The sequence below is a fragment of the Arachis hypogaea genome, chromosome 15 (genome assembly GCF_003086295.3).
Source record: "Arachis hypogaea cultivar Tifrunner chromosome 15, arahy.Tifrunner.gnm2.J5K5, whole genome shotgun sequence".
Classification (NCBI taxonomy): Eukaryota; Viridiplantae; Streptophyta; class Magnoliopsida; order Fabales; family Fabaceae; genus Arachis; species Arachis hypogaea.
In genome coordinates, this window is record NC_092050.1 from 134,906,635 (window position 1) to 134,978,723 (window position 72,089).

The 72,089-nt window shown below is 32.1% G+C and overlaps 3 protein-coding genes and 1 pseudogene across 4 annotated transcripts; all 4 read left to right on the plus strand.

The window, feature by feature from the left end:
* Positions 1 to 5,199: 5,199 nt before the first annotated feature.
* On the plus strand, positions 5,200 to 10,072 carry LOC112750799 (CASP-like protein N24). The gene is made up of 3 exons (XM_025799650.3): positions 5,200 to 5,801; positions 7,601 to 7,736; positions 9,564 to 10,072. Exons 1-3 carry the CDS (start codon positions 5,329 to 5,331, stop codon positions 9,780 to 9,782), a joined length of 828 nt encoding a protein of 275 aa, XP_025655435.1. The 5' UTR covers positions 5,200 to 5,328; the 3' UTR covers positions 9,783 to 10,072.
* A 10,031-nt stretch (positions 10,073 to 20,103) lies between these two features.
* Positions 20,104 to 22,308, plus strand: LOC112750802 (2-methylene-furan-3-one reductase-like; annotated as a pseudogene).
* A 4,545-nt stretch (positions 22,309 to 26,853) lies between these two features.
* On the plus strand, positions 26,854 to 30,585 carry LOC112750800 (2-methylene-furan-3-one reductase). Its single transcript, XM_025799651.3, has 4 exons — positions 26,854 to 27,233; positions 27,498 to 27,821; positions 29,399 to 29,558; positions 30,109 to 30,585. Exons 1-4 carry the CDS (start codon positions 27,018 to 27,020, stop codon positions 30,372 to 30,374), a joined length of 966 nt encoding a protein of 321 aa, XP_025655436.1. The 5' UTR covers positions 26,854 to 27,017; the 3' UTR covers positions 30,375 to 30,585.
* Positions 30,586 to 40,319: 9,734 nt separating this feature from the next.
* On the plus strand, positions 40,320 to 44,985 carry LOC112750801 (2-methylene-furan-3-one reductase). 2 transcript variants are annotated; one of them, XM_025799654.3, is made up of 4 exons: positions 40,320 to 40,624; positions 43,219 to 43,539; positions 43,809 to 43,964; positions 44,575 to 44,985. In XM_025799654.3, exons 1-4 carry the CDS (start codon positions 40,409 to 40,411, stop codon positions 44,593 to 44,595), a joined length of 714 nt encoding a protein of 237 aa, XP_025655439.1. In that variant the 5' UTR covers positions 40,320 to 40,408; the 3' UTR covers positions 44,596 to 44,985. The 2 variants fall into 2 exon arrangements, with proteins under 2 accessions (XP_025655439.1, XP_025655438.1); XM_025799653.3 differs by having other exon boundaries at positions 40,336 to 40,624; positions 43,809 to 43,968.
* Positions 44,986 to 72,089: the final 27,104 nt, after the last annotated feature.

A 72,089-nucleotide genomic window follows, 5' to 3' on the forward strand; every position in this document is an offset into this window, starting at 1 on the left:
AATTATTATTTTTTAATTTTAAAATTTACTTTTTGTTTACTTTTTTATTTTATAATTTATAATTTTATAATTTATTTTTTGTAAGGTTAAATTTATCTTTTTAGAGTGAAAATGATGATTTTTTAACGTTTTATGACGTTGAGGATGATTTTAATAAAAAAAAAATCGGGGACGATTTTGAGTTTGGCCTCAAATTTTAGGGACGAAAAAAGTACTTAACCCTTAGTTATTCTATTTTTAAATTTGAATTCTAAGTTTGGATGAGATCTTAACTGATTATGTTTTAAATTGTTATGATATGATTCATAAAATTTGAATGATTTAGATTTCAATTTACAATATACAATTTAAATTTGAATTGAGATTCAAATTCGAAATCAATAACGAATCTCATACTATATATATGTATGCCAAGAGTAGAGAAAAAACATAAATAACACAAGTATTTTATTCTTTTACCTCTACACATAAATTTATATGAGCTTAATTTTTGGAAAATAATTTTATGGTGTGAAAAGAGTTGCAAGAGATTTTTAATTTAGATCATATGTCTATTAGTCAAAGAGTTAACAATAAGAATTGATTTCGGTGTGAATACTCATAACACCTTTTTTTTTTTTCTAAAGTCAGATAATTCCATTTATGGAATGAAAAAAACATATAGGTGTTCATATATGGGACAAATAAAAGTAATGGACACTCCCAACGTTCTACTATAGAGGTAACATCATATAATAATCTAATAAGAGAGATAAAAAATTAAAGTGCTCATCAATTAGAAAGTGGGAATTTGTTGAAGCTCTTTCTCCAGCTTCAAAGCCGACACACCATTATCTCTTCCACACTAGTTGATACATTATCAAAGATGAACCTGTTCCTAGCCTTTTATAAGGACCAGCTCAAAATCACCATCATCATTCTCTGAGAGGAGCTATTGAATTGGGTACGCAAGGCTCCCATTCTCAAGTTCCACTCAACATAGAAGTCAGAGTCTTCGGTGCTCCTTCTAGTAGCTGGTAAGTTCATTTTGACCAAATTTTCTTTGATTTTACACAATGGAAGATGCAATAATTGATTGTTTCTGGAAATTGTAGGCATCTTCGGCAAATAGGTTGAATCGATGGGATGCGATGATGAAGCTTTTGCAGCACTGGAAGCTTTTCATAGAAGCCCCTCCAGAGAAAAATCTTAATCTTCCCTGGGATTTTCAGCTTCCACAATTCTCGCCACAAATTTCGTTGTCTCATAATCTCTGGGCAAAATTCAATGGGAGGATGCAAGAACCCATAAGCCACACGGTACCCAGTACTCACTTCATGCAAACTACTTTATTAAAGGCCCAATAAATTTTATCTTTTCCATCCCCAATTGTTGTTGCTAGCACACGCTGACTAGTGTCTTCAGAAAAAATACTTCTAATTAGAGTTTGATTCCACTGACCATTAAAAAGTATTAAGTCTTTGACCATCAATGGTGGTTGATTTTGTAGATTGGAAGTTTCAGATGAAGAAACAACATAAGGATGTGGAGGAGAAAGTCAAGGATCACTGAAGATTTGGATACTAGATCTATCACCAACTCGCCAAACCAGCTCCTTTTCAACAATCTTACGCCCTTCCAATATGCTACGCCACCCCCCCACGAAGGTACTGTTCCAATCTCTGCATTCATTATAGAACTGTATCGAAAATATTTACCTTTGAGGAGTCTAGCTAGGAGTGATTGTGGCTGAGAGACAACTTTCCAACATTATTTTGCTAATAGCGCCAAATTCTTAGCCCCTAGGTCCTTAAAACCTAGTCCACCTTCTAATTTTGGTCTTGTTCCCAACTAAGTCATGCCATTTTTTGCTCTGTACTTTTTTGATCCCACCAAAATTGGGAGAGTATGTTGTGAATCTCCCTAATTAAAGTGTCAGGAAGACGAAAACATGATAATAAATAAATTGGGATAGCCTCCCCAATAACTTTAATTAGAACATGCCTGCCTGCAGAGGAGAGAAGTTTTTTTTTTTCACCCTTGAACTCGTTTCCTCACCTTGTTCTTGATTTCTCCGAAGGTGGCCTTTTTTTATTTTTGGACTGTAGATGGAAGACTCAAATATTCATCCTGTGCACCAATATGATTAATTTCCAATTTCCGAGCCAGTAGTTATCGAGCAGCGAGAGGAGTATTATTACTAAAGAATAGAGCTTATTTATGCAAATTAATTTTTTGGCCACTGAACCCCTCGTATGACCGAAGAAGATTGAGAATATTTTCACAATTGTTTACGCTTTGCAAAAAAAGATTGAGTCATCTGCAAACAATAAATGATTAACAGTAGGACATCTTCGATTGATCTAAATACCTTCAATGAGACCGTTTTGCTCTGTCTTGTTTAGTAAAAAGGATAATCCTTCTGCACAAAAAAAAAAGGTATGGAAATAGAGGGTTTTCTTGATGGATACCTCTATTTGATTTAAAAAAACCAAAAGGTTGACCTTCGACAACGACAGAGTAAGAAACTGTAGTCACCACCTCCTATATCCAACCAATCCACCTAAATTCAAATCTCAACTTCTCCAAAATGAACCAAAGAAAATGCCACTCAACACGATCATAGGATTTGCTCATATCCAATTTAACAGCCATTTCACTCGATAGGCTCCTCTTCTTTGTCTTTAGATAGTGCATATATTCATGAGCGGCTAGGACATTGTCTGAAATCAATCTATCCTTAATGAAGATACTTTGATTAGGGTTGATCAGTGAAGTCATAAATTTCTGTAGCTGATGGACTAGTACTTTAGAAATAATCTTATACACAACTGAGGAAAGGCTGATAGGTCTAACCTGTGTCATATCGTTTGCATTAGAAATCTTAGAAATGAGACAGATTTGTGTATGGTTGAAGCTCTTTGTTAGTCTACCATTAACAAAAAAATCGCAGACAGCCTTAAAAACATCCTCCCCTACTAAACATCAGTAGAATTGAAAGAATTTAGCTGTAAATCCATCATCACCAGGGGCGCTCTGGGGGGTGAACACTAAAGACCGCACGTTTTACCTAAGCAAAACTGACCGGTCTAGTTAATTTTCTGTTCACCGTTGCTGAAACTTTGGTTTCAAAATCTTTGAATGTATGTGCCGGATTAGCTTGGTTAATTGATGTGAAGATATCCTTGAAGTATGTTTCAGATACTTGTGTAATTTTCTCACGGGTGGTAGCATACGTACCATCATTCTTTTTCAGTTTCTAAATTTTATTTCTCTAGATTTTGGATTAGAATGATTGGTGAAAGAAACTTGTATTTCTGTCCCCTTCTTTTAGCCACTTTACACGAGATTTCTCCCTCCAATAGTTTTCCTCCCTAAAGTAAGTATCCTCAAGTTTATTTTTCAAGGCTTCAACCTATTTTTCCCCTATAATACCCTCCTCTCTGAGAATTTCAAGCTGAGATGTGAGTTCATTATTGTCCTTCTTCGAATTAGATTTGTTCTGCTGCTACCATTGAACAATATGATGCCTACAATGCTTCAATTTTTTAGCCAAAACAAACATTGCTGAGCCATCTACCCATTTCTTCCAAGTTTCAGTGATAATTATCCGAATTTCTTCTAAACCACACCATCTCTCCTGAAACTTAAACATCCGATTAGATTTTTCTATAACTGGATTTGTATCAAGGAGGATAGGCGCATGATCTGAACTATTTTTTGTGAGTCAAGATAGCGAGGCTGATGAAAAACAATCCATTCACTCACTGTTTGCAAATGCACGGTCAAGCCGCTCCCTGATTTGGTCCTGCCTTCGTCGCCTATTAGTTCAGGTGAACATTCTCCCAATCATACCCAAGTCCTTCAGTCCACCACCATCAATAAAATTCACAAATTCAGAAATAGATGAAGCTGATTTTAATCCCCTACTTACTTCTCCTCGAGGCTCACTATAGCATTAAAATCACCCATAATTATAATTTTTCCAAAGAAATCTTGTACAAAAGATGAAAGTTCTGTGTATTGGGTAGACCGAATCCCATCCAAGCTATTTAAATGTACCCCAATCAGCCCCCAAGAACAGTTCAAAACATGATCAGTTACCTTGGCAGCTATGAAAAACTCTTTTTCAGTAAGAATCTCAACCGTTGTGCCTTCCTTCCATGCTAAAGCCAATCCACCAGCTGTATCCGTTGGACTAATAATCCTCCAATACGTAAAATGATAAGATCTCAACTTACTTTCTACCAGACGAGATTGATTTTTTGTTTCACATAAAAATACAATTTCGAGGGAGTGAAATTACACATCCCTTTAAGGTTATGAACTGTTAGGAATCTTCCCAAACCGCTAATTTTTATAAAAGAATTCTCATGACGAATTAAAGGGAAGGAATAAAGAAGGGAATAAAGAAAGGATTAAAGAAAGAAATTGACAAATCAAATATTGACCTAAACGGCACAAAAGTTTTGTTTTAAAAAAAATTCTAACAGAATAAGTTAAAGGAGTATGTTCTCCTCACATGAAAAAACCTAAACGGCGCAAATAAATACTCATAACATCTTTATACCATAAAAAAATGTTATTTTTATTAATATACTTAAATATTTAAATTTGATCTATATATTATTTTTAAAATAAATTTAAGTACAAAATAAATTTTTAAAATTAATTTTTTTATTGCATATTATGAAGATACGATAATCTTTCAGTTGTGCATTACAACTGTTGTTTGGAATCGTCACTGTTTTCAGCAGACAAGAAAAGTTATGCATTCATTATCCTTTCTAAATTTTATATTATTATTATTACCAAAAAAATGAAGCAGAAGAGCCATTATGCATACTTTATACGACACTTGCTTCTTCATATTCTATAGGACCGAAACGGAAAAGTAATCAAATTATATATATATATATATATATTATTTCATAATCACATTATATTATTATATTAAAAATTATAAAATAATGAATAAAATATAATTGAACACTTCTTTTGTACATGAGTTGGGGTCATGCTACGCCTCAAGATGGCCAAGTGGTGATTGTTGCTTTAGCTAGAAAAAAAATAATATTTTTTCACACCACCTAATAGTACACACCAAAAGTCGAGAGGTAGATATAAGTTTAGTTAAATACTATTCTTTTATTCTAAATATAATAGGAAATGATCATTACATTAAGCAACATATCAAGCCAAGCGCATTGCTTTTTTTTTTTAATCAATTTTATTTTTATATTAATAACATTTTGGCTTCTTTGAGAATATATAAGTAGCTATATACTTATCAATATTTATAAGTGGAAGAGAAAATTTAGAAGTGTTCAATTTTGCACAAGTATCATAATGAGCAAGGAAACCTCAACACAAGAAATGAAAGATGTATCAAAACTACAAGAAGAGGAAGCAATAAAGCCTCAACAAGTGAAAAAGGATTCACAAGACAAAATAGAAACTTCAAAAGAGAAGAAGATCAAGAACAAGAGGAAGGAAGAACCGCAACTACCGGTTTCCGAGTCGCCACGGTCCATCACATACCATTCTTCCGGCGGCTCATTCACCAGCAGTGAGGCCCCTCCAGTAGGCGCAACGGCGGCCAAAATGGGGCAGGACGAGCCGGATAAGGTTGAAGAAGGCATAGTGGATGGGGGACGAAATAGTGGTTACTTGATGTCCAAGAAAGAGGCCAAGTTGAGCATGGTATTGCTAGGGCTCAGAATTGCTACATTTGTGTTCTGTTTGGTTTCATTTTCAGTGTTAGCTAATGATACCAATAAAGGGCCATTTTCTTACTCATTCTACACATATAAGGAACTCAAGTATGTTGCTCTTCCCTCCTCCTTCCTTCCTATTGTGTCATGAACAAGTTTCAACATTCTATTTTTTTAATTTTATTTTACTCAATTTGATCTAAAATTTTGTACGGGGATGTTGTTACATTCTTTTGTTACTATTATGCGTGCATTGTTTAATTACTTTTTAATTATTATGCTAAATGAACACAAAAATTTAGTCACTCTTATAGAAATACTATAAGGAGAGGGGCGGGGCCGTCAATAATTTTAGTCAAATTCGTGGTTAAAAAAAAATTGACGAACTCCCAAACTTTTTTTTTTTTTTAAATATTACTTCCCAACTCTTTCAAAAAAAATTTAGTCCTAAACTTCATGAGTTATTGGTATACCAATTATTTTAATTGAACAATTTAGTCATTTGTATTCGATAATTTTTGTTTATATCTAACTTAAATAATGCGATCATATGAATTTTGACTTGAATTTAATTTTGTTTTTATTTTTTCTTAATTCTTGTAACATATACTTTTTTATTTAACTAAACTCATATAAGCAATTATTTATTATTATTATTATGATTATTATTATTATTATTATTATTATTATTATTATTATTATTATTAAAAACTAAATAAACACATATACCACTTTAGTTTAAATTAAAAAGAGGTATTTAATAAAAAAAATATAAACATGCATGTTAGTTTTTGTGATAGAAAGATATGAAAAAAGAGATATTTATTGAGAAAATAATGGGAGAGGAAAAATATATATTATTAAAAATATAAAATTTATGGAAGGTAGAGAGATAATTAACAAAATATTGAACATAAGTTGTATGAATACAAAAAAAAAATTATCATCATTTCAATAATTATGATAAAAAATATTAAAAAAATAAAATAAATAAAATTATACAAAAAGACTTGGATATAACATTACATTATGAAAAAGTATAGGATATCAATATATTATCTGTCAATTTATTGCTAACAATAATTAATTATTATATTTTAAACACATATATAAAGAGACACATCCAAAAGATATATCTATAAAGATACTTCTATTAAACACAATCACAAAAAAAAGACATTTTTATTAGACACATCTAGAAAGACACTTTCATTAAACACGGTTATAAATAAAAATTGGCAGAAGTTGATAGAAATGCTGTTGATAACATAGCGAAATCGTTACATTATTCTTATCTTTAATAGTTACATACATATTTGTTTGCAAAAATTTCGGGACAAGGCCGTCTCTCTCCTCCTTTTTATTCTTCTGGATATATTTTTCTAAATGACCACGTATTTATATTTATAATTAACTTTTAAATATGATAATCAAATTTTAAATTTATACTTAAAACTAAATTTTATAAATAATATAATTAAATTATTTTATATTTATAATTAAAATAAAAATAAGAATGTAAAAATAGTAATTTATTTTGTGTTTATAAACATTTTAATTTAATTATATGGTTATAAAAATTTAATTATTTTACCATTGAAATTTTGAGGAATACTTTTTTATGAATTTTGATTATTTTAATATGTAAATATATACAAATGTACCGTGATTAATTTACTAATTAATTTTTTATATTTATAAATATTTTTTTGTTAACTCTATTATGAAAACTTCAATTTTATCCTTCAGTTAGCAAATATTGTCTATTGTCACTCCTAATTTTTGAATTATATATAAAATTTAGAATTAAAAGTTAAATTTTTTCATATATAAAAACTATTTATACATATAATAGCTAATTGTTGTATTATGTGGTAAAATTTGGTTCTGGTGTGATTATTATGCAGCTATTGCCTGGCAGCAAATGTGATCGGGTGTGCGTATACTCTGGTGCAAATATGTGAACTCGTGAAGTATTTGATCACTAAAAAACACATTGGAAACACCAAACTGATTCGTAGCATCACTTTTGCTATTGATCAGGTAAGCTAGTGTATTTATTTGGGTGTTATTAAGTAGTTAATTTTTTTTTAATAATTTTATTTTTATTTTTATTTTATTTAGTAAAATTTTAAAATAAAAGTAAAATATTAAACAAATATATATATTTTTTAAAAACTATAATTTATATATTTTTTAAAGATTTTTTATTTAAAAAATATTTTTAATATAATAAATAAACAAAAAAATAATTTTATATTATTATATTTATATATAATTATAAAAAAAATTTACATAAAAATTATTTAAATATAAAATTATTTTTATTTTTTTTTATTTTATAAAAAAAATATTACTTGAAAAAAAATCTGATCGTAATAGTTCATTCAAATAAGTCTAATGCACACTATTCCCTAATACTCTTATTAGATTCTTTAATTATTGTTAACTAAAGAGAAAAAAAATACACGATCAACATATAGTTAAATTATCTTTTTATTTATTAAGAACAATAGGTTACATAAATTAATTATGGTTAGGATTGGAAGTGAGTTAAATAAGTTTATGAGTTCATTTTAAGTTTAACTCCTTAACAGTTCAATAAATTAAGTTTATGAGTTTGTGAATTAATTGAACTTATTTATTAAATGAGTTGAATTTAAACTTAAATAAACTTAACTCGTTATTCGTAAACTAGCTCAATTATATATAATAGATAATATACATTATAATTATAATTAATAGAGATATAAATTTTTATTTGTATAAGATTATATATTATGTTTACGTTATTTGAGTTAGCTCAACATGTGTTCGAGCTAGCTTGTGACCAGGTGAGTCGAGTTAAAATTTTATAAAGTGGCTCGATTATTAATAGATCAAATCGTCGTAAATCAAATTTAAATTTGACTTTGCTCGGTTGAGTGTTCACTTCCAACCCTAATTATGATAACATGCATGCCATGATAAATAGCATTTTTTGTCTTAACACGATAATACAACACATGACATGTCATATAACATTTTTCATATCCCTAATTATTATCATGGACGTAATATGACGCGCATTAGACCTCTCAAATAGAGAATAAATGAATATTATAATTCTTATTTTTAATAATATTATTTTTTTATAAATTTATGTATATAATATAAAAAAAATGTGTAGAGTAATATTATTATTTTTTTAATGAATTAAATTTTTTAAATAATTATTTATATATAAATATTTTAATATAAAAATATTAATTAAAATAAAATCATTAAATAATTTAATATTTTTACTTAAATAACGTGTCTATATTTTAACTGTTATCTTTAAGTAAAAATATTTTTATTATATGAATAGGTTCTCACCCTATTTTAAAATATCATTATTAGATGCTGGCCGAGTAAAATTATATAAGAAAAAAAAAAACGGTTTATTTTATTTAATATTTATTAATTATTATAATAATTAATGAATGTTAAATAAAATAAATTTTAGTTGATTTTTATTATCAAATATTTGATCTGTGTAACAAAGAAACCGAATTATGCAGTGTATTTAATGTAAGTAGAAAAAATATAAAGTATTAATATATTATTTGTCAACTTATTAATAACAATAATTAATATTAAAGACACTTCTAGTAAAAGACACATGTATAAAAAGATATATTTAAGATACATTCACAAAAATATTTTTATTAGACACCGTCATAAAAAAGATATTTTTATTAGATACATCTACAAATATATTTTCATTAAACATCGTTATAAGTAAGAGTTGGCAGGAGTTGGTAGAATTCTTGTTGGTTACTTAGCGAGATTGATGTAAGTATGAATACATGATCAAGTAAATGATGAAGTACTGGGTGGTTGTTGCAGGTCTTGACGTATTTGTTACTGGCAGCAGCAACCTCAGCTGCCACTGTAACCTCAGTAATCAATACATCCCGACAGCAGCAATATGTGTTTTCTGTAGTAATTCCATCTGAATTCGTTAACATGGCTAGTGCATCTGTGGCTTTGTCCTTCCTTGCTTTTAAGTCATTTGCCATGGCCACTCTTCTCTCTGGTTACATCCTTTGCAAGTTCAACTACTAACTTGCCAGCTAGTTCAGTTCATGCAACACTACTACTTATTATTAGATTGCTCCACAAATGCAAAATGTATGGATATGAGGAATTATTACACAAACTCTATATCTCTGTGTAGTTGTTCATGAACATGAAGTTTGATGGCTTTCATGTTGATTAATTATAAAATTATTAGCACCTGTCCTAGATTTTCAGAAGCTAGCTAGATTGGTTTCTGAAGAGGTGGTTTTTTCGTTTCCTGAACTCTCAAGATAATGTGGGAATGAAATCAATGATATTTAATTTGTTTGTTTCAATTTTATATGTTGTTGGTTTTGAAAACCTAATTGGTCATTAAATCAGTAGAATTAAAAATTTAAAAATTTGAAAGTCCAATCAAAATTTAATTAAAGTTAAATTAGATATAGTAAAATAATATATTTATGTGTAAAATATATTTCTTTTAAAAAAATAATTTTTGTATATATTTTATTATTTTAAATTATTTAATTATTCAAAAATTATAATGGTTTAACCAATTATTATGTTCTTTGACTTTTCTTTTTGAGTTTTTTGATCAATTCATTACCAACTAATTTTTTACTTAAATCGAATTGATTTGGTGATCGATTTTCGGTCAATCTAATTGAATTGATAGAACTATTTAGAAATGCATTAATTATTTACAAATAAACAAGCTTTAATTTTTCCATTTTGATCAAGTAAGGTTTTAATATTTTCATTTTCATCAATCTTGATGAGGGCAGCGGCAACAAGGTTAATGAGCACTTGGTCTTGTTTGAGTTGCGGTATTGCTACAGTTTGATCAAACTAATATTGCCATATTTCGAGTAGGTCCAAGCTTTTATGTGAGATGTAATATTATCTATGCTTGCCATGTTCTTTGTGTAATATGATACGAAGAAAAAGAAATGATGAAAGCGCAAAAAACAGGTAACTTGTGTAAAATTCACAAAATTAAATTTTATAAATTTAATATTAATTTTAAAGAATTTAACTTAAAATCAGACTATTGGCCCAAACAAATTAGATCGGACACATGGCCCATCATATAAAAACTAAGATTTTCATCTGTTTTCCCAAATACTAAGTGAAACCAAGGTTCAGAAAACCGGACCGGTCATCAAACCGCTCTAGTCATTAGTTTACTGGTTTATTGGTCTAACCGGTTCAACCGGAAAAACCGTTTAGAGTAGAATAATAAATAAATTATAAATACACATCCTAAAATATAATTATAGTCTGATATAAATCTTAAAATATCTTTGAAATTTAAAACACTACATAAAATATCATCAACCAAATACATATGATCTTATCAAAATCCAAACTCAAAAGTTAAATAGTAATAAAAGCATATCTAAATATTAAATCCCAACATCATGGTTTATCAATCAAAATCCGCAAGAACTTGTTGCAAATCTGCTTCGGTGGGATGATCTTCACCTTCATTCCCACCCTGATCAGCAGAAGAAAGAGATGCAGCATAAAGACCACTACTACCACCGCCATTTTGATATAAATCAGCATCAATTTCACCTAATAAAATAGAAATGTTATCATTATATGATAAACTAACAACATTCTAATAAATCATTAGAAACTAAATATACTATACTCACGCAATAAGTCATCCACATTACTAGGAAGATCAGGCTCTTTCTCTACAACCTCTTCAGTCACCCATAAGTCAACTTGACTGATACTTTCATAATCAATTGGATCATGCTGTGTCTTTTGCTTTCTTTTTTCTTTTTCCTTCCTAAAAAGTTAAATACAATATATGGAGATTTAATAATTTACAAATTTATTATGATAAAGATTACAAATTAAACAATATAGTATTTCATGAAACATATATTACCTGGATTTAAGACGCAAATTATAGGTAACATAAACAATGTCATTCAGTCTATCATGCTCCAATCTATTTCTTCTTTTTGTATGAATCTGGTCAAAAAGGCTCCAATTTCTCTCACACCCAGAAGAAGCAGATGCTTGGCTAAGAATGCGAACAGCTATCTTTTGTAGACATGGAGCAGAGCCTCCGAATAACCTCCACAATTCATCTACCAATTATAAAACCATAACATATTATAAGATATTAATTAAGAACATAGGAGCTCAAAACAAGTTACTATTGATTAAACAAATATTCAACCATATTCTTACCAGGCTTAAGTTCAGATGCAGCTGGAATAACTTCTTGTCTATCAAAACTTTCCTTCCGATCTCTATATAAATGTATTTCTTTCATTGCCTAAACTGAATCCAAATTGTTACACTTGCAATACAAGGTAACAAGATCAAGCAAACCTCGCATAACATCAGGTGCTTCTTTATAATTTTCATTAAAAAAGAATTTAGGATTCAGGAAGTAAGCTGCCGCATGAAGATCTTTCTTTAAATGCTTGTCCCATCTTGAGTTGATAATATCTGTGTACGGCTGATATGCAGTCTTGGATTGCCTAAACATCTCCTTAATTGCATCTTCTGCCCTTAGCATTCCTTCATAAACATATCCCAAAGATGGGGGGTCATCAGCATCAACAACCCTCAACAAGTAAATCAGAGGGCCCACAAGTTTACATACAGTAAAGCAATCGTCCCAAAATTTGGCGTCCAGAATGATAGCCCTCACAGCTCTACCAGTAGCACTCCTTCCTAATTTGTGATCAGTGAAAATTGAATCTACAACCAATTGTTGCAACTCCTTTTTACGGTCAAAGATGCTCTTCAATGTAATAAACACAGTTGCAAACCGGGTTGCACCAGGACGTACAATTTCTCTCCAACGAGGTCTTTGTCTTAGCCAAGATAAGAAAACCGTATGATTGTACACAAATACTGTGATCTTTGAAGCACGAGTTGCAAGGTTAGAAATATACGCCATGCTGCTTATATCTTTTAAAATAAGATTAAGGTAATGAGCAGCACATGGTGACCAATAGATATTATCATATTTTCTATTGATAAGCCTACCAGCAGCAACATAATTGGCCGCATTGTCAGTCACAACATGCACAATATTATTTGGGCCAATCCATTCAATCACCTCAGAAAACAAAGTACACAAGTGTGAAGCATTTTTTTACCATACTGAAAGCATCTACTGATTTCACAAAGCACAAACCTTTAGAACAATACACCAAGAAATTGATTAACGTCCTTTGTCTTTGATCTGTCCAACCATCAGCCATGAGGGTACATCCAGTTTCCTTCCATGCACTCCTATAACTATCAACTAGCATTTGACTTTCTCTTTTAAGATCAGCCAACAAATGAACCCTTAACTTATCATAAGAAGGCCCCTTGTAACCAGGTCCAATACCAGCAACACCATCCAACATATCTTGGAAATATGGCGACATCACAGCATTAAATGGAATTTTACAATCCAAAAGCCACCGAGGAAATCGTTTATCAACCTCGTGTATCGCCTCTTTGTTTTGCAAAACACTCTTAATACTTGGTTGAGCTCCTGGAGTTGTTCTTGGTGCAAACATAGGAGGAATGACTTTGGCTTTTTTCTTTGGATCGCCTCCAACTCCTTGCTGATTCAAGGTACGCTGCTGTTCCTGTTCTTCTTGGATTGCCTCATCAATTGCATCCTCTACCTCATCACCACCCTCTTCACCAAAACTTACTTTTCTTTTCTTTTTGCTGGCCTGAATATCTTTCAACAAACTTTCCATCTGTTTTTCCACATCATATGGAACTTTAGGACATTTTTTCACGTCTCCGGTAATCTTTGCTAGATGTTTCTTCATCCTGTGAATTCCACCTCCATTGAAAACTTGTAGACAAAATAAACATTGATACTGTAGTTTTCCATTCACTGTTTGTAGAGCAACATATTTCCAAGCTAAATCTGTTTTTCCCCTAAGGTTCGAAGAACCTTGTGACTGACTATCGTTAGCACTACGGGAATTGGGATTAGCAGCATCATTCGAAATAGGAGTATCGGCAGGCATGTTATTATTCACAGAATCATTGTTATCAGCAGTTGCTTCTTGATTAATACTATCTTCCATAACTAAAATTAATAAAACATATATGAAATTAAAAACAGCCACAGCAATAAACATTAACAATTCTAACAATTCTAACAATTCTAAACAGCCACAGCAGAACAAATTTGAGAAATTCAGCCAGTCAACAAATATGCAAAACCGAGTCAGTTTCCAGCATTAACAAAGTACAAAACAGTAACAAATTTGAGCTACAAAACAGAAATTTGAGCAACACACAGAAATTAAACTACAAACACAAATTGAACTACAAACAGAAATTGAGCAACAGTGCAACACACAGAAATTCAGCTGCAAACCAAGTTACCAACAAACAGAAATTGAGCTGCAAATCAAGTTACCAACAACCAGAAATTGAGCTGCAAACCAAGTTACCAAGAAACAGAATTTGAGCTGCAAACCAAGTTACTAACAAACAGAAATTGAGCTGCAAACCAAGTTACTAACAAACAGAAATTGAGCTGCAAACCAGGTTACTAACAAAGAAGTTCACAGAGGCAAAGAACAAAGATGAGCAGAGGAAGTCAGTTCACAGAGGCAAGTCGAAGTTCACAGAGGCAAAGAAGTGAAGAACAAAGATGAGCAGAGACGAGTTACTCACCGCGCGACGATGAAGACGATGGGACGGGGCAGATGAAGACGAGGCAGACGGCTGGCTACTGGGAAGGGAACCAGGCGAAGAAGGAGGGTTACTTGGGCTGACGACCAGGCGACGGCGGTTGGGCTGTTGACCGGTGACCGCGGCGACGAAGGAGGGGGCGGTGGCAGGCTGGGGTTCGGGCGTGGAGGGTTCAGCTTCAGTCTTCTCTCATTCTCTGTTCTCTTCTCTCACGAAGATGAACAAGAACAACACACAGAATTAGGGATTCGGGGGGTGGTTGGGGTCACCGGGTCAGGGTGCTCTTCGGGTCGAGTTGGGTTAAGGGTTTCTTTTTTTTTTAATAATGAAACGACGTCGTTTATTCAGAACCGGCCGGTTACCGGTTCGGCCCAACCGGCCGATTTTTGGCCGGTTCACCGGTTCGTCGCCGGTTCTTTCCAGGACGATTTCTGCAGGAGGACCGGACCGTCTGCATCGCCGGTTCGCGGTTAAACTGGTCGAACCGGCCGGTCCGGTCCGGTTTTCAGAACATTGAGTGAAACACGTTGAGGATGAGAGTTTCAGCGGGAAAACCTAACCCAAACTCTTGTCAAATTTCAATTCGCCGTAACTTTCATTCGGAATTTCGATCGACGCATCGCTTGCAGTCATACTATCACCGCGTCGAGCTCTACAAAATTCACTGAATAATTTGGTAGGTAAATCTCTATTTTTTACCCAACTGCTCACTTCCTCATTTTCGAAAATCTTGTGCAAATGTGTTGAGATTTTGTTGAATTTTAGTGTTTAGGATCAAACTAGTTTTGTAGATTTGCTGGGTCTTGTCCCAAATTTTCATTAGTAAGGTGAAAAATCTCTAACTCTTGTGAATTATTAATAACTATGAACCCTAAGTTGATTTTGAGTAATATTGTTGGTATTAGATATTAAATTGAGTCTTTGGATTAAATTGGTGGTGTTGAAAAACTTGAGTTTGAATGTGGTGGTTGGGAGTTCGTGTTTGGTGAGGAGTTGAAGCGTTGGAGTTTGAGGAACGGTGAAATTGTGGTGTCTGAGTATTAGGGAGGAATTAGCTAAGGTATGGTTTTGGTTTCTCGTAAGTAATATATAATGTTACGTGAAAATTTAGGCTAATTGACTATAGATTAAGTTGAACTAAATGGAATTGTTAAGGTTTAGTAAGTTTTGTGTGAATTATTGAATTTGTGATAAAGGTGTGTTGAGTATTGATATTGATGAGGATTGATGAGAATTGTTGATGATGGTGGTGGTTAATAATGATAGTAACTTATGATGATGAAATTGATGAATAATGTGTGTAATTTGGATTGAAAATTGTATTGTATATTGATGAGATTATAGGTATGGATGATGAGAAATAGTTGGAAAACAGATAAATTATGATTGCGTGGTTGTTTTGGTTATAAACTTATGCTATAGGATTTTTAGAGTTTGGAAAGCATAGAAATTGTGGTGTTTTTGGGAAAAATTTGATTTTTAACCAATTTCGATGAGTCATAATTCGGCATTCGAACTCTTAAATTTTGTCAAACTTATTTCTAACGAATATTGGGTCCGTAAAGTTTATATTGTTTGAAGAACGGATGAAAATCATTTAAAACAAAAAAGTTATGTGCATTTAGAGTTTGATACAAAAATATGATTTAATTTTCCTGCAACTTAGCCATTTTGATGAAAAAAGGGGACATGCGTACGCGAGAAAAAAGTGAACCTATAGGAGACATTAAGTGGTAGTGGTCACTAGTGGATGGGGTTATGGAGGATAGAGTTCTAATTGAGAAAATGTGAACGTGTTGGTTATAATATGAAAGAGAACTATAATAATAATGATTAATTGAAAATGATAAAGTATTGTTGATATATGATTAATGATTGAGTTAATGTGAATTGTTTTAAAAAGTGCAAACACATTTCTTTGCATTATTAATATGCATGTTGTATTAATTTCTTTACAAGCTAGTGGTTGACAAGTATAAATTTCTTGTAGTTCACTGAGCGAGAACATATATTTGTGAAAGTTTATCTAGCAAAAAAATAGAAAGCCCACAATGAATAGAACATGTGAGACTTATCAAAGTGGAGAAACAGATGAAGTTGTTGGGTATATGTCCGGGGGTTGTAATTCGAAAACTCTGAGTGGGTGTGAAGTTGCTGATGAATGGAAAATTGGGATAATTTCAAGCATCTAATTGCTAATGAGGAATTTTTGTTTGATGGTTTAGTGAAGAAGGTGGCCTCAAGTGAATACTATGAGCAAATTATTTTAATGGTGTGTGTGAAGGACACTGGAATTGGGATTAAATTCAAAAATAAATGTGAAGAAGCTGAACATGGAAGATCTTTCTTCTAGTTTTAGAGGGCTTAAAGTTACAGTGGTTGATGGAAAACCTATTAGAGCTGCTGTCACAAGATACCATTTGACAAGACTTGGTATTCAAGCTAAAGTTGCAAACCACATTAAAAAGGCTGTTTCATTATGTGAGAAGAATGGTTCTTTAACTTCAGGGTAAGCTTCAATTTCTGTTTTGTTGTTAATTACTATCTTTTATGTTGTGTAATTGAGTGTATTTATTGAAGTTTAAACAATTGGATGTAGCATATTATTTCAGCCTGATATTATTTTCGTTGAGAAGGATTTATGATTTTTGCGAGAGCATAGAATTTTCAATATCTGGCAACTAGATTGGAGACAGAATGGTTATATGTTGAAAATATCCCAAATGATCCTTCTTGCAACCAATATTAGTAATGCCGAATTTAATAAGTTTAGTTATTTATCTTGTCTAAGTTTTTATGTTAGAAAATTATTTATTATTTTGATAAGTTTGTAAATTCATTATCTGATATTTAATATAAATTATATTTAAAATTTTATTTGTTTTATTATCTAATATTTTGTATAAATTTTATTTCTATACTTAAAAATTTATTTGCATTAATTGTCTACTATTTTTTAAATAGAAAAAAATAATTAAAATTTTAATTATTATCCAATAATTAAAATTGGCTATTAAAATCGACGATAAAGTTGTCGCTTTTTAAATTTAAAAATGACAAAAAAAAAACAAAATATAGATAACGAACTTGTCGGTATTTTAATAATTAAATCAACGGCTCTTTTGTCGATTTTAATGAATCAAATATTGACAGAAATATTGTCGATTTTGTATAATAATATCGACGGTAAAACTGTCGATTTTATTAAGCAAGTAAAATTCTCAAACTCATATTATAGACAGGAAGATTGTCGATTTTAATGAATTATTATTGACGGCCTGATAAGCCGTCGATTTTATTAGAATTTTAAAAAATTGACAAATTTAATAGCAACCTCATCCACCGTCAATTTTGTCGTCGATTTTTAATATTATCGACAGTCTAGCCGTCGATTATAACGGTGTTTCTTGTAGTGGGGCCAATATAATTGAATAATTTAAAGGGCTTATAATTCTATAGTTATTTTATTTATTTATGGGTGAATTATTAAAATAATATTTAAAAGTTTATACTATTAATAATAATAACCTTAAAGGATATAAATGAAAAAAAAACGCCTAAATGAGTTTTAAAAACGACAAAGATAAAAAAATATTATATTTTTTATAAGTTTCAAATAAATTTTGTATTAACAAATAATTTGTGTATTTATTTAAATTTTTGTGAGAACATTTGGGTAATTATTTATAAGGTGGATACAAAAAAAATCGAAACAAAAATTTAACTTTAGACTTTTTTTATTTTTAAAAAAATTGTTGGTATTTGACCTAAAATTACCAAATATTAAAGATAAAAATATCTAGATTTTCTAATAATACTTGTATAAAGAAGTACTAAAATTTGATCTTTAAAATTTTTTAAAAAAGATTTAATATTTGATTATTATTACTACGTTTTGAAAAATTTTCAGGTAACATTTAGTAGTTTAATTTATCTTTTATTTTGAAAGGTGTTTGCTATGGTACGATGATAAATTCATATGTACCGATACATTTAAAATATGGACAAGTAATAATAAGGCACGTGGAATTTATTTTTTACATCAGCATTTGATTTTTTTTTTTAAATATATATTATATCACCACTTTTACTAATACACCTTTTTAATTAAATAAAAATAAAAAATATTTTTTTTAATTTTATAAAAAATCTTAAACATTTTTACTTTATTTGATTAGACAAAAATACCTTTTTAAATTAATCAAATTTTAAAATTTAATTAATCCTAATTGTATAGTTTCAAATAATTTAAACAACAAAATAAAAACATAAAAAAAACTAAAAATCAATCGTTCTTTATCTTCTCCAATTTTCTTAAGCATTCGTCTCCTCCTCTGAAGCAAAGTAAAACATATCAAAAAAATAAAAAATCAATCGTTCTTCATCTTCTCCAATTTTCCTAATCATTCTTGCCCCCTTCTTGCCTTCTTCTAAAACAAATCATTGAAAGTCCCAAACCAAAACGACAAAACCTTGGTACTAGTTTTGCTTTTATGATTGTGATTGTTGTATGAAAGGCCGTTTTAAGTTACTTTATTTGTTACTATTCATGACTTCATACTTCAGTTTTATTTCTTAAGACCAGGCAATATGTATGAATTATCTCAATTAATCCCAAACTTTAGTGTCTGTTTACTCTATGGAGTAGCATGTCCTAACCCATTTACCTCCCTCTTCTGCTATAATAAGTGAAAGACAAGTAAATTATGAGTGGTACAGTCCCAACGACTTAAGCCTACGCCGTTAGATTATTATTTTATTTTTTATTTTATTAAAGGTAAAGGCCGTAAAGGAGAGAAAATTGGAAGTCCAACATCGTATTACAGTGTTTCAAAGCCTTAATGTTTTGCTAGGATTTTGCCTTTTGGGTTTGGGATTTTCAATGTTTTGCTTCAGAAGAAGAGGACACAAATGATTAGAAGAATTGGAGAAGATGAAAAACGATTGATTTTTTTATTTTTTTTGATATATTTTGCTTTGCTTTAGAGGGAGGGGACGAATGATTAGGGAAATTAGAGAAGATAAAGAAAGATTAATTTTTAGCTTTTTTTTATGTTTTTGTTTTGTTGTTTAAATTATTTAAAACTATAAAATTAGGATTAATTGAATTCTAAAATTTGATTAATTTAAAAGGGTATTTTTATCTAATCAAATAAAGTAAGAATGTTTAAGATTTTTTATAAAATTAAATAAAAAATAATTTTTTTATTTAATTAAAAGGGTATATTAATAAAAGTGGTGATATAATATATATTTAAAAAAGAAAAAATTAAATGCTGATGTGTAAAATAAATTCCACGTGCCTTGTTGTTACTTGTCTATATAGCAAACACCTTTTGTAAAATATCGAACATTAAAAGACTTTAATTTATGAACCAAATTTTATGAATTGAGCCTACATATTGCGGCTAGTGTGCTCCAGTCATAACAGCTTTAATTTCCGTCTCAAGTTGTTTCAAAGCAAAAGTTAAAGTAGCTAGCTTAGTCAAAGAAATGCGACATTATTCTAAGTTCAACATCAACCAACGTTGCCCTTTTAACTTGTCCAAAACAAATGTAAGGAGTGACATCATGATAACTGATAAGTGCATTGAATTGAATTATTTCCCATTTTGTAAGGTGTAACACTATTATTGTGGCCATGCTATATAAAGCCATACTGCCATACCATCTTCATATCACAAACATACAAATATTACTAAGTTCAATCCAACTTCCAAATTTCATTTCTGTCCATTGAATCTTGTATGTCCTTTATTTCATTTATTTTCCCTTATACCAAATAGTTAGTTGATTAAATCTATTATCATGGCAAGCACACCTAGCATTCCATCTCACATGAAAGCTTGGACCTACTCTGAATATGGTAACATTGAAGACATTCTCAAGTTTGATCCTAATGTACCTGTACCAGAACTCAAGGATGATCAGGTTCTCATTAAGGTTGTGGCTGCAGCTCTTAACCCTGTTGATTATAAGAGGGCCCTTGGAAATTTCAAGAACTCCGACTCTCCTTTGCCGGTAATAGAATTATCTTAACTCGACACCAAGATAGTTTTAAAGATTTACTTTTATTTGAATACAGATAATATATTATGTGAAAATTAAACCTGTAAGTTAAGAAGTTTGGGAAACAACGTTGTACTATCAACATTTTTGCAATCAATTTGAATCTAAAAAATTAAGAATATCTCAACCTCAACAAAAAATATTCAAAATTCAGACTTCCCCTGGCTATGACGTTGCGGGTGTGGTAGTGAAAGTGGGAAGCAAAGTGAAGAAGTTCAAAGTTGGAGATGAAGTGTATGGCGACATCAATGAGAATGCATTGAAGAACCCAAAGCCATAGGGTCACTAGCAGAGTATACTGCAGCCGAAGAGAAAGTGTTGGCTCACAAACCCTTCAATTTGAGCTTTGTTGAAGCCTCTAGCCTCCCTTTGGCAATCATCACTGCCTACCAAGGACTTGAAAGAGCTTCTCTTTCTTCCCAAAAATCTATCCTTGTTCTTGGAGGTGCTGGTGGAGTTGGAACTCATGTTGTTCAGGTTTGGTGCATTCTATTATTATAGTACTCGTTCTATTTCATAATGTTTATGTTTTGATCATATAACTTTTTTCATGTCTAATAAGGTCAAAACTAATGGTCAAATCACATTAATTTAATCAAATATATTAAATTATCTAAAAAATTTTAACTATCAATTTTTTATATCAAAATAACTACATAGGAATTTCTATCATCTACTATATATCTATATCTATATCTATAATATATATAATATATATAGGAGTAGGACAGATCAATATTAAATATATTTTATCATATATATTTTTAAATATAAAATATTAATTATTTTGTTTAATTTTATATTTATTAATAGAATTTAATTTTAATACACTATCAGTGTAAAACAATTTTACACGTGCATTTAATCACATAGCGCTATATTATCAAAAATAACTATTTTTATTGATTGTGTGAATGAATATCAAAAGGACGGATGTAATTGTACCAAGGTGTAAAATTTTTTACATTGTCAATACATTAAAATTAAACTCTTGCTAATAATATTATATATATTTAATAAATAAAAATATGAGTTAATCTACTTGTTTGATGAGGCAGCTTAGCAAGCATGTGTTTGGAGCATCAAAGGTAGCAGCCACAGCCAGCAGTGGCAAATTGGAACTGTTGAGAAATTTGGGAGCAGACTTGCTTATTGACTATACCAAGGTCAATTTTGAAGATCTTCCAGAAAAGTTTGATGTAGTGTTCGATGCAGTTGGTAAGTTGTTTGAAAAATCCAAACTATTTATATCAATTACACAATAGAAAACTAATTAAAATCATGAATGTTTCTAAAAACAGGTCAAAATGAGAGGGCATTGAAAGCTATCAAAGAAGGGGGCAAAGTTGTGACAATAGTAGAACCTGAAATTCCTCCTGCTATTTGGTACTTACTCAATTCAGAAGGTGTTGTGTTGGAGAAATTAAAACCTTACTTGGAGAGTGGGAAGATCAAGCCAATAGTGGATCCTAAAAGTCCTTTTCCATTTTCTAATGTCGTTGAAGCATTTGCTTACTTGAAGACTCAGAGCCACCGGCAAAATAGTCATACACCCCATCCCATGAACATAAATTGATTATTTATATATTAAGATATCCATGTCTCTGTGTTCTTAGTTAGTTTCCGTTGTTTTGTTGTGGCTATATGTAATAAAAAGGAAAAGAGTGTGGGTTCCTGAAGCTCCATTTACTAAGGTTGTTTTAACTATCCATTTGGTTTGTGATTTGGATACCTAATAAGCAATGACAAGTTGCATTGTATATTGATTATGGGGTTAAAAAATATTTATTATATACAAACATCTAGTTGTTTATTGACAAGTTGCATCATAAGCCATTTCAACCAATTGATGAGTGACTCTTAAACTAGCTTGGAGTAAGGTTCCATTAGATTTTTGGATGACAACTCTCAACATCTTATCCTCTACTTGAGCATTTAATTTAGATTGATTTTTCGTCTTTTAACTTTTTTTTTTATACTTCTTTGAGAACACTGTTACTACATGTGATTTTATAAATTTAAACTCTATTTAAAGATTTATTATTGGTTAATAGATTGTTTTAACACAAAGTTAAATTCAAATTTTTAAAATTTCAATTATTTTCATAGCTTTTTCTGAAAATTAGATCAGCTTCACTCACATAAATGAGGAAATAGTTTTTTTAACACTTAAAAGAATAAAGTATAATCTCTCATATTTAATTTTATAAGTGGGACTAAAAATAAAGAGAAAAGAGAGAACAATGAAAAGTGAGATTAAACATTGAATACCATCCATTTTTTTTCACTGGAGAAGAACCACTCCTCATAATGAGCCAAAGCTCAATAGACCAATGTTTTACGTTTCGGCTTATGTTACGTGTACACTAAAATCAGCCACCAAAATCAGCCACTAATATAAAATACATGTTAAAATATAAATATACATTGAAAATAAATTAAACCACACATGTATTTATATATAAATACATTAATAACTAATTTTAGTGGTTGATTTTAGTGTTTAAATAGCATTTCGCTTTGGTTTCACTATTACCCAAATAACAATTTGCCCATTACTCTTCACTACCCCTGCCATAGTTGTCAGAACCGAACCGGTGATCGAACCTGTCAAGTCACTGGGTCAGAGTCATTGGTTCAACCGTTGGATTACTGGTTGAACCGGTTGACTTGGTCCTATGTAAATAAAAAATAAAAAATAGTTAAAAGTTTAAAATTAAAATTTAAAATACATATTTTTACTAACATTTTAAAATATCAAGTTATTTTAAAATAATATGGAACATGAACGATAAATATTTTATTATTTTTACTCTATCATAAATATTTTTATTTTGTTTTTATATTAAAATAACTATTATTTTTTAATTTTAATAATTTATTAATTAGTTTATATCTTTTATACTATTATATACTATAAGTATTTATTAAAAAATAATATTAATAGATATTATATAATTATAAAAAAATAAGTGAGTTTATCACTATTGTTAAATAAAAATATAATTAATTTAAGAATAAGTGAATTTATAATTAAAATTAAAATAAATTAAATAAAAGTAAATTATTTGATAGAAGATATCTATATGTATTATAATTTGCATAAATTTTAATAAAAAACATAATGGTTTGGTGGTTGTGGAGTCTTTTGGTTTCCTTGAGGGCAGGATTCGAACCCTACCTCAAGCATTTTGAAAATATTTTCTTCCAAGCAGTTCGGTCAGACCACCTCACCGATTTTAACCGATTCAATTCCTTGTGCGGTTCAAACACTAAACCGAATTAATATAAGATTCAGTTCATCGGTTTTTCGATCGAACCGGCCAGTCCGATCCGGTTTTTATAACTATGACCCCTGCGCCTCTATCCGATTTATGATGACTACTATGGCATGTGAAATGAAAGAATATTAGTTTCAAACAAAAATAGCCCGGTATATTTATTTTTTAATTAAAATAAAAAAAACAAAAGATTGTTATACTAAATACTTATTTGGGTACTATTAAGTTGATAGAAAATAAAACTTTTTTAGCGTATTTAGTAAATTTTTAATAATAAAAATAAAAATACTAAAAAAAATAAAAAATATCTTTTTTTAAAGTTATAATTTACATCTTTTTTTTAAATATTTTTTTACATAATAAATAAATAAAAAATTTTTTGCATAAAATATTCAAATATAAAATTACTTTTAATTGTTTATAAAATTAAAAAAAATAATTTAAAAAAATATATTTTTTTAAAAGTTTACCCCACAATGCAAATCCTTAAAGCTACTACTTATTAATTTAGTGTACACATGTATTTCAATATAATAAAAATATAATTTGATTACTTATGTTTGTATATCGTATATTTGGATAGTTTTATATATTATTTTATTATAATTCAATTGTTCTAGTTAAATTTTAATAGAATCGATTGAGACTCTAAATTTTAAACTGATAGTCTAAATTAAATAATAATTTAAAAAATAATTTATTATAGATCAGAATTTTATTTAAGAATTTTTTTTGGTCAATAAATTTTTTTATATTTCAAGTGAAATTTAAACTTTTGACACTTACTTAATCGAATTAGTGAATTATCTACTAAAATTTAGATGCTCTAAAAAAATTAACAAAATAATAAAATAAAAAATTAATTATCATTAAATTTATATCTCTGATTATATCAAAATCCCACGATTTTATTTCAAAAATGGTTAACCTTTCTCTTTATCACTGTATGTATCAACGCGCCTCCTAATCGGTAACCACTAGACGATTGGTTTCTTTTCCGGTCATTTTATTCATGGAAAATTGTCCTGTAATTCAGATTTCAGAGCACTACATTCCAAAAAGAAAAGGTAGAAGAAACACCCAATTCAGCACACTTGTGAAGTTGTGATAATGTCATTCCTTACATCTGTTTTGGACTTTTTGGCCTAAATAAAAGGAAAATGTTCGTGGTTGATAATGTCACATTTCTTTGGTCAAACTAAATACTTTAATTTTAATCTTCTTGTTGGGTAATGTGACATTTCTATGGTCAAACTAAATATTTTTTATTTGATATATTTTGATCGATACTAATTAATTTTTGTTATGTTTTACTAAAATATTGACTTTTTAATATTCTCCGTAGATATATGATATATTAAAAATATTATTAAAGTTTTATATCCTTAAAATACTTTTTTTTCTTTTTTTCATAATATAACAAATAAATAAAATAAAATAATAAAAACAACTTTTTCTTTTATATTTTTATTATATATTTACAAAATTATAAAAAAATAAAATAAAATAAAAACATAAAATGAACACATATTCTTCAGTTTTTTACGTAATTATCAAAACCAAAATGATAATTGAGATCCCATCAAAATATTGGATTAGTAGTTTGATCGGTGAATCAGGTTGAATGGCATATTTTATATTTAATAAAAAATTATATAATTAAAAATTTAATTATTTGTAAAAAAAATTAATTGCAATTAAAATTTAAAACATTAATTAAAATATTATAAGTGTTGCCCTAGTTACGTTGAAGAGGAGTATCAAAGAGTTGAGCCTGCACAAGCACAAGGGCACATCGCAACCTTAACTACATATAAATAGAGAATATAAACCTCAATAACAAAATTGAAAAGGGATAAGTTCAAAACGATAAATCGAAATTCTGAATTAGACGCACTTTTTTCTTTTAGCATCATTAATTGGCATAAAAATAATAATAATAAAAGAGATTTTTTTAGTGGGCAATTATTTTTTAATAATTTTTATTATAATTTAATCAATATAAATATTAAATTATTTTTAATAAATAAATTTTATTAATTTATGTGTATAAATTCTAAAAAATATAGATATAAATTATATTGATTTATATGTATAAAATTTGATAAATAGAAATATAAATTATATGTTTTTTGTATATAAAATTTTTATAAATATGAGTGCAAATTATTATTGATTAAGTACTGATAAAAAATAATAATATTTACTGGTTATATAATATTATTTATAATAAAAAATAAAAATACTGCCGTGATAAAAATAAAGGTATATTAATAAATATTTTGAAAATAATAATAATTTATACTGAATTAATTAAAGAAGAGTATTAGGATGTCAGTAATTTTTGTGATTTATAACTATCAAATAATTATCAATGATATTTTTAATGGTGTGAAATTTTATCCAATAATATAAAATTACTCACTTTTCTTTTATTAATTACATGTTGATAAAAATTTAATAAAGTTGCTTACCCTAAACTTTTTCTTAATTAAAAAGTGGCAAATCAGAATTTTAGCGCATGAAGCATGTAGCCTTTGACTTCTAAAGCCTATATGCATCTAGAATATTTGTACCTCTGCAAGATACATATTATTCATCAAGAATCCTTATTTTCTTGTACAGAATTTTCTTCTATAAAGATTAAAATAAAATCATGAACCTTGTTGAAAAATCGGCTACATGCATCTTAGCATTTCCATTAAAAATATATATATATATATATATATTTGAGAGACAAAAAAAATAGTCAAAATTTATTTTATTTAATAATTATTAATAAATATTAAATAAGATAAATTCTAATTATTTTTTATTAATTTTTTTTATTATAAAACATTTACGAAAAAAATAGAAAGCAAGATGATCTTTTATCTTTTGTTGTTTTTGCATTCACAACATGAATCTGAACGGAAAAGAAAGCAAAGTAGTGAACAAAATTAGTGTATATAAATATAAAAAATTAATTTTGATGTACTAGAGATAAGAAATACGTACATTTAATTATGTATTGCTATGTTAGTCCATTGAAAATATGAATGATAATCTTTAAAAATAGAATAATAGATGTGATTAGAGGACTTTTTCTTTGTCAACTACGTTTGAATAATGGACGCTCTAACCAGTACCCACCCTCCCCCTGATTTAAAGTTCAACACTAATTATCAGTTATCACTCCCCATATTGTCTTCAGTTTCTAAGCTTTAGCTACATATTAAATATATCATCATCGATCAAAATTATGGCAGCAAGCACAGCCAGCATCCCATCTCACATAAAAGCTTGGGTCTACAATGAATATGGAAACATTGAAGAGACTCTCAAGCTTGACTCAAACGTAGCTTTACCACAACTCAAGGATGATCAGGTTCTCATCAAGGTTGTGGCTGCAGCCCTTAACCCTGTTGATTATAAGAGGGCCCTTGGATTTTTCAAGGACTCTGACTCTCCATTCCCAGTAAGTTTTTTTTATCATTATTTTTATTTGTTAAAAAATAATAGTTTTTAGTTCAAATTTTGAAATAATTATATATTTGTTGTATATAATAATATCATAAAAATAATATTAATTAATTTTGTAAGTAACAATCTTAATCAATTATTTTTTTGATACGTGTCTTTTTTGTTTTCTTGTATACAATTATGATAAAAGAAATTAAAGAAAGTACTGTTTTTTATTGTTTATTTAATTTGTGTATGTGGTGGTTGGAATTTGGAAAAGACTGCTCCAGGGTATGATGTGGCTGGTGTGGTGGTGAAAGTGGGAAGCGAAGTGAAGAAATTCAAGGTTGGAGATGAAGTTTATGGTGATATAAATGAATATGCTGTGAATAATCCAAAAGCTATTGGGTCAGTGGCAGAGTATACTAGTGCTGAAGAGAACGTGTTGGCTCACAAACCCTCTAATTTGAGCTTTATTGAAGCTGCTAGCCTCCCTGCAGCAATCATCACTGCTTATCAAGGTCTTGAGAGAGTTCAATTTTCTTCTGGAAAATCTATACTTGTTCTTGGAGGTGCTGGTGGAGTTGGAAGTCTTGTTACTCAGGTTTGAATAATGATGCTATCTTCCATCGTATAGTAGAATCATATTTAGATTTTCTAATACAGGGCCTTCAACACAAATCGATGAGACCCGGTTAGTCCAGTTTGTCTATATATACCTATAATGCACTTATATAAAGTATTTTGGATAAATTATAATAATATTTTATTAATATTAAAATATAAATTAATTTTTTAATTATTTAAAATATTTTTTAATTATATAAAATATTTAAAATATTTTTTATTTTAATAATTAATAATATATATTATTTCTAAACTTATTTCAAGAATACATATTAAGAATAAGATTAGATATGCTGACACCTAATGATATTTAGATATGTCCAAATATGTCTAAAAAAAAAGTTTTATTGACATGCATGTCAAATGAGTATTCATGAGTATGGAAATGGATCCTCTCAATTTTTTTAACAATTGAGGGAGTAAAGTGTGATCTCTCACCATTAATTCTATAAATGGGACAAAAAATAAATATGAGAGAAAGAGTAATAAAAGGTTAGAGATCACATTTTACATTTTCAATTTTTTTTAACAATTAAAAAGATTCATTCCCCATAAATATCGTATTCGAAATGTATCTTATATAAATAAAAAAAATGTCCATACTTCATAAAAGTCTTCATATTATATTGACTCGTTTATTTTTTATTTGGTCAAGAGTCTTAGTTTTCAGTTCTAGTTGGTCAGTCCAATGAGTTATATAAGCTGACTCATTCATTTTTTTATTTTTGAAAAAAAAAACTTGAATAAAAAATTCAATTTTAGGCAAAAAATTTGGACAAAAAAGACAACTTTTGAGACAAAAATCTTAAACAAACAAAATTTGTTTAATGGATAAATCAAGTATTTGGATCAGATAAAAAAAATACTTTAAAAAAATTGTTAAATTTTTTTAAAAATACAAAATAAACGGATTATCCGTTTAATATGCGGACTAATATATTTTTATTAATTTTTTAGATTAATCGAGCTCAATCCTCAGAAATTTGAATGGATTATTGATTTTAAAAGTAAAACACCATTTGTTTAAGCGATAAATAGATTAACCGATAAATTTGACCCATTGTACGGTCCTTGTCTAATATCTAAAGTTGAGATTAGTTTTTTCAAGACTCATTCCATTTATTTCAATTTATGGATCATTGTCTAGGTATATGCAAGTCAGCCCTGGCACAACATCTTTGGACAGTATTTACGGCTAGCTTAATTGTGACTATGTACATGTTGATGTTACAGTTAATAACCGTGAATAATGTCAGTTCGATTATAAATTGTCACGGTTTTGAGTTAAGCCCATGGTTATTTTTCACCTAGTTGCAAAACGTGATCATTAATTACAGTCATACTTTTGTCATTACAATTTAATCGTAACCTAATCTCTACTTTATTAGTATTGAGAGTGACAATATATAGACCAATGTCTATGGTCTCGTTTTCTAAAATTTTTTATTTTATTTATATCATTTTGATCGCGATTATAAAACATATAGTACTCAAGAATCAATAAGAATTTCTCTCTTGGAAACCGTACATTTAAAATAACGTTTGATGTTGTAGCTAGCCAAGCAAGTTTTTGGTGCAGCTAAGGTAGCAGCTACCGCTAGTACCGGAAAACTGGAGCTGTTAAGGAAGTTAGGAGTAGACTTGCCAATTGATTATACAAAGGAGAATTTTGAGGAGCTGCCACAAAAGTTTGATGTTGTGTATGATACAGTAGGTATGATATATGCTACTTTTGCCACTATTGAAAGCTATTTGTATGTGATAATTTTTTTAGTAGCAATTTGTGCGAATACTCTCAACACATTATATTATTTTCACGTGATGTTCTCTCATTAGTAAATTGTAATTAATTATTAATGTAAAGTTAAATTGTATAGAACTAAATTACTATTTTGAAATTATAAAATGATGTATATGTTGTTGGATGAAAATTAAAAAAAAAAAAAAAGATATTATTCATAGACAAGGTAGTAATTTGTACCTTTGAAGTTTATAATTTCACAAAGTAAGAAGAAAAATAGAATTAAATAGAGAACGAGTAGAATTTGCAGTACTGTAATTGCTAAAGAAAAGGGTGAGGCAAACTTTAAGTTATTATCCAAATAACATTCTTTCGTATATACATACATGTCAACCTTAATTTGCATGTGCCTTCGTTGAATAAAGTTGGTTATATCACTTATATGTTCGTTGAAATGACAATTAATGACTAAAATATTTGTTAAGGAATAAAATATCATTTGTTTTTTTTTAATCAAAAATAGGACAAACTGACAAGGCATTGAAGGCAATTAAAGAAGGGGGACAAGTAATAACAATAGCAGGACCTGCAAGTCCACCTGCAATATGGTTCTTTCTCCATTCAGATGGTGCTGTTTTGGACAAACTCAAACCTTATTTAGACAGTGGCAAGGTGAAGCCAGTGTTGGATCCAAAGAGCCCTCTTCCATTTTCTAAGGCAATAGAAGCATTTGCCTACCTCAAGACCAATAGAGCCACTGGAAAAGTAGTTATACATCCAATCCCATAAGCAGCATATAATGCATGTTCAATATTTCTAGTTAAGTGAAGGTGTGTGCATGTAATAAATCCATCTGAAAATGGTGGATGTAAAATAATTGCACACATTGGTTGTGTCTTGTTGACAAAAATAATTAAGAGCATGTATGATAATACTATATATGGTTTATACTTGGCTGGTAGCCATGTTATTAATACATGAAAATGTTATATTCTTGTTACTGTAAAATAATAAATTTAATAATCAAGATTAAATTTAATTTAAACAAAAAATTAAAATTACTATTTCCTTTTTGAACCAAAGTGTGGTGGCCTCTCACATCCCTTCCTCTCTCCACTGTATTCTCCTCTTACGGTAGATACCAAAAATCAAATCCAACCTCTCCTTGTTGTGTTTTCTTCACTAGTCTCGTCATCATCATCGTTCTTCTTTGTGTTCATCACTGTCATCGCTCCTCCCTAAATTGTTTGAGTCATTGGTCTTGTGGTTTTCAGCACTCTGATTTTTGGGTTGTTAGTTGTTGTCGTCGCCCTCTACTAGTCCCTGCGCCACCGCTGCCATGGCTCTATGGTCCGAGTGTGTTGTCACCAAGGTTATAAAAACCGATTTGAACAAGCCGGTGAACCGATCGAATCGTGAACCAATAAAAATAGTGATTCAGTTAGATGCTATAATCGGAAATTTTAGAAACCATCTTTAAACTGTTGAACTGGCCAAGAATCGGTCAATCGAATCGAATTATGATTCGATCGGTTTTCTCCCAAAAGTCCAAAACGGTCCCGTTTAGTTGGAGGAGAGGAACCCTAACCCAAAACGTGAGCCACTATCTCACAGTCACATACACTCAGCCACTCTCCTTCTCCTTCCTCTCATTGAGCTCCTCCCTCACTCCCTCACTTTTGTCCAGCTGCCGTCGCAACTTCCTTCTCCTCCATCGCACAGCTACTGTTCGAACTTCGAAGCCACCGTCGCCAGTGCAACTGATCTCGCCTCCTACCTCCATCACGCAGCGCCGGTGCCATCTCTGTTCCACTGCGCTCTTGTCCCTTCAGTCACCGGCGTCAGCTCTGTTCCCCTCTTGCTTAGTCTGCTACTCTGCTCTGTTCTAGCTTCTAAGTATTTTTTTTGTAACTATAATTGGCTAATTGTTGAATAATTATTGTTAGTTAATCTGTGAACCTTGTTGTTGTTACTGAGTTGAATAATTAATGAATAATTTTGAATAATTATTGTTTGTTAATCTGTGAACCTTACTGTCAACAAACTGCTCTTCCTTCCGCTAAGTCAGCCTTTGTGAGCTCCCTTTTTAATTTAAATTCATTCAGTTATAGTTTTAGGATTTTCTATCATATTATCTTTGTAATTTTAATTTATTTTGGTGAATTTGTTAATTATTATAGCATGATTATGATTTATGTTAATTATAATTTATATTTCTAATTCTGATTATTCTTGAAATTTTGTGATTTCTATGACGGGCTTCAATTCAAAAGGGTATAGTACCATTTTTGTGAATCAATCTCATTAGGGTTTGGTTTATTGATTTTTTCACTTTGGGATTTTTTTTAGAAATAAAATAAAAAAAATTATATTTTCTCAAATACTATTTTTGAACTTTAATTCCCCAAATACGATTTTTTTAGAGCAAGTTCGTCGCACCCCCGGCGAACTCTATAAAAATTAAATTATAGTATTTGCCTTACTCCGGCGAACTCCCTTTAAATTTTTTGAATCCCACGTTTTTAATCATCATCTCTAAATAGTATATAGATCTACAAACAGTATATAGAATAAAATACGACTTATAACTAAAAAAATCCTTGTTAAATATGACTTATTCCGGTGTACCTGTGTATTTTTGAAGACAATGATAATGGTTACCATTGTTAAATATGGTTTATTTTTTTTAATTTATAATTAAAAAAATTCTTGAAGAACACATGCTTGTTGTTTGTGTATTTTTGTGTACTCCTATATACTGTTTGTAAATCTATATACTATTTGGAAATAAAGATAATGGATTAAAAATGTGGAATTCAAAAAATTTAAAGGGAGTTTGCTGGGGTTAAGGCGAACTCTATAATTTTTATAGAGTTCGTTGGGGGTGCGGCGAACTTGCTCTAAATAAAAAAAAAATCGTATTTGGAGAATTAAAGTTTAAAAATGGTGTCTAGAGAAATATAATTTTTTTTTATTTCTAAAAAAAATCCTTTCACTCTGCACCCAGAGAACAGTAGTAGATTAGATTATTGTTGATAAGATTTTATGATTTGTTTTTGTAGATAGTGTTGTGATCAATATGGTTGTTGGTGGGGAAGTAGTTACTCTCAAAGCTATTGAAAAAAAAGCAGCAATATTGTCATGCAAGAGATGCCAATACAGGTGATTTTATTTGCTCTCTTTAAATTCTTCCTAGTTCAAAAAATTGGTTTTTCTATTATTAGATCAAACACTTTTTCGTATTCATATATAAACATCTCTTTAAATTCTTCATATTGCAGATTCTTGACATTTTATGAAGAGTGAAACCAAATAATTGGATCATCTGTGTGAATGGTTGAAGGCTGAGCCTCTCTAATTGCTCTCAATGTTCTCCCCATCACAACCATAGACATTCTTTTTTCTTCCTTATTCCTTATTCTTTCAAACCATTTTTCCTTATCCCTTATTTCTTTTTACAATGTCATGAATTATGTTTTTACTTTTTGGATATATTTAATTGTTTTATGAATATATTTGGTAGAGATATCTGTTGTTTATTACTGTTTAAGTATTTGAAGACAATAAAAATTGGAAAAGTATATGGAACCAAAATGTAACCAGCTAAAAAGTAAACAAAACCGTTTAATTAAAATCACTTTTTGAATAATATGTTTGAAAACCGCTCCTGAGATCACGGAGCACAAACCAAAACCCGATTTTTCATGGAACCTAAATACATTTTGGCTGATTTTTGGCTGATATGCTTTTGGTTCCCTAGTTGTTCTCATAAAAATTATGTTTGTAATAATAATTGAGAATTATCTTTTTTTTTTCTATTCTTTTCTCATTTTTTTCGATTCTTTTTATGCGGATATCCACGGAGACTCCAATCTCCGACAGATAGGGGTCCTCGTTACCTGTTGTAGGGATGGGGACAGGTTTTGAAGGCGGAAGACGGAGCCCCCATCCCACTGGAACCCGTTGCCATCTCTACCGCACTAAGATGTCATTAAAAGAGGAGAAAAAAAATTCTAAATAACATATTTATATTTGGTTTTTTTTTTTTTGTTATTTGACTTTTGAGTTTGTATTTAAATGAGATCATAACATTGTAGTTTATATAGTATTTTTAATTTAGATGATATTTTAAAGTTTATATTAGACTATAATTATATTTTAATATGTTTATTTATATTTTATTTATTGTTTTATTATAGAACAGTTTTTTCAGCTGAACCATGATCGAATCAATCGGTTGAATCAATAAACCAATAACTAGAGCAATTCGATGATCGGTTCGATTTTCAAAATATTGGTTGTAACCATCGTAGCAATTGGTTAGTATATTGTCCCTACTTGATTCTGCTCCACGACTCGAATCTCGTCTCCACTGCTAAACCTTGCCCATCTTCATCTTGCTTAATATTATTTATAAGGGTAAATTTTCTGATTCTTGTCCATGATTTAATTTTGTTGTGTGTTTACAACTTATTTGCCTCATCTACTATTGTATGCCTTTGTTTTCAAAGTAATAATTTTTTTTTTATGATTTTTTCATTCTTTATTGTTATACTGATAAAAAATAATAAATTCAAAAGATATGGTTCTAAAACTTGACCAAATCGACCGATCAGGCTAATCTAACCATAAACGGGCAGCTCAGAAAAACCCTAGTCACTGCCGGCATCCGTCCGTCCGTCAAGCCACTGCTGCCGTACATCTCATACAGGGCTTTTCTCTTCATCCTGTTCTCCAAGTCTCCAACCCCTGCTCTCTTCTTCCGCAAGCTCGGCCCATCCGTCGTCTTCATCTACTCGCCGTTAATCACAGTTTCTTCCTCGAGCTCGGCATCATTCCCTGGTCTTTGTCTACTCTGTCGTGCTCCTGCCGCCGCCCGTCGTACTCAGGCACCACCGTCTTCGTCTGGTCGTGGTGCTTGAAGTCTCCAACCCACCAATCGTGCTCTTCCTGTAAGCTTCTCTAGGTCTATGTAACAAGTATGTAGCTTATATACATAAGTGACTTCTGTGGTGGCCTGGAGAATCAATGGCTAAGAAGACTAAAGATGTTTTTCTAATAGGAGTGTTACGTGTGGCATCTTTTCAGAGTTTAGACCCGACAAGTTTGACTCGTTCAAGCACGGTGAAAAGTGAAAACTGTAATGAAGGTGGAGTAAATATTTTAAATGTTGAATCCATATTAATTAAGATTTTGATTATGGATGATAGAGAAAGCGGTCATACGAGTTCATTGCCTATCGTGTTGGACTTCATTGTTCTTAATCGACGGTTCCGATTGATAGTGCCAACGGAACATAGCTGACAAATACGGTGTTGCATGCTGCACAAGCGGGTGAAGGAAGACATCCGTAACGGTTAGTGTGGTAAGTGGCAGCATCGGTGACGGAGTGGCTTGTTGACATTGGCATCGAAGCCCACAGAGGGCGGGTTAATTTCGGGTAGAGAAGAAGAGCAGCTCTCTCTCTCTCAACCCTGGCTGCCGGTGCTAGCCGACTCTGGCTCCTCTTACTTCAGATTTATTAATCAAGTTTTCAGTCCCTACAATTCACATCGAAAATTTAGAGTTCAGAGTGTTCATTCCTTGTTGCGCATAGTTTGAACCGACCTTTCACAAAAAAAATTGGAAAATTAATCTACATTGATAGGTTTTTGAATGTTGATGAATTTTCTTGAGTTATTTGCTAATACTACCACCAGTGTCCAACTGGAAATCTTTAACATTGGTCATATGTATTAAGAGGAGTTTTTTGGTGGCTTTAGTTTTGGTGGCTAAAGGAGACATGAATTTGATTTACAAGTAAATCATTGACACATGATAAAAAAAAAAAGAAAAAGTATAGGGTACCAACATATTATCTGCCAACTTCTGTCAACTCTTATTTATAATTGTGTTTCATGGAAGTGTGTTTGTGGATGTGTCTAATAATTAATATATTTTAAATACATATATAAAGAGACACATCCAAAAAATATATCTATAAAGACACTTCTATTAAACACAGCTATAAAAAAGACATTTTTATTAGACACATCCACGAACACACTTCCATGAAACACAATTATAAATAAGAGTTGGTAGAAGTTGGCAGATATGCTGTTGGTAACGTAGCGGAAAGTTAAATCTAACACCAAAATATTCTCTTTTTTTCTTATAATTTTTTATAATTATTTTTATCAAAATAATTTTTAAAAAATAACAACAAAATAATTTTTTAATTACATTTATAATTATTATTTTATTATTATTTTTATTTTTAAAAAATAATTTCTTATAATTAATTTTATGATCATTTTTATCAAAATAATTGTTTATAATTATTTTTTTGTAATTTCGAAAAAACTAACACTAAAATGATATTTTTCTCTCTTATAATTTTTTATGATTATTTTTGTCAAAATAATTTCAAAAAACTAACACCAAAATGATTCTCTCTCTCATAATTTTTTATAATTATTTTTATCAAAATAATTTTTTATACTTACCACCTGTCCAATTTTGATAAAGTTATGATTTTATAAATTTGTCTCTATAATTTGTCATTTTGAGTATAAGATTGAAAATATGTAGACAAATTTATGAAATTACAACTTTCGTCAAGATTGGACAAGTGGGAAGCATAAAAAATTATTTTGATAAAAATAATTATAAAAAATTATAAGAGAAAGAATATTTTAGTGTTAGTTTCTTGAAATTATTTTATAAAAATAATTATTAGAAGTTATTTTGACAAAAATAATCATAAGAAATTATAAGAGAGAGAATCATTTTGGTGTTAGTTTTTTGAAATTGTAAAAATATAATTATAAAAAAATTATTTTGATAAAAATAATAATAAAATAATTTTGATTTTATTTTTAGAAATTATTAAAAATATTAATAATAAAAAATAATTAAAAAATAAAAATTATTATAAAAATTATTTTAATAAAAATAATCATAAAAATAATTACAAGAATTTTAAAAAAAATATATTATAAAATAATAATTATAAATATATTTAAAAAAATTATTTTAGTGGTTATTTTTTAAAAATTATTTTGATAAAAATAATTATAAGAAATTATAAAAGAAAGAGAATCGTTTTGATGTTAGATAATTTTTTTTGTCATGTGTCAATGTTTTATTTATAGGTCAAATTCATGCTATCCTTAGTTACTAAAACTAAAATCACCAAAAAACTCCCATGTATTATTAGAAAGTAAGAAATAGTTTTTCACTTGGTTTCTTCTTTTCAATTTCTCTTATTGTATTAGGAAGTTATGTTTCCCACAATTTGGAATAGAAAAAATATAGGTACTTCATCAGTCAATTTTAAATAATTATAATTAGTAATTATTAATTTTGTATTTCTTAAAAATAAAATTTAAATAATTACTAATTAATTATAATTAGTTAATATAAAATGTAGTTTAAAAATGCTTGTTAATTTATTGTTGACTAAACCCCAATTAATAGGATTGTCTTGGATATATTATTATTCATGCTAAAATTATGATAATTAGAGTCTGTGTCGTTAGCAATAAACCGTAGATTACATAGGCTGGTTGTAGTTGTGGATTCCATAGTTTTATTTAGAGACAGAAGCAGTTGCTTCTTGTATTCATCTGCGCTACGTGTTTTTTTGCTATGGCTAAAATACCTAAAGTAATTGCAATGATAAAATGTTGACTTAAATAAAAAGCATGCACATTGTGAATCCAACAAAATTAAAGAAAATGGGGCATGCAGTCATGCACTACCTTTAAAGTGTGCAGTTGGAAGAGTCTTGATTATTATAGAATTTTATAAATAGAAAAATTTTCAAACCAATTAAATTAAAACTTAAGATTATTTATGGTTTAGGATAAGAAAAAACTTTTAATATTGAAAAACTTTAATTTGATCAATTGTTTTATATTACACCTGTAATTACATAATTGTACCTTCTAGCAATAAATAACAGTTAGCTGCCATGTATCAGTGCGTCATTAGTCAGTCAATTGTGTGTCATTAAAACTGTGCCACCATAGAACTATCCATATACGTATCCTTTTTATTTTTTCTTCTCGTAGCATATTGGCGTGAATGAAGGCGAGGGTTTGAACATGGGTAATTGGGGGCTTTTTAGCGCTTTAGATCTTGCCTTATTTTTTCAACGGAATTGTTTAACACGTTGTTCATATTTCATATATGTTCTTACTACAATTACTCTTGTTAAATATACTTCTTTGTTATAAATTCCATTAGGTATATGTAGTAAGCATGTAGGTTATATAAGTATCCCTTTTATTATTTTTTCTTTAAATTTCTAGTCCATTGTAATGTCTGATTATAAATTTCAATTTCAGTTTTCATCATAAGTCTCTTTATTCATGTAAATGATTACCACAAGGAATAAAGAATAATTGTTTGTTTGAAATGCAATTTGATTGCTTGAGTTCTCATCAGATTAAGAAAAAGATTAATTGAATTTTGGACATCCTGATATTGAAGAGAAGCAATATGACATGCCTAAAGGTGTACTTGTCTCCAAAGCTGAAACAAGATGTATGAATAAGAGAAGTTGAAACAAAATGTATGAACCAGAGAAGAAACCGTGGTTAGCAGTGGCAGCAAGGAGTGGCTGTAATGATGAACCGCAGCGATGATCGGTGCAACAAGGGGTGCTATGGGTGGCTCAGAGAAGTTTTTGTGAAGATGACGTAGAGGAGGGAGCTTTTGAATAAGAGGCTGATTATTAGGGTTAGTGGGATCACTTAAGTTTCTTAATTTACCCAAAACAGCCTCAGATCTGCCATTTACATTCCATTCCGCCGCCATGGTGTCACCGCAATTGCGGCCGCCATTTCGCCCGCCGTAAAAATCACGTTGCGGCGACCACTGTATGGTAGCAAGGTCAAAACCCGCCACGCCATAAGGTTATTGCGCCCCCGTAACCGCAATTTCAAAACATTGGATATAGTTAGATGCATAAACTTGTATTAAGATATAGTGATATAGGTACATATAGCTATCTCTTCATTTTGCCGTGGTGATTTTTTTAAATTTTTTTAATGACTTAGTTTAAATACTTGTTTGACATGAAATTAGAAATAGTTAATTATACTGGTGTTTAAAACCAACACTAACATACTTTTTTTTCTATTGTAGGAAAATTAGGGGTGTATTTGATTTGTGTTTTTATTTTAGTATTTTTTGTTTTTTGAATTGTGTGAAGAAAAAAAATGAAAACAGTAAAAATAATAAAATTCTATTTTCTATTTTTACTTTATGTTTTCACTTTTTCTTCACAAAATTCAAAAACAGAAAATATTAAAAATAAAAAAAGAAAATGAAACACAATATTGCATATGAGAAACAATTGCATGCAAGGGAAGAGAGGCATATATTGTTCATATCTTATTTTAATTAGCTTTTCTTTTATGACTGTAATCAATGCTTTTCTTATGAGTTATGGTATGTTGTTGGTGAAGTGATACATGCACGATGGATGAGGATAATTTTGTTAGGATGGAGTTGGTGCAATTTGTGTTGTAATTATTGTGAATTTGAAACTCATATGACTAAAGTTTTGAAAATTGGTTCGAACCGGTTGGTTATTGAATCAATCAAACCGTGAACTGATGAAGATTGTGATTCGGTCCGGAGCTATGCTTGCAAATTTTAAAAATTGGGATTGGACAGTCAAATCGGTCAAAAACCACTCAGTCGAACCGATTCGAAACCCGGACAGTTTTTGAATTATGAAAAAGAAAAAAAACGAACGTTGTTTCGTTCCCTGTAACCCCCTAACCCGCTACCTAGGTCCCAAAAGGCCAGAATCCTAATCCCCTTCCTTGAGTGAGCAACCGAGCACGCTACCAGGTAACAGTGTCTCTCCCTTTGAGCTCCTTCGAGCTCCCTCACTTGCGCCGTCTAACCACGGGCCACCGCCGTGTTAAAAGATAAGAGAAGTTTAGGGGGCAGCACTTAACCAATAAAAAAAAAATGAGTAATTATCTACCATTAGATATAATTTCACACCATTAAAAATACTAATAATAACTAATTAATGGCTAGAAATCACAAAACATGATGACCCCTAACACCCTTCATAAGATAATACACCCCTAGCATGAATATAATTAAAAAAATCCTTAAAATAATAATAATAATAATAATAATAATAATAATAATAATAATAATAATTAAAAGTAATTACATGACAATATAACATTAATTTCAATCGTCATACAAATTGCTAAGATTAGTAACCACTAAAAATTAATTTTTTTTGGTTTGCAATCATTTGAAAGTTATATATAATGACCAATAAAATTTTTTATCAAAAAAAGTATAAGCCAACTAATATATAAGTGTGAATAAGAATCTTAGTGATTATTTTTATTGTGGTTACAAATAAAATAAATTGTCACTAAAATATTTTAATTTTCTTTTAGTGAATAGTGAGATACATATTATTGATGAATATTTCTTATTTCCTTGTACATATTTTACTCCAAATTTGGAAATTAGAAAAGATTTAAAGTAGGAGACTAGGACCATGTACGTCAAATTAAATAAATGGTAATTAAAACATAAGGAAAAGGGAAAATCATGAACCTTGTTGGAAAATCGGCTACATGCATCGTGAGTCGTGACATTTCCAGAAAAATCTCTCAAAATGTACCTAACCAGAAAAGAAGGCATGGTGGTCACTAGAAGCAGTGATTGCGACGTTACCCAATTGTAACGTAACACACCTTTGAAGCAATTTACTCACTACCTAGAGCACTAACAACCTTATTAGTACTCTTCATATACCCTCTTCAGTTTCTAAGCCTTTCTGCTCAACCAAGTTCATGGCAGCAAGCACGACTAGCATCCCATCTCACATAAAAGCCTGGGTCTACAATGAATATGGGAACATTGAAGAGACTCTCAAGTTAGACCCAAACATAGCTACACCACAAATCAAGGATGACCAAGTTCTCATCAAGGTTGTGGCTGCAGCCCTTAACCCTGTAGATTATAAGAGGGCCCTTGGACTTTTCAAAGACACTGACTCTCCATTCCCAGTAAGGATTTATTATTATTATTATTATGAAGGAAGAGTTTTGATGCATATACTTGAATAAATTAATCAACATACTTACATGTACACTAAAATCAATTATTAATATAAAATATATATTAGAATATAAATATATATTAAAAATAAATTAAATAATACATATATTTATACATAAATATATAAATAATTGTTGATTTTAGTATACAAATAATATTTTTATAAATTAATTATCTGAACATAAAATTTTTTAAGATTCTGACAAAATTATTCAATAGATTATTATTTTTGGTAATTTTGTAGAACTAAAATAATTTTTTAAAATATCAAATTAGATTATATTTTTCATAACTAAAAAAATACAATTTTGGTCCCTAAGATATAGGTTGAAAATTTTTTTCATTCCTAACATTTTTTTGCGAGTTAAATCTCATTTTAACCCTTGAAATTTGGCTCGATACTCAATTTAATCCTTACAATATCGCTAACTTAAATTAGAACCCCAAATTTGTAACAGTGGCTCTCGATTAACCCTACAATCATCTCCGTAACCGAAATGTTGATCTGGCACATTTACTTAACACACATGACACATCTAAGATGGTGTCATGTTGGTTTCATGCTCAAATCCTATGAAAAGGATGCCATTTAAGTATGGATGGGTGTTAAAACTCTCCTTCCAAATCGCACAACACAGCAAAGCCTCTAAACTATCCCACCATTATAACCACCACTCTTTTCCTCTCCATATACAAACTTTACTATAACTCTCTTCACCATCAACAACAACAACAACAATAAAAATATTTGAATTTTTTTTTTCAAAAAAAGAGCAAAGGCATAGAAAGAGACAGACAAAGAGAAAAGCAGAGGAGGAGACAAAGTTGCTGTACCATGACGCACTGACAATTTGAGCGATGTTAATGTTATTGCAGTTGCGGTGGACCTTTGTGTTGAAGGGGAGGGGGACAAAACAGCGCCATTTTGAAGCGACAAAACATCGTGAGTGAAGGTTTTCAAACATTGATAGAAGAGCAAAAAAATTTGAATGCCATTCCTGTGAGGTCCACGACCCCGACCAAGTTGGGAAAAAGAGAGGTGTGACTGTGTGAGGCACTGCGAGATCCAAAGGTCACTCCTGCCTCCCCTTTTATTGTTGTTGCTATCACGAGCCACCACGAATTTCATGTGTTTAGAGTGTGGTGGGTTCAGAGTTATTGGTAGTATATAGTTTAGGAAAGAGGAGGGAGTCGGCGGTTTAGATAGGAATGCGGTGGGAGTGGTGAGCGTGGTTGCTGTGGTGAGATAGATGAGAATAGTTGGATCCATGTGAACGTAGCCTAGCAGAGCTCTAGAAAGACGATAATGGATGATCAGTTTGAAAATTTTGGGACTTTATCTAGGGATTCATTTTAATTGCAGGGGCCATATTCAGTCGTCTAACAGCTTCTCTAGGTCATATAATCATTACCAAGCACACTCAGCACTAAACAGATCACGTGAAGAATAATGTGTCAAGTAAATGTGTCAGATTAGTCTTCCGGTGACAGATAGATGATCGCAGGGAGAGCCACTGTTGCAAATTCTGGGGTTCTAATTAGGGCTGACGAAATTGTAAGAGTTAAATTGAGTATCGAGTCAAATTTCAGGGGACAAATTGAGATTTAACTCTTTTTTGCCCATAAAATCGTCCCTAAGATTTAACTTAGTTTTAAAACCATCCTTCGTACCAAAATACCTTTTTTCTTCTTCACAAAAATACCCCGTTTCTATTATTCTTTTTCTTCTTCTCCATCATAGCAGCATCTCTTCTTCTTCATCACAGCACCAACAACAACAATAAAATCAAAAGAAAATTCAATGTAATAAACATAAAAAATAGAATCAGAAATAGAAGTATAAATAGAATCAAAAGTAGAAGAACAATTAGAAGTAGAACAAATCAGAAGCAAAAACAGAACAAATCAGAATCAGAAGAACAATGAAATCAAAAGTGCAACAATAATGAAATCAAATAAACAGAATCAGAATCAGAAATACAAAAATAATGAAATTAGAATAAAAAAATAGAAGCAGAACGAATCAGAATAAGAAGAACAATGAAATCAGAAGCACAACAACAATAAAATCAAAGAAACAGAATCAGAATTAGAAGCACACAAATAATGAAATTAGAATCAGAAGCAGAAAAAATAGAAAGCAGAAGAATAATCAGAAGCAGAATAAATCAGAATTAGGAGCGGAACAAATCAGAAACAGAATTGGAATCCTAGGGAGGACCAATGACAAAGACACGAAGCGGCAACGAGGTCAGTAGCATCAGCGGCAGTGGCAGAGCGCCGACGACAACGAAGCACCTCTCTTTCCCTCTCCCTCTCCCTCTCCCTAAATTTTTGATCTATATCTTAGTAACCAAAATCGTAGTTAACCCGAATTAAAATGATCATTGTTTCAGTTTTTTATGATAAAAGTTTAGTTTAAAAGTTGATTGTCTACTTAATTTTTTTCTCTACTTATTTAGTTCCACTCAATATATAATACTAAAATTTGTATATAATCTTTTCAACATGAAAATTTTGTGTGTGGCTTTTGTTTGAAAAGACAGCTCCAGGGTATGATGTTGCTGGTGTGGTGGTGAAAGTGGGAAGCAAAGTGAAGAAATTTAAGGTTGGAGATGAAGTTTATGGTGATATCAATGAGAATGCTGGGAATCCAAAGGCTATTGGGACCTTAGCAGAGTATACTAGTGCCGAAGAGAAGGTGTTGGCACACAAACCCTCTAATTTGAGCTTTATTGAAGCTTCTAGCCTCCCTTTAGCAATCATCACTGCTTATCAAGGTATCGAGAGAGCTCAATTTTCTTCTGGAAAATCTATTCTTGTTCTTGGAGGTGCTGGTGGAGTTGGAAGCCTTGTTATTCAGGTTTGGATGATGCTATCTTAAAGGAATCAACTTTTCTTCTATCAATATTCGGCCAATAAAATAGTAAATGGGCAAAGATTAAAGGGAGGGAACAAGTTTAAAGAAAAAGGTTATTCACTAATAATTGTTGGTCGAAAGAAGTTAATTAGTAGAAAACCAACTCTATTTTTGCTTTTAGGATATGATTTTCACCTAATTATTAACATTCTTATTTATTTTTTTTCCAATTGTGGAGTATAAAACGTGTCACTGGCGATTTGATGTTGTAGTTAGCCAAGCAAGTTTTTGGTGCATCTAAGGTAGCAGCTACTGCTAGTACTGGAAAATTGGAGCTGTTAAGGGAGTTAGGAGCAGACTTGCCTATTGATTATACAAAGGAGAATTTTGAAGAACTGCCAGAAAAATTTGATTTTGTGTATGACACAGTAGGTAAAGATATATGCTACTTTATCACTTTTCACAGTTATTTGTATGTTCTTAGTAGATAATTAAAGGTCATAATTTTATGAAGTTTAAAATTCGGTAAAATTTGAACTGGTGTGCAAATTCTATAAAGTAAGAAGAAAAATAAAATTAAATAGAGAATGAGAGTGAATTCACACTATATATAATTACTAATTAATAACTAAATATGCAAACCATTTCATATAAAGCATTGTTTTCACTTTTTGCATATGAATAATATTATATGACCAATAAATATCATTATTTTTGGCCATCAATAATTTGTACTTATATTTATTAAAATTTATTTTTTTAAAATAATTTAATGTTTATATTAGTCAAATAGATAAAAATACTAAAAGTTACTAGCCTAGAGTTTCTCATTGCATATTTGAACCAATAACTCACATATACTTTAAATAATGCCTATATATTCGATGAAAATTTGTACATTTTGTTAGACAAAAATAACTTTTTGGTGCTAAAATATATATATATTTTAAAATCTATTTTACTGAAAACTGAATATTTAATAAGAACTAGTAGTTTATACTATAATTAGAAGCTAAAAGAGATTTTATTGTAAAAAAGGCCAAAGTAACAGGGCATTGAAGGCTACCAAAGAAGGAGGACAAGTAATAACAATAGCAGGACCTGCAAGTCCACCTGCAATATGGTTCTTTCTCCATTCAGATGGTGCAGTCTTGGACAAACTCAAACCTTATTTAGACAGTGGCAAGGTGAAGCCAGTGTTGGATCCAAAGAGCCCTCTCCCATTTTCTAAGGCAATAGAAGCATTTTCCTACCTCAAGACCAATAGAGCCACCGGAAAAGTAGTTATACATCCAATCCCATAAGCATATAATGCATGTTCAATATTTCTGTTTAAGAGTGTGTATGAGTGTGAATTGGTAATAAATCCATTCGAAATGGTGGTTGTAAAATAGTTGCACATATTGGTTGTGTTTTATTGGCAAAAATAATTTAGAGTATGTATGATAATAGTATAACGCCATGGTATATATAAAAGGAAAAGTCTAGGGGGCCAGCAATTTTATTGTATTTTGGCTAGCATGTAACCAGCAGAGAAATGTGAGCCATTGGATGAAATCTCACACCAATCTCACACCATCAAATCATCATTGATGGCTAGTTGATGGCTACCAATCACAAATGTTGCTGGCCCCCTAGCATTGCTCTATATAAAAAAGAAAAGTTTAGGGGTCAGCAATTTTATTAAAATTTGGTCAGCACTTAACCAACAAAAGCAAAGTGAGTAATCTCACATTTTTGGATGAAATCTCACACCATTAAAATCACCAATGATAGCTAATTGATGGCTATAAAAATTCTTATTTATTATTTATTTCGAAGTCTAATCGTATCCTTATTTTATTTTCTTTCTATTAATCAAATAACGATTAACAACATCAAACTAGGTTATTTGGACACCGGTTATACATACTAAATTTCTATCCTATAACGACCCTCCTTGGGAGTTAGTTGGAACCATAGGTTACTTGCACTTACATGACACTAGCTAGCCATGTTACTAATACATGAAAATGTTATATTCTTACACATAAATTGTTTTCTCTTATGCATATTGTTATATTTTTCTTGTTGAGTTAGAATTAATTTTGGTATGATAATATCATGACAAACATTAAAAGTCGAAAGTGTGATTAATGTGTGTAATAGTGTTGTAAGCCTAATATATTCATCTCAGCCCAGTTTGTGTTATTTCAGCTACATCAAGGCATTAGTCCAATGCATAATCAGAACTAAGATAAAAGAAAAGGAGGCTCTGCGTTTGCTAAGAGAGAGGAAAGAAAAAACAAATGGGACATTTGGCAATATTATGATGAATAAGTGAACATAAAGACACTAGGACACCAACAACGTAGCACAAAAAGAACAGCAGATGAGCAAAATGGATTGTAATTGCAATCTCAAGGACAACAGAGAGTAGTGGAACAAAATGAAAAAAAAAAAAGAATGCATACAAAGAAGGACAATAGTTGGGATAGCAGAAATAGTGGAGCAAAATAAAAAAAGAATGCATACCAAAGAAGATAAGGACAACGGGCAAAATCAGTAAGAAAAATAAAAAGGCAGGCAATAAACCAATTTGATGAAACAAACTTTTCACTATTACTATATAGCTAATTCTCAACAACATTGGAAGACAAGGAAATCAGATTGAAAAAAATTCTAAACATTATCTTATACGTGCAGAATTATTTTCCTTCTTGAACTTCATTTTAGATTTTGTGTTATGGCTATCTGATGTTAATTTTTCTTCATTTGAGAAAAAAGGTAAATCATGGTGAAGTGAAAAATAAAAAAGTCATGAGAAAAAAAGAGGTAAGAGAGATACATTAAAAAAGACAAAAGAAATTTTGTTTGTATTTGGTTAGTCATCTAGGATGAATTCTCTTTATCAAGTTAGGATAGCACTTGGTGGCTATTGAACCAGTTATAGGTTCTCCTTTACCAAGTTGCGACAGCATGTAATTAAAGTTATATATTAAATAATATTTTATCTTGTTAATTAGGTACTTCTTAGGTACTCCTGAAGTACTCTGGTATATATAGATGGTTAGATAGAGTATGTTTATTAGGGTTAGGGTGTCTTATGTTCTTGTATATATATGGATAATAGTAATGACAAAGGTAATAAAGCTTTTCATCCCTAAACCATCTTTATTTCTCTTTTCAGAGCCTCCCTCTCATATGGTGCTTGCTCCACTATTTTTTCATTCAACTATGCAAATTTGAACAGAGTTTTATCATGGTACAGTGAGCAAGGAGCCTGCAACAAAGTGTGAATCTTTCACTACATATGAGAACTTTTAATGAGAGTAGCTCGTGAAATGTAGATTTGACCGATTTATTCATTGGTGCAGAATTTACAATCCACAAACTAACCGGCAAGTGCACCGGGTCATACCAAGTAATACCTCAGGTGAGTGAGGGTCGATCCCACGAGGATTGATGGATTAAGCAATAATGGTCAAGTGATTCGCTTAGTTAGACAAATAGAAAAGAGTGCTGAGAGTTCAAATGCATCAAACAGTAATTCAGAGAATCAGAAAACAAGTAATAAATTGAGGTGAAATATATATGGAGAAAACAGTTAAGGTTTCAGAGATATCTATCTTCCGGATTGATTTTTCTTACTAACTATTTTAATCATGCAAGATTCAATTCATGGCAAACTATATGTGACTAAACTCTAATTCCTTAGACTTTTTTAGTCTCCTCTAACCTCTATCAATCGCCAATTCTTTGGTCACTTAATTCTAATTAGAGGGTGAAGTTCAATTCTAGTTTATATGCCACAAAAATCCTAATTACCCAAATATAAGAGAATTATATGTCACGTATCCCGTTAAGTCCAGATAATTAGAAATTCAGAAGAAATTGTTTTCAAGCTGTTGTTCAAGTAAAGAGCTTTTTCAAGTTATACAAGAACTCAATTAGAACAAGGGTCATACTTCCGTTCCACCCAGATTCATAAGATAAAGAACGAAAATAATTCTTGAAATAGAAATCATTACATGAATTAAAATAGAAAAATAATAGTATCAATCCATACAATAGATAGAGCTCCTAACCTTAACAGTAGAGGTTTAGCTGCTCATGGTTTAGAGAGAAAACTAGGATTCAGAAAAACTGTAAAGTGCAGAATGAGTTATGAGAGAAGAGATTAGTCTGAAGGGTTGATTCTTTTCCCTTTTATATCTAATCCTAATTAATGTAAATTATATTTCCTAAAACTAAATAACATCTTTTCCTATTTTAAAATAAAATAAAACTTAATCAAAATTAATTTAATTCCTCTCGTGCAGCCTTGTATGCAAATGGGGACCACTTGAGTTGCAAAGGTTGGCGCCAAACTTGGAGGATCCAAGTTTGGCTTCAATCCAACCAAAAGCTTCCCTTTGGTTCGCTTTGGCTGGCGCCAAACTTGAGGTTTCTCAAGTTTGGCTTCAGCAAGCCAGCATGCATTCCTTGAAGTCTTCTTAGTTGGCGCCAAACTTGAGGTTTCTCAAGTTTGGCTTCAGCAAGCCTGTATGCACTCTTCAATTCTTCTTGGTTGGCGCCAAATTTAAGGTTTCTCAAGTTTGGCTTCAGCAAGTCTGTAAGCAATTCTTGGAGAAGGAGTGTGTGGCGCCAAACTTGGAGAATCCCAAGTTTGGCGCCGTGAAGGCCGCATGCAATGTAAGTTTGTGAAGCATTCCTGGTTGGCTTCTCCAAGTTTGGCGCCATGAAGGCTGAATGTGCTGGAGAAGAAGTGTGCACTATTATACATCGTTGAAAAGCTGTAGACGTTAGCTTTCCAATGCCACTAGAATCACGTCAATTAGACCTCTATAGCTCAAGTTATTTCTATTGGAGTGCAGGGAGGTCAGAGTTGACAGCATCATTCACTTTCTTCTCTTTTTCTATAGAAACTCCATCAAATCTATCTGAATGCTACCTGAAATAAACAGAATTGCACACAACTCAAAGTAGTATTCATAGTGGCTAGAAGATATTTAAATCTTAATTAAACATAACAATTCAAATGCAAATTTACTAGGAAAAGATAGGAAAGATGCTCACGCATCACAACACCAAACTTGAATTGTTGCTTGTCCTCAAGCAACCAAAACTAATGTAAACTTAGGATGTGAATTTGCATGAGAGGCGAGAGTTCAATTAAGCTCATGTCTCTTCTTGAAGTGGGATTTACCTACTGCAATACTGAATAGTTTTGGCATCTCACTCTCCTTTGAATAAGAGGAATGTCATTGTCATTCGGAGTTAGAACCCGGATAATATTATGAATTCTCTAATCTTTTATACTTCAGTTTAATCCTTGAACACAACAAATTTTCTTTAATTCTCTTTTCTTTAGTGCTTTGCACCTTGAGCCTAGCCGTGACTTTAAATTTTTTGTCTCAAGGAGTACTTGACGTAAAAACGCCACAAGCACTTAACTGGGGAACTTTCTTTTAGTTCTAATTTTTCTTTCGTTTACTCCCAGACAATGGTGCTCAAAGCCTTTGGCATACTCTGTTAAATGCATTTGATCTCGACTCTTAGTGTTTTGTCTCAAGGATTACTTGACATATTTACACCACAAGCATATGACTAGGAAAACAACTCTTTGAGCTTTTAATCATGTCTGACCTCCCTAGTCATTGATGCTCAGAGTCTTGGACCTTGCTTTTTATTTTTCTTTTTGATGTTCTTTTTGCTTCAAGGATTAAGTTTTCATTAACTTCAGAGAATTCACAATAGTTCTCTAAATTTCTGTTCGTTATACATCAACATCCCTTGATTCAAATTCGATTATGCACTGTTCATATCATGCATTCAGAATCACAAACAATACCACCACATTTAAGTAAATAAGACTACTCTTTGATATAAACTCTATTTCTCATGCAATACATCTTTTCTTTTCTTTTCTTTTTAGATTCAAGCTCAGTGAGCGGTACATGAACAATTTTTTTTAAACTAAAAGCAAATAATAGAATGAAACTAAATCTAAGAACTGAAAGTACTAAAGATCATGCAGGCAATCAAAGCAACAAAAAACAGAAGACAACAAAATAAGAACGAAAGGGGAAATAGAATGAAAGGAACTCAACCACCTCAGTTATGCTAGTGGCCATCTCATTCCTCTGGCTATGCTCCTCCATGAAGAACATTCATCTCCCCATGTTGCTACTGATGATAAGCTAAATAGAGAGCACACTCTACAACACCAAACTTAAAATTTTACTTGTCCCCAAGCAAAGAAAAACTCCAGGGTGTCAAAAATTCCTTTTAATTTCTCCTGTCTTTGTTCTAATCACTCTGCATGACCAAAACACATATAAAACATGAAAAATTCTAAAAAAAAATTGAGATAAAGTAATTTAAAACCAGAACTAAAATAACTATAATGCTAAAATCAAAATAACTATAAAATTAAAACAAAAGTAACTGCAAAATCAAGAATACTAGTAGTTGGGTTGCCTCCCAACAAGCGCTTCGTTAATGTCACTAGCTTGACGGTTGATTGTTGAATTTTCTTCCTCTTCTTCCAATTGGTTAAAAGAAATGTCTCCAAGGGGGGAGAGGTGAAAATTAGTGCCCCCTGATATAAATTCCTCCTAACAAGCTTTCTTTTATTGTGGTTAACTTGATTCATCTTGCTTGTTGGGGTAGAGGTTGGATTGTTTTTTGCTGATCTTTTCTTTTTCATGGATATTTTCTTCTGTTTCTTGGTCAAAATCCCCTTTTCAGTGTCTTCCTTGGTTGCCTTCACTTCTTTGATTTCAAAATTTGGGTGATATGTGATGGTTGGAGTGTACCCTTCATCAAGAATTTCTTGAATTGGTGGTTCAATAAACACACCCTCTATGCCACTTTCTGCTTCATTAGGGACTTGTATGGCTTCCTCCGGAATTATTGGAATGTGCAAGCATGGAGTGTGCATCGCTTCCTCCTTTGTTTGTGTATCATCCTCCTTTGTTTGTGCATCTTCCTCCTTTGCTTTTTCATCTTCCTCTTCTTCCATGTGTGAGGGTGGAGAGTTCTCTAATTCACTGGAGTATGAACTCCTTTGATTGGTTTTCTCACTTTCTTCCATAGGATCTTGCATTGTATCTCTTGGGAAGGAATTTGCTTGTTCCTCTTACCAGGGCTTGATAATCAACTCCACATATTTCTCTATATTTTTTACACTCATCTTCATATCATGTATGAATTCTTTCATGAGAAGCTCAAGAGTTGATGGTTCTTGATATGAATAAGGAGAGGAAGGTGGTTCTTGATATGAATAAGAAGGAGATGATGGTTCTTGATAAGAGTAAAAAGAGGATGGTTCGTTCTTGGTATGGATAGGGAGATGGTGGCTCTTGATATGGGTAGAAAGATGATGGTTCTTGATATGGATAGAGAGGTGGTGGTTCTTGGTATGAATATAGAGATGGTGGTTCTTGATAGTTGGAACATGGAGCATTGGAGTTTCTTTGGTTTTGACTTTTCCAACCAAAATTCGGGCAGTTCCTCCATCCACAATAATAAGAATCACTCCTTGGGTGTGAGTAATAACCCATGTGATCTCTCTCCATTATTTTTTCTTAGCACAAAGTACCAAACCGAATTAAACGCACCATATGGTAAACAGACAAGCAAAGAAGAAAGAACATAAAGGAAAATAAAATAAAATATAAAAGAAAACAAAAATAAAAGAAAAATAAAATAAAGAAAATAAACTGAAAATTAAGAAAATAAAATAACTAATAAGCAAAAAGGAGTATAAAATTTAAACTCAATAAATAAAATAACAAGGAAGAATAAAACAACTAAGGGGACACCAAACTTAATTTCAGAAATTAAGAGAAAAAAATTTAAATAAAATAAATCAAAATATTTTTTTTTAAATTTAAAGAAATAAGTTAAATGAAATTAAAGCAAAAACCCTAATCTAAGAAATCATGCAAACAATGTAGAACCTATGCACAATTACTCAAGAGGGGGGGGGGGGTGAATTGAGTATTGCAACAACAATGAATCTTTTTGCGAAAGTTAAAGACAATATACAAAAGTGTTATTGTACTAGTATTTTTCCAAGAGCTTAACTCAATTGCTAAGCATTTATAAGGAGCTTTTACTTTCCAATAGACACCAACTCAAATAAATTGATCAAGCTTTTCACCAATCGGACTTAAGCTATTCCTTAAGTACTTACGAAGCTACTTTTCGATCACAATTTATTTGCTCAAAGGTAAAAGACAATAATATAGAAGAGATGAGTTTGGAGAGATGCAAACGCTATTTAGAGTGGTTCGGCACAATCCTTGTCCTACGTCCACTTTCTTTCTCAATCGCTATTGAGAAGTCCCACTATTGCCAAGCTTCAAGGTGCTCGCGTAAAACCTTTTACAATCCGAGTCCTTAGTTTCTAACACCTCACGGTATATGATCACCACTCGTATACTAACCCACTCCACTTAGAGATTCCTTCTCTAAGATTTGCCTTGAGTACTTAGTATACTTCTTTGGTATCCTCACCGACTATAGTGTTTATAACTCTTGACTCAACCTTGGAGATCACACTCCAATTTACAAAGTGTTACAAGAAAACAATTCTCAAAGAATTGTTGAGATGAAATGAGTACTCTCTAGAAGAGTGTATGATTACAAGTTTAGCACTATTGAACCAATTGATATTGCTCTCTCAAATTGTGTATTATAACACCTTAAAAATGTGTAGAATGAAAGAATATGAACAAGATAGTTTGCAAATACTCACATATGTGAAATAAGGCTTCAATCCATCTATTTATAGACTCCCCAAACCTTAGAAACGTTGGGGAGTTAATAGGATGGAGCCGTTTCGTTAAAACTAGCCGTTTTTTATGTTTTTGAATCATTTGCATCGATGCATAACACTTTGCATCGATGCAAATGTGTCTTTGAAGCTGAAATTTGAATTTTCAGCTAGGTTGCATCGATGCAAACATCTTTGCATCGATGCAAACCTTAAAGAATGGCTTAAAATCACTTCAAAATACTTAGGATTGATCTCAAACTTGTTGGAGTCAATTCCTATGCTTTTGTACCTTTGAAAACAAGTTTTTAAACCATTTGGCTAGCATCGAATTGCAAGATGTGCATTAAAACATTTTGTGAGTGTGTGTTGAGAGATTTAGCAATTGGTTCTTAACAAGAAGTTACCTAAGTCCTAAGACACTATACTTGTCTTCAAATGTTGTGGACTTGAGTTTCTTGTTGTTGTTGTGTTGCTTTCAACTCTTCATTCCTCAACGTTGAATGTTGGTTGATCTTTCAACATGCTTGTTCATTCAAGTTGTTTGTTGGTTTGTCTTTCATGTCGTTTGTTAGTTTGTCATTCATCAAAACCTACGAATACAAACTTCGCATACAAGCAACATGATCTACAAACAAGCAGTAGTTGTCAATCACAGTCAATCCCCAGTAATAGTGCCAAAACTTGATGCAGAAATTACAATCTACAAACTAACCGGCAAGTGCACCGGGGTCGTACCAAGTAATACCTCAGGTGAGTGAGGGTCGATCCCACGAGGATTGATGGATTAAGCAATAATGGTCAAGTGATTTGCTTAGTTAGACAAACAGAAAAGAGTGTTGAGAGTTCAAATGCATCAAACAGTAATTCAGAGAATCAGAAAACAAGCAGTAAATTGAGGTGAAATATATATGGAGAAAACAGTTAAGGTTTCAGAGATATCTATCTTCCGAATTGACTTTTCTTACTAACTATTTTAATCATGCAAGATTCAATTCATGAAAAACTACATGTGACTAAACCCTAATTTCTTAGACCTTTTTAGTCTCCTCTAACCTCCATCAACCGCCAATTCCTTGGTCACTTAATTCCAATTAGAGGGTGAAGTTCAATTCTAGTTTATATGCCACAGAAATCCTAATTACCCAAATATAAGAGGATTATATGTCACATATCCCGTTAAGTCCAGATATTTAGAAATTTAGGAGAAATTATTTTCAAGCTGTTGTTCAAGTAAAGAGCTTTTCCAAGTTATACAAGAACTCAATTAGAACAAGGGTCATACTTCCGTTCCACCCAGATTCATAAGATAAAGAACGAAAACAATTCTTGAAATAGAAATCAGTACATGAATTAAAATAGAAAAATATATTATCAATTCATACAATAGACAGAGCTCCTAACCTTAACAGTAGAGGTTTAGCTGCTCATGGTTCAGAGAGAAAACTAGGATTCATAAAAACTGTAAAGTGCAGAATGAGGTATGAGAGAAGAGATTAGCCCAAAGGGCTGATTCTTTTTCCTTTTATATCTAATCCTAATTAATGTAAATTATATTTTCTAAAACTAAATAATATCTTTTTCTATTTTAAAATAAAATAAAATTTAATCAAAATTAATTTAATTCCTCTCGTGCAGCCTTGTATGCGAATGGGGACCACTTGAGTTGCAAAGGTTGGCGCCAAACTTGGAGGACTTCAACCCAACCGAAAGCTTCCCTTTGGTTCGCTTTGGCTGGCGCCAAACTTGAGGTTTCTCAAGTTTGGCTTCAGCAAGCCAGCATGCATTCCTTTAAGTCTTCTTAGTTGGCGCCAAACATGAGGTTTCTCAAGTTTGGCTTCAGCAAGCCTGTATGCACTCTTCAATTCTTCTTGGTTGGCGCCAAACTTTCAGCAAGTCCATAAGCAATTCTTGGAGAATGAGTGTGTGGCTCCAAACTTGGGATTCCAAGTTTGGCGCCGTGAAGGCCGCATGCAATGTAAGTTTGTGAAGCATTTCTGGCAGCAAACTTGGGATTCTCCAAGTTTGTCGCCGTGAAGGCCGAATGTGCTGGAGAAGAAGTGTGCACTATTATATATCATTAGAAATATCTGGATGTTAGCTTTCTAATGCCACTGAAATCACGTCAATTGGACCTCTGTAGCTCATGTTATTTCTGTCGGAGTGCAAGGAGGTCAGAGTTGACAGCATCATTTACTTTCTTCTCTTTTTCTACAGAAACTCCATCTAATCTATCTGAATGCTACCTGAAATAAACAGAATTGCACACAACTTAAAGTAGCATTCATAGTGGCTAGAAGATATTTAAATCTTGATTAAACATAACAATTCAAATACAAATTCACTAGGAAAAGATAGGAAAGATGCTCACACATCATTCATCAATGGCAACGAATGAGGCAGATTTTCAGAACTTTGCAAAGATGATGGCTCAGTTTCAAGCTTTCCAAGCCACTTATAGATCTAACACCAACCTTCTTCAAGATCCTTCAAGTTGTTACTACCTTCACCCAAGTGAGACACCTGGAATTGCTCTCACAACCACTCTACTGACCATATTGAACTACCACACCTAGTCCATATCTGTGTGGATCTGTCTAAAATCGAAGAATAAAATTAGATTCATTGATGGCACGTTACTCAAACCAGCTCCAACAGATGATTCGTATGATGCTTGGGACCGTTGCAACACGTTTGTGCTGTCATGGCTACATGGATCATTGAGTCCAGAAATTTTGCAGAGTGTATTGTAGAGCGATAATGCACACGAACTGTGAAAGGACCTCAAACATCAATTTTATGAGGATGATCTATTTCAGATTGCTGAGCTTGAGGAAGATCTGTTCAGCACAAAGTAAGGTGAGTTATCCATCACCTCTTACTATACAAAACTGAAAGGGATTTGGAAAAAAAATAGACGAATTCAGACCATACCAACTTGTGCTTGCTTGAATCGTTGTAGTCATGGATTAGACATAATGAGGTAATATAGGTTGCAGTCTTATATGATTCATTTTCTTAGAGGTTTAAATGACCAATATGCAAGTGTGCGCTCCCATATTATGTTGCTTAAGCCCCTTTCAGATGTGAATTCTGTTTTTTCTCTACTTCTTCAACAAGAGAGACAAATGATGCATCTCATTGAACCAGATTCTAGAATGCTAGTGAATGCTGTTCACACTAAATCTATAGGTGAAAGAGATACATACGCCAAATTTGTCAATACTAGAGGTAAAAAAGGCCAATTTGGGGCCAACAATGTCAGAGGAAGAGAAAGAGGGCGTGGTAAAGGTGGCAGAGGTACTCCTAGAGGAGCTCCCAAACTTTGCTCTTATTGTGGAAAATAAGGTCACTTGGTGGATATATGTTACTAGAAGCATGGCTTTCCACCACATTTGCAACCAAATCACTCTAATAGAGTACCTTTTTCAGCTAATTCAATGAACTCAGTGGTAGTTGTGAGTAATGCAGGATGCAACCCCACACCTGTTATCCAAAATGAAGGCAAGATCAGTTTGGATGGGATATTCTCAGATAGACAGAAAGAAGCACTTATTGCACTATTCCAACAACATAAAGAACCTCTTCATGATGAAAATTTGGCAACCATTCATGCTCCTTCAGCCGGTATATTTCATCTCATTTCTTTTTCCTGTTTTGAATTAAATTCTCAAGATTGGATCTTAGATATTGGAGCAACTGCTCACATTTGTTTTAGTCTTAAATATTTTCATTCTGTTAAACATATTAATCCAGTTAAAATTGTCATGCCAAATGGTTCACAGACTGTTACAACCTTATGTGGACCAATTTTCTTCTCAGTTGATTTTTATTTGACTGAGGTTCTATATGTACCAAGTTTTAAATGTAATCTCATTTCTATTTCAAAAGTTGCTAATGCCTTATCTTGTTGTTTTATGTTCAATGCTCATAATTGTGAGATTCAGGAGCGGCCTACCTTGAGGATGATTGGAATTGCTGATCAAAAGCGAGGGCTGTATACAATGAATACTCAAGCAAAGATGGCTGTTAACTTTAGCAAAAGTAGAAGAAAAGATTTTGAATATTATGACAGAAGAACAAGACATACACACTTCACACACTTCATAGAGTGTTCTTTGGCATTATAGGTTAGGCCATGTTTCTTTTAGTAGATTACAACAATTAGGAAAAATGCATCCATTCATCTCATGTCCAAACAATGATGTACCATGTGATCCATGTCATTTTGCAAAACAAAAGAGGTTACCTTTCTCTAATAGTTTGAGTAAATCTAAATTTTCTTTTGATTTGATTCATGCTGACATTTGGGGGGCCTATTGCCACACCATTTACTTTTGGCCATAGATATTTTTTAACCATTGTTGAGGATAGGAGTAGGTTTACTTGGATTTTCTTTATGAAAAATAAATCTAAAACTTGCTTTCTTTTAGAGAATTTTGTTGAAATGATTGATACACAAAAGGAAATCATGGTAAAAGCCATTAGAACTGATAATGGCCAGAAATTTTTTATGACTTCTTTCTATCAAAAGAAAGGAATTTTACATCAAAGAAGTTGTGTGGAAACACCACAGTAAAATGAAATTGTTGAAAGAAAGCATCAAGATATTCTAAATGTAGCTAGGGCTCGCATATTTACTTCTAATCTTCCAAATTGTTTTTGGTACTATGCAGTAGCTCATGCTATTTACATAATTAATAGAGTACCCCAAGTTATATTTAAACATAGTCCATATCAGATTCTTAATGGCAATATTTTAGAATTAACATCTCTAAAGGTTTTTGGTTGTTTAGCCTTTGCTTCCACTTTATATGCTCATAGAAAGAAATTGGATCATAGAGCACGAAAGTGTGTCTTTCTTGGATATAAATTAGGGATAAAAGGCTATATTTTACTTGATATTAAAACCAAAGAAGTTGTTATTTCTCGAAATATTGTTTTCTATGAATCCTATTTTCCTTTTAAAGAGATTTTGTCTTCAAATGATCAATCTTTAGGTACTAAAAATTTGTACTCTCAAAATATATACTCTCAAAATTCTAATGCTTCTCATCTTGAAATAAATTTTCATTCAGATCCTTTTTGCAGTAGTGAAACATCAAATCAATTGCTTAATTTGGACACTTTCAAATTTAAAAGATAATTCACTGACAAGATCAAGAGACGTGCATTCTAATGAAGAAATTCTCGTTTCTGAACCTCATGCACCTGCATCTAATTCTCATGCATCATCCTCTCCTAATTCTCACTCACTTGAACTTGCATCTCATGATTTTTCTCCTGGCCAACCTTCCATTTTTGAAGCAAATAATTTGAATCCTGCTGCATCATTAAGTAATCCAAATAGCACATCTGATGCTAACGAACTTAGAAGATCATGCAGGCAAAGAAAACAGCCATCCTATTTGCAAGAGTATCATTGCATGCAAGTCAATGTTTCGGCTCAGTAATCTCCAACTTCCTTTGAAGTGAAGTATCCAATATCTGACTATATATCTTACAACATATTGTCAATAAGGCATAAAGCTTTTTCAGCTGCTATATCCTCCACCACAGAACCAAGAAGTTATGAAGATGCCATCCTCTGATTGCTGGCATAAGACAATAAGTGCTGGATTGAAGGCTCTTGAGGAGAATAAAACATGAAAACTGACTTCTCTTCCTTTTGGAAAGAAGGCAATCAGTTGCAAATAGATTTTCAAGATTAAGTTCAAACCCAATGGTGAGGTAGAACGCCACAAGGCAAGGCTCGTTGCAAGAGGCTTCACTTAAACAGCAGGTTTTTGACTACTTTGATACCTTTTGTCCAGTCATCAAACTCACTACTTTAAGAATGCTTTTGGCTATTGCTGCTACTAAAGGATGGTATGTCCACCAGTTGGATGTCAATTCTACTTTTCTCCATGGAGATTTACCAGAAGAGGTGTATATCAAACCTCCATTAGGATTGGCAGTGCCAGCTGGTTCAGTTCAGTTTGTAAGTTGGAAAAATCGTTATATGGCTTGAAACAAGCTAGTAGACAGTGTCATCAGAAGTTATGTTGTGTTCTCATTGACGATGGATATACTCAATCAAAATCAGACAGTTGTTTGTTCACTAAACTATCTTATTTAGGCTTCACATGTATCCTTGTTTATCTGGACGACCTAGTTTTAGCAGGAGATGATTGGAGAGAAATTGCAAGGATTAAACAACTCTTGGATAACAAATTTAAAATTATAGATCTTGGCAAATTAAAATTTTTTCTTGGTTTGGAAATTGCCAGAAGTCAACAGGGCATTGCCATGTATCAACGCAAATATACACTTGACTTGCTTGATGAGTTTGGGTTGATGAATGCAAAACCAGCCTCCACGCCAATAGATTATACAACTCATCTATCTAAATCTTCAGGAACTCCTCTTGATGATGTTGCACCTTATAGACGGCTAATTGGACGTTTAATTTACCACACCAATACACAGCCGGATATATGCTTCGCAGTTGGCAAGCTCGGTCAGTTTTTAGATTGTGCCACAACAAACATTTTCAAGCCGCTCTGCATGGACTTCGATATCTTAAAGTGCTCCGGCCAAGGGAGTGTTATTTTTCACTTCCAACAATCTCACACTCATTACCTTCTCTGACTCAGATTGGGGAGCTTGTCCAGACACTAGACTTTCAGTATCTGAAGTTTGTTTCTTTCTTGGAAAGTCATTGATTTCTTGGCAAAGTAAGAAGCAACACACTGTAGCTCGCTCCTCGACTGAAGCTGAATCCACTTGTGAGGCAGTGTGACTCTCTTACTTGTTGAAAGACTTTAAAATACCTATTTCTCGTCCTATTGTTATGTACGGTGACAATCAACCCGCTCTCCATATCGCTGCTAATCCAGTCTTTCACAAAAGAACTAAGTATATAAAGATTGACTGTCATACTATTCGTGATAGAGTTCAGGAAGGACTGATTAAGCTTCTTCTAGTTTCTTCAACAAAACCAAGATGCTGATATCCTAACCAAGTCACTATCACCTAAAAGCTTCTTCTCTTGTAATGACAAACTGGGTCTCATCAATTTTCATGTGCCCCCGCTTGAGGGGGAATGTAATTAAGGTTATATATTAAATAGTATTTTATCTTGTTAATTAGGTACTCCTTAGGTACTCCTGAGGTACTTGGTATATATAGATGGTTAGATAGAGTATGTTTATTAGGGTTAGGGTGTCTTATGTTCTTGTATATATATGGATAATAGTAATGACAAATGTAATAAAGCTTTTCATCCCTCAACTATCTTTTTCTCTCTTTTCAGAGCCTCCCTCTCATATGGTGCTTGCTCCACTATTTTACCATTCAACTCTGCAGGTTTGAATAGAATTTTGTCACAACACTTGATGGATACTAGGCTATACTTGGTTAGAAGTTTGGTGATTGATACTAGATGAATTAGGGAGAAATTCATTAGTATTGGTGTATGTAATTTGTTTGATTATAGTAAAAATTCCACTATGGTTGTAGTAAAGACTGGATATAGGTTTCATTGTACAAAAAAATTGAACCAGGATACATGCTTGCTTAGTTCTCTTCTTTTTTACTCTGTTGTGTTTTGATTCTAGAGACAAAACACAACAAATTTCCTGCATAATTTACTTCCTTGAAAATAGAGCAAAAAAACTTCAATTTTAAAATTAACTTGATTTAACTCCTTCTCAAGTTTTATCATTACCATCACTTCTGCATTTCAAATAGAGAGATTTTATAATTTTTCACCGGGTAATATGTTTCGTAGTTTGTACTATAATGTTTAAAAATTGTTTTTTTATATCTTTTATTATATTTTCCCCTATTTTTTAAATAATTTATAATGATATATTAATTTGAAAGAAAAATCATTCTTCCATAGTCCGATCTATATAAATATTATATATTTTAAAATTAGAAAACATTAAAAGACCATGCAAAGATTGCTGAAGAGAGGTTGAAGATCAAGGTGCTGTGAGGCTAAAAGAAAACAAATTAAAAGTCTAAATTATGCAGAGAATCATGAAGTAGAAAATATTATTCTTGAAGAAAATAGAATTTATTGAATTAACAACTAGTTGAAAACTTCTTATTTAATTTCTAACCTTATACAAGTATCTATTTATATCTACAGAATTAACAATATAACAACTCTAACTAACTTAAAATAGAATTGCTGCATTGATTTCTTGAGACACAAGTCAGTGAGGATTTTCTTAAATTCTTCAGTCAGCTGGTTCTTTTTTCTTTACTTTCTATCAAACTTGTTGAAGAAGGGGAGAAAGAAGACTTGTGGTGAGAAACCAAGAAGGGAGAAAACAGAGGCAGAACAGTAAAAGAGTAAAAATGAAATGAATTTTTTTTTGTTATTCAGAGAATCTCTTTTTTTTTTTCATACACTTGAACCTTACTATTTTATAGCCAAGGATATCTAGCTCTATCTAATATATCTCACATCCCCCCACAAACTTAGGGAGGCTTTTGTGCCAACCGAAGTTTGCTCTTGAACTTGCTGAATAGCAATGGAGACAGGGGCTTAGTCATAATGTCTGCTACTTGTTCTAAGCCTGGAATATGAGTAACAGCAAGCTGTCCTTGAATCACCTTATCCCGTACAAAATACAGATTCAATTCAAAATATTTTGTTCGCTCATGCAAGATGGGATTATAAGCTAATAAAACAGTGGACATGTTATCACAAAATACTGTGGGAGATGAAGTACAAGGCTACTTTAGCTCACTAAGTAGGATTTGAATCCATATTAACTCAGAGAAAGTAGCTGCCAACGCCCTGAATTTAGCCTCGGTGGAGCTTCTACTGACAGTGGGTTGCTTTGAACATTTTCAGGAAATCAAGTTTGCTCCAAAGTACACACAGTATCCAGACACAGATCTTCTATCATCAACATCAATAGCCCAATCCGAATCTGAAAAGGCAGTTAAACGAAGATCATTAGTCTTATGAAATTGAAGAGCAAGATCAACTGTACCTGCTAAATATCGAAGGACACGCTTTGCCGCCATCCAATGATCTTGGCTTGGCTTTGACATGAATTGCTGAGCTTGTTTACTGCAAATGCGATGTTTGGTCTTGTGACAGTGGCATACTGAAGTCCCCCCACAATTGATCTAAACAATGTGGGATCTTCAAAAGGAGTACCTGTATTTGTCGATAATTTTGAAGAGCTAATCATAGGAGTGCTAACCGGTTTAGCATCTTGCATACCAGCCCTGCACAATAATTCTTTTATGTATTTACTTTGATTGAGAGAAATTAAATTAGGTGAGTGAGTGACAGCCTCGATGCCAAGAAAGAAGTTTAAGTCCCCCAAATCTTTTAGAAGAAAAGTTGAATGAAGCTGCATTAAGACATAAGTGATTTCAGTGTCATTGTTCCCTGTCACTAACATATCATCAACGTATATGAGTATATAGATAATAGAATTAGAAGAAAATTTCGTAAAAAGTGAAGGATCAGACTTAGTACAGGTGAACCCAAATTGTTTAAGTGCAGCAGTAATGGTGAGGTACCAAGCCCTAGGGGCTTGTTTTAAGCCATAGATGGCTTTGTGCAATTTACATACAAGATGGAAATTTGAGTGTGTAAAACCTGGAGGCTGAGACATATAAATGGTTTCATTGAGGATACCATTTAAAAAGGTATCGTGGAAGTCATATTGTTTAACTCTCTAGCCCTTTGATAACGCAAGAGTGAGTATGATTCTTATAGTGACAAGCTTGATTACAGGTGAGAATACTTGATCAAAATCAACCCCAGCAGTTTGAGTATAACCTCTTGCCACAAGACGGGCTTTATGTCTCACAACCTTCCCCTGAGCATTTTCTTTCAAGGCAAATATCCAATTGCAACTAACTACATTTTCATTTGGTGGAAGTTCTACTAAATTCCAAGTCTTGTGATGAACTAATGCTCTATATTCTGCCAACATAGCTTCCTTCCAGTGAGTGGATTGAAGAGCATCTATGACCAATTTTGGAAGATGTGGTATAGCAGAATGGTCATGAGTATCAATGCTGGCATGTAGCACTATTGGTTTTGTACTTGCTGTCTTGGATCTAGTCTGCATTGGATGAATATTATTAGGGACAATGTGATTGAGGGGTAATGTAGTGTTATTAAAGGGAAAAATATCCTCAATTGTTGAGATAGGGATTGGGTTAGTGGAAAGTGAAGAAGAAATAAGAGAATTTTTATCGGGTACTGTATTAATGTCTTGATGACTCATTGAAGCACTTGGAGAAATAGAAGTAGAAGTAGATGGGCCTGCTATAAGGTCTGATTGGGTTGTTATAGAGATAGAAAAAGGATTCAATTGAGAGGGAGGAAGAGTGGCAATAACTGGAAGCATCTCAAGAGTAGTGCCTGCAGCAGTAGTACTATCACAACTAAAATTGTTAGCAATAAAGAAACTATGGGAAGGAAATTTTTCCTCATGAAACACAACATCCCTGGATATAATAATTTTGCCAGTGGAGTTCATGCATTTGTATCCTTTTTGAGTACTAGAATATCCAACAAAAATACACGGTTGTGATCGTAGTTCCAATTTATGTTGATTATAAGGTCTCAAGTTAGGAAAACACAAGCAACCAAATACTCGAAGAAGACTATAGTCTGGAATATGATGAAAAAGAATTTCAAATGGAGATTTATATGAGGTGACATAAGAAGGTATTATGTTTATTAAGTACACAGCAGTAGAAAAAGCTTCACTCCAAAGATGCAACGGTAAAGAAGTAGTAGCTAAGAGAATTAGGCCAGTTTCCACAATGTGTCTATGCTTTCGCTCAGCAAGACCATTTTATTGTGGGGTATATGGACATGATAATCTGTGTTCAATACCTTCCTCTCTTAGATACTGTGAAAAAGCATTGGATAAATATTCCTTACCATTGTCAGTTTGAAGAGCTTTTAAGGAATAACCAAGTTGCTTTCCATGAAAAACTTATATTGTTTAAAAACTGAAAACACTTGGGCTTTATTTGTTAAGAGATAAATGCTGGTATGTCTAGAAAAAAACATCTACAAATGAAACATAGTATCTAAAACCATGCAAAGATGAAATGGGAGCTGAACCCCAAACATCCGAAACAACTAGAGATAGTGGCGAATTATAAATGCGATTAGACAAAGGATAAGGTAAAGAATGAGCCTTAGCCATACAACAGAATTCACAATTAAGCTTGCAATCTGAATTTTTATTCTCATGTGCAACAGGTAAATCACATTTAATAACTATATTTTTTACAATTTGAAGAGTAGGATGGCCAAATCTCCTATGATAGGTATCTAATGAAGCATGTTTAGCTAAAAAAAATAGAAGGTGATGTCATAGTCTTTGGAATTTTAACTTTCTCAAACTTATACATTCCATTTTCAACCTTGCCTCGGAGAAGAACCTCCTTGGTAGCCTGCGATTTTACCAAACAAAATTCAGGCCAAAAAGAGAAGTATACATGATTATCCTTAGAAAATCTAGAGACACTGATCAGAGTCTGAGTTATGGATGGAACTAGCAATAAATCATATAATTTATAACGTTTTCTTGTTGCACAACATTGGAAAAAGGACTGTCCAACTTTAGAGATATGCATACCTGATCCGTTGCCAACATATACCTGCTCTTGACCTTGATAGTCTTGAGAATATTGCAGATTTTGTGGTTCATGGGTGCAGTGATGTGTTGCTCCTGTGTCAGCATACCATGAAGAATCTGCTACAGATGCAGGAGTTGCAATCAGTGCGCGTGGATTATGAAATGATGGAGGGGGTGACAGTGCATTGTGCATGGAGGTGGAGGGGTTATTTTGTTGAGCATGATTAAAATTTTGATCAAAGCGGAAGAAGCAATAGCTGGCTACATGACCCAGCTTGCCACAAATTTGGCACTGTGGTCGATTTTGATTAGTGAAGGAGCCTCTTCCACCTCTACCAAATCTTCCTCCACGTCCACGCCTTCCTTCAGGTCCACGTCCCAAAATTCCATTGTTGTTGTCTCTGCCAGTTCCATTAGAGGGAGTTGTCTCTGGTGGTTTATAGGGTAAAGGTGCTGTTTGAGAAACATGAACCTGCACCATTGTTGAATCAGGCTTTTTGAACCTTTCTACGATTTCTTCTTCTGCCATAAGTAATGCTTCAAGATCCGGAATTGCATAAGCTGGATCTTTTGCTGAAATCAGTGTAATGAAGGAGTGATAATCTTCATTAAGACCGTCTAAAATAACATTTGTGTATTTTGAATCTGAAATTGGGGATCCGACAGCAGCTAAAGTGTCAGCCAGTTTCATGATCTTGAGTAAGTAATCGGATGCAGAACCATCTTTCTTTACAGATCTCAATTGTAGCTGCAATTGTCGAACCCTATTGTTGGTTTTTGATGCAAAGTATGTATGAATTCGTGCCCAGACTTCATGAGCAGATTTATATCCTATCATCCGGTATTTGAAAGATGCATCCATTGATGCAAAAAGCCAAGATGTAATATTATAATCATCAATACGCCATTCTTTGTATTGTTTTGATTCAATTCCTTTTTGCGCATCTTCAGTGTAAGCATACCTGTGTGGGACCTTTTCTTTGTCAAGATGATCTTCCATTTCTTGTCCACAGATGGTGAGTATTACCAAGTGACGCCATGTCAAGAAGTTGTCTTCTGGGAGTTTTTCTGAGAGTGGGACTGCAAATGGTTTATTTTGATTTTGTGTTGTTGCATTCATGATTGGAGGTGTAGGATCTGATGATGGTATAAGTTCTTCTTCCACAGATTCAATGTCGTCAGCCATGAACCAATTGTGCTCTTGATACCATATCAAACTTGTTGAAGAAAGGGAGAAAGAAGACTTGTGGTGAGAAACCAAGAAGGGAGAAAACAGAGGCAGAACAGTAAAAGAGTAAAAATGAAATGAATTTTTTTTTGTTATTTAGAGAATCTCTTTTTTTTTTCATACACTTGAACCTTGCTATTTTATAGCCAAGGCTATCTAGCTCTATCTAATATATCTCACATATTCCCCTCAAACTAAAAGAGGGAATTCATGTGAGTTCAAAGTTTGTCTTTGAATTTAGTACAAAGATGCAAGGACAGTGGGGATTTTCTTGAATTCTTGACTGAGTTGGTGCTTTTTTCTTTACAACACATTCTTGTTGTTTCAACATTTAAACATGACTAAAGTACCAAAAATGACCATAAAAGATTATAACACTGACAAATTTGATCATAGAATAATTAAAATTAACCTGTAACAATAAAAGATGGGATTTTTATAGACAAAACTACCCAAATCCTAAAAATATCTAAATTGTCCCTTCACTCTAACCTAATCACTCTCAAACTCTAATCACACCTCATCTCCATTCTCCAATCTCTTCACCACTTCCAATCCCTCTTCTATTTCCTCTTTTCCTTCATCTATTCCAGCACAATCTCAACACCACTAACAACAATACCTAATAGAAACTCCAAAGTCTCATCGATTTCAAGTTCATCATCGACATTCTTATACAATAATAGATTAAATAAACACATAGGTCATTTACTTAAATTCAAACAAACCAGTAAGCAAGCAAAAATTAAGTAAAAAAATAGCTTCAATAACCAAATCAAACTCTGTTAGTCAGCTTGCATTGCAAAAAATACGCAATCACTCAAGAAGAAGACGAGCACACGTGAGAATCATAAAAACAATGAAAGCCACAAATCGAGCAACCAGGGCAGTGAAAATCCCGAGAGGCGCACGCCTCACGGGAATCTATGGCTTCCAAACCCTCACTTGGGTCCTCATAAGCTCCCCAACCGTTAACAACCGCTTTAACTTAGCTTCCCGTATACTGAACTTGAAGGCAAATTTGAACCCGGATCAGAGACAGAGCTTTTTGGATCTCAAATCTGATGATTTCAAGCCTAACGCCTTCTTCACCTTGCTAGCGGCGGTGGAAGTGAAGGAATGCTACATCCATTACAAAAAAAAAAATACTAAGTACTGTCGGATTTAGCGTCTCAAGTTACTGACGGTTTTACCGACGAATTTATGGAGCGTTTTGTTGTGAAATTCGTTACTTCAAATTATTACCAACAGATTCACTTATCTGACGGTAAATTCATGGGTAATATTTGGAGGAAAAATATATGGAATAGGGGCGAGCTTTTTTGTCGGATTTACTATCGGATTGTTATGACGGGTAAGACATTTTAGTTAAACGTTGCATTTTGGTGATATGCAGTGGGTTACCGTCAGATTTATCCAACAGTAAATCTGATGGTAATCAGCTCTAAAATTGAGAGCACGAACCCTCTCCCCTTCATTTCAAAAATCCCCCTCTCTCTCTCTCTCTCTCTCTCTCTCTACACAGACCAGCCCTCATCGACGCTGCTCCAGACACCGTTGCCGCTCCATCCCCGCCGTCACCGGCCCCCACTCTCTCGCTATTTTTCTGTTTCTCTCTCTACCCAGCCCTTTCGTCACCGTTCCAGCACCGCCGCTGCTCCAGATTCAGTTATATTTTCACTCTCCATCTCCATGACATCTATGTCAAAATTAGAAATATAATTTCTTTAACTGTTAGTGTGTTACTTGTTAGTTTGTTATTCTATTAGTGTTAGAAATTTGATTAGTGAGGGTTGTGATGTTGAATGATTCTGAGTTGGTTGGAGTGTTATGTATTTTTTTAGGGATCAGGATGTCTGAGAATGTTAGTTCAGGAATCATGGTTGGTTTGTATGTTTGTATGTATTAATTGTTATATTAGAATAGTAGAACGCATAGATTGCTTAATTATAATTTATGATTTAGGGGCATGTTAATTTTTGGTCATGTTAATTTAAGGTTAAGTTAATTTAAGATTTGTATCTTGGTTATCATATAATAATTTAGGATTTATTCTTACTTGTTTGATTATTATTTGTGTTTTTATTTTACTTGTTTTTGTTAGATTGGAAAATCATGGGCTATGAAAATTTTTTTTTGTTTAATTTTTGACGTGAATTCCATTCGTTTGAATATTGGTGGGTGGATTAGAATTTCAACCCTTATATGTTGGTTTGGATGGATATTTGGTTTGAATGAAACCCTTGAAGAGCGGAGAAATCTAAATTTTAGGGGAGACTCTGTCGAAATATTAATAAGATTTTTAGTGAAATTGAAAAATTAAAATTATGTTTTCAAAAGTTTTAGAATTATGTTTAGGATTGATAGATATTTGTGTTAATTGTGACATGAGTTGGTTCCTCCTTAAAATTATTATTTTAAGTGTTTTGAGTTATTATGTTCATATAAAATTTTTTTCCTTGAGTTTCTTCGTATGATTGTAACATTACAATATAATCTTAAATACTGAATTATTCGTAATTAACTTTGACTTCATAACTTATAATTAAAATAATTATTTATTATTCATATCTTTTCCTCATATTTGTTATAATTACTTATTATTTCTTGAGTTTTTTCTTATGTTATTATTTATTGGTGTTTGTTATGTTATTAATATGTTTACTGAGTTAGGGAATTTAATTGTATTTTGATTAGTGTTAGTAATACATTCTTTTTGCAGACATGACGACAGGTATCAGAGGTAGATCTAGTGGGTCTCGTGGTCGTGGTAGAGGGAGAGTTTCTACCGAATCCCCTTCCACTATTCAGTCCTTGCCCTCTACCCCGACTACCCTGTCAACCCCTGTGACGTCACAGGCAGGTCCAACGGACAGCAGTTCATCATGGTCCCAAACCCGAACTACATGTCTCCTTCTGCTACGCCTCCTGCAGATCCAGTGACAGAGCCTACGGTGGGTGATTCCTTCATTGCCCCCAATAGGATGCCCCTCCACCACTGCCCGTCATCTGGATGAGGATTTGGCCCGATGTCATGCAGGCATGAGTACATACAATTTTTTAAGGTTAAGTTTGTTAATCTTAAGTTTATGCGTCTCTATGTGTTTGTTAATCTTAGGTTTTTTCTTTGATTGGTTTGCACTAAACAATAATGCTTGCACATAGGAGATCTTCGAAGTCATTAAGTCAATGTACGACCACTCGTAGCTGACCTACATGCAGATCCCGGCTGAGACCACAGATCAATGGTTTCAGAAGTGGACGGTAGAAACTCAATGATGTTGAATTAATTAACTATATTTGAACTGTATTTTATTCCGACTAACTAATGTTGTTAAATCACTTTGTGCAGTTAAAATTCATATGGGATGTAGAACATAATCTGATGATCACAAAGATCTACGACCACTGGGCAGCTAGATGACTTCAGCAGATGATGAGCGACGTTCGTAAGGGGCGCAACCACCTAACGTCGTGGATCCATCCAGCCATCAAGAAGGATCTGGAGGCCTATTTTAACAATGATGAGGGGTTCAAGCGTCGCCGTCTGACAAATGTTGCTAACAGGGCTTTGCCCAAATCGTCAAAGTATACGGGTGGGTCGGTGACGTTCATGAAGACGAAGAGCAAACTGGTAAGAATTTTGTCATTGTTTAATTTTTTTTAGTAGTTACTTGAATTAGTTAGTTAATTTGTTCATTTATTTTATTGGTTGATATATTTATTTGTATTCAAAGTTATTGGACTGTGAGGTGACACTGGTGAAGACCTTTAAGTATACCCATACTTTGAAGGCCAACAAGGAGAGATTTGCTGACAAGCGGTCTGCGACCCATTATGTGAGTTTAAATTAATGCTAGGTTTCAAATTTATTTTGTTTCAAGTCAATTAACTATTATCCTAATCACACCGTGTGTAACACATGAGGATTACACGCAACGGTTGGTGGCTGCGACCCAGCAATCTCAGCCTCCTAGTGAGAACGACGAAGCCGATTCTAAGACCTCAGTCGTAGATCCTGATAGGATTTGGTGCGAGACCGCCCCTGAGCCCCACAAGAAATGCCACTTTAGTTTAGGGTCATTCTTCGCTAGTAGCCTCCTCTTCTCGGCGTTGGCGGCTTTTTCTGCCTCTGCCACTAGCCCTGCCAATCCCCAAGAAATTGTCGACTTGAGGGAGGATGTGCAGAAGCTAACACAGGAGCTTCACCGGTAAGCAGAGCAGTTTGAGCAAAGGTACAATGACCTTCTTGCACGCGTGGGAGTAGCGTTGCTATCAGCTCGGACCTAACGAAGAAGTTGGAGCAGCTCGATCGGTTGCGAGAGCAGATGGGACCGCACAACCAGCAGATGCATGCTGTAGCCAACGGTACTAGAGGCAGTGACACTGCTGGTTCCAGCGGCAACGCTGCTGGTGGGGAACCGACGTCAGACCCTACTCCGCCGCCTCAGTAGAGGACCACGAGGACGACGATTAGTGGGATCTGTTAGGGTTAGGATTTTATTTTTTGGTTTGTCTACTTCATTGTACTCTACTTTTGTGACATTTTATTGTATTCAAACTATTTAATTTTGATAAAATAATTTATTGATTTCTACTAATTTTAAATTTTTGCTAACAAGTTTGTTAACAAGAATTTTAATTTGACTACTAATTATGGCTTAACTTTACCAAAAAATAAAATAAAATAAAATATATTACCATAAGATTTTCCGTTGGATAAATCCAACCAGTAACTTGACGCCTAAACATGTAAAATGGTGTCAAATTTAATCCGACAGTAATTATCAACTCAATCTCGACAAATCTATTGAAAATATCGACGGAAAATCTGTCGGTAATTAGCGTCAAACAAAAAAAATCTGCTGGTAATCAGTTTTCTGGCAACGTTTATACTGTCAACCCTAGGACGATAGTAAATCTGCCGGTAAATTGATTATCGACGGATTTATTTGATTAATCCGATGGCATTCATCGTTTTTCTTGTAGTGACTACTGGCATATTTAGCAAGTTGTGACTAGGCGACTCAATGGAAGATGATGAGTAGTGGTTGTTGTTCTGCGGCTGTTGTTGGAGTTCGAGCCATTGTAGCAGAGCTCAAAAGCTTCTCAAAGGAGGTACGGTAGGTGGTAACGATTGTAGGAAGAGAAAGGGATTTGATGAAGATGGGAGTATTGGTGAAGAGGATCAGATTGGAGAATAAAGATGATGTAAGATTAGAGTTTGAGAATGATTAGATTAGAATAAAAAGGCAATTAAAGAATTTTTTTATAGATATTTAGAATTTGGATAATTTTATCTATAAAATTCTATTTTTTATAATTACAAATTAATTTTAATTCTTCTATAATTAAATTTATCAAAGTTATAATCTTTTATGGTCAGATTTAGTTCTTTATCCTTTAAACATAGTGGCCATGGTGTATCTTATGAACATATACATGAATATTGGTCATCACCAATCATTGTTTAACAGAAGATAGCATTTAATTATCAGCATATATAGAAACCAAGAACATAGAAAAGGATAAGGTCATATGACACAATAATAGAAGGAGAAATGTTAAAAGTATTATAATTTATTGTTTTTTTTGTCATTAATTAACTATTAATATTTAAAAATATATGATAAAATATGTTGTTAAATTATTAAATTAAAGAAATTGAGTTAATAATTAAAAATGATGACAAAAAAATAAATTCTAATGATTCTCAAATATTTCTTTAATATAATAATGCAAGAAGCTTCAGTTAATTATTTATCACCACACACATCCTTATATAATATTCATGGGATGGGATAAACGACCACCTTTCCTGTGGCTCTTGCAGTTTGGATGAAAGAAAGAGCATGAATGACTTGAGAAAATGGCACTGGAGTAAGAGGATCCAGAATTGGCTTGACCTTGCCGCTCTCAAAGAAAGGCCTTAATTTCTCTAAGATAGATCCTTTTGAAGTGAGAGAGAAAAAGGTTGCTGGTGGAATACCAGGAAGAACTATTGTCACAGCTTTCTCACCTTCTTTTACACCTTTCAATGCTCTTTCAGTTTTAGTCGTTTGCATTGTTTTAGTCGTTACAAAATCAGTATGTTTTAGAAAGAAAAACAAAATTGAAAAAAAACACTACCACTGAGAAATGACGTTATTCTTAACCGTCACAAAAAAAAAATGTTTTCTACAATAGTCATTATAAATGAAATTATCTCGTAGTATATTTTTTTCACCGTCAATAATTGTAACAAAAATTAACAGTAAGTTATTATTGATATTAGTTATTATTGGTGGCAAAAAAGTAGTAATTAAAATATTGTCAAAATTTGTTAATTGACAATTGCTTAACATCAAAAAAATAAAACTAAACAAAAATAACAATAAAAATCATGCTATTGATATATAAAATTAGTTTTAATTAAAAAGGTATTTATTTATTTTTCATTGGTATGTATAGTTCGTTAGACTAAGTAAAAATATTATTTATATATTAAAATTAATCATTAAAATTAATTATTATATATTTATATATAAATATATGTGTAATTTAATTTATTTTTAATGTATATTTTATATTGTAATATATATTTTATTTTGATGGTTAATTTTAATAGTTAATTTTATTATATACCAACATGATTGTATATTAAACTAGTGTAAGTACCCGGGCTACGTCCGGGCCAAATGTAGATCTATTGTTTAAATTTGTTGTTACCAATATATCGTTTTTTATAGCTGTACCTTATAAGTAGGTAAATTTGTAAAAATTCATTGTAAATTTCCATCTTTTCTTTTACAAAATGTCCAATAATAATGTAATAACTTTCAGGCCCGGCCCATATTTACATTTTAAAATGATGATCTGTTCTAAATTTGCGGAGACTTGAATTTTATTCAAATACATTTTTATTGTAATTTCAAATAAGAATAAAAAAACATTTTTGTTG

Bases quoted from the DNA above. Each gene is read 5' to 3' on its own strand.
- LOC112750799 (XM_025799650.3), top strand. From the start codon at position 5,329: ATGAGCAAGGAAACCTCAACACAAGAAATGAAAGATGTATCAAAACTA. The intron at 5,802-7,600 runs GTATGTTGCTCT...ATTATTATGCAG, and splicing joins TACACATATAAGGAACTCAA to CTATTGCCTGGCAGCAAATG. The intron at 7,737-9,563 runs GTAAGCTAGTGT...TGGTTGTTGCAG, and splicing joins TCACTTTTGCTATTGATCAG to GTCTTGACGTATTTGTTACT.
- LOC112750800 (XM_025799651.3), top strand. From the start codon at position 27,018: ATGGCAGCAAGCACAGCCAGCATCCCATCTCACATAAAAGCTTGGGTC. The intron at 27,822-29,398 runs GTTTGAATAATG...TTGATGTTGTAG, and splicing joins TTGGAAGTCTTGTTACTCAG to CTAGCCAAGCAAGTTTTTGG. The intron at 29,559-30,108 runs GTATGATATATG...AATCAAAAATAG, and splicing joins TGTTGTGTATGATACAGTAG to GACAAACTGACAAGGCATTG.
- LOC112750801 (XM_025799653.3), top strand. From the start codon at position 40,409: ATGGCAGCAAGCACGACTAGCATCCCATCTCACATAAAAGCCTGGGTC. The intron at 40,625-43,218 runs GTAAGGATTTAT...TTGTTTGAAAAG, and splicing joins ACACTGACTCTCCATTCCCA to ACAGCTCCAGGGTATGATGT. The intron at 43,969-44,574 runs GTAAAGATATAT...ATTGTAAAAAAG, and splicing joins TTTTGTGTATGACACAGTAG to GCCAAAGTAACAGGGCATTG.